Here is a 60,948-nt window from a genome sequence, read left to right on the forward strand (position 1 = left end):
AGTATGTTCTGTGAAACTCACTCTATCTTCAGTAATTCATAGGCATTGCACTGGTAATCTTCTTAACCCCACACAGCTATGGCAGGGTAATTTTCAGTGTAGGTATCAACAAACTGATGAGTTTCAAATGAAACAGTAAATTCTGCTTTCACACTGTACTGATCACAATGTAGGCTGGAGGTCAGGACAAACATCATAGATGACATTGGAAAGAAAAGGGCAATACATAATTTTTATTATGGAAAATAATAAGGAAAAAGGAATGCAACAACATAACCTTGTCATTCCTTCGGTCTGGCCTGATTACAGGCTGGGGAGCCTTTAGGAGGCCCACTTGCTGAGCAAAGCTTTACCTGATTTTGGAGAGAGGGTGGATGGAAGAATACAGATGGATTTCTACAAGGTTACTTTTCAGTGGGCCTCTGATCCTGCAGGACTGCTTTGAGACAACAGACTCCCTTCTTAGAACTCTTTTCATTTTTTCACTTTTTGTTTTAATGATAGTGATCTACCAAACAGGTAAACACAGTTAGGTATCTGCTTCTGTAATGGGACGTATAGCCTGATATTCCCATCCTGTGTAAGGAATGTTTATTTCTTCAGACAGGGTTCCACTAAAATCTGCCCATGAAGTGAAGGACTGCCAATTCTCTGGCAGTCAGTGGGAAAAATCTGAAAGAAGTCTGTATTAAAAACTTAATCTTCCCAGGTTTTAGCCATGCCAATAATGCAGACCAGCCATGGGATTCACCAAGCTGCTTCTAGAGATTCGAATCCAACCTCCTGTGTCTTTTCAAAATAAGGAGGCAGGGATCTGCCATTTACACACAGGTGCTAGAGACACTGCTGTGACTACTGCCATTTTAGCACAGTGCTCACAACACTCCTCAGATGCCAGGGGTGCAGAATAGCCTCAGGGCTTTCCCTGCATGCCCCCATCTCTGCAGACTGCTGTATGTAATAAGTGGGCTACTGAGCTGGTTGAACCCATCCTGTGGATGGTGTCTGGAAAGGGAAGTGAGGCCAGGCTGTTGATCCAAAGATCATAAAAAGAGAGCAGATAATGTTCTAACCAGGACATACCCTGAGCCAGAAAATCCTAATTCCAGTCTAGGGCTAATTTTAATCTATTGCCTGTTGGATGTAAAGATTGTGGTAGGTACTAAGGTAAGGTTTAATATCTGATGTTTAGCAACTAAAAGAAATAGAAAAATACTCCTTAGAATTACTCTTGATAGGAAAAAAGGCTTTTGTATTGAGCATTAGAAAGGTACTTGATAGAAGAAATAGGAATTTGTGATCTATTTTCCAGTCTAAGGAGGTCAGAGCAAAGAAAGTGTGTGGTTTTGCTGTGGTATTTTTGGAACCTTTGTTGGAGGCTTTTTTTTTTTTTAATTGTTTGTGTTTTAAATATAAGGCACCAGCTGGAAATGCATGCTGTCATTTTTTTGGTTTGAGTTGTAGGTAGCTGACACCATTTTTTACACTTACCTCAAGAGTCACCTCCTTCGGTTCCCTCAGTCAGACGTGCAGTTAGTTACAGGGCTGCCCCTGTTCCCAGCAAAGTCAGCGCCTTGCTGTCAATAGCAATGGCACAGGCAGGTCCTAAGTGCCAGGAGCAGTTAATATTTAACCTTCTTGTGGACTCTGGCTTGGCTTTTCTGTTCCAACCCACTGGGAGTGCCTGCTCGGGGAAGAAGTTTGGTATCAAAACACCACTGGAAGTCTCCATTGACCAGAGGATCAGACTCTGCTCTCACACAATCTCTAGAGATGCTGGAGAGAGATCTAGACCTAACAGGCCTTCTGAGTGTGGAAATATCCCAAAATAGTGCATACTCTAACCTTCACTGTGGAACAAAGCTTTTTAAACCTGGGATGTTTTATAAGGCTGCCTGTGTTATACCCGCATCTGGCTTTGGCAGTGAGGACAGGCTGATGTAGACAAGCTGGAGTTTGATGTATCAGTATGTAAAAAGCCATTCAGAGGATGCACATGAGGATGGGCATGGGCACTGGTAAGATTCAGGCAATCTCTTTCATTCCTACACCAGGATTTTGTATCTCTACCACCATTAGGATACAAAGACGTGGGGTAGGAAGCTCCCTTGCATATCTGCTACTGGGGTTGCTAAAACCTTCCTGGGCCAAGGTGGAGAGGCCTGAGGCTTTTAGTGTTAACCATGCTCAGCAGCCACTCAGCTGTGAACCATGAAGCACCATGGCAGTGACCAGGAGATGTGCTGCCTCTGTCCCTGTCAGCACTAAGCCACTGTGAAGGGAGGCTGAAGATGTCTGGGGATCCATTTTAACCCAGCTTTGCAGGTTTGTTGTGTTACTTCTGAGGAGGGTGAGGATGAAGGCAAGGTGCAAATTGAGACCAAACTTTCCATTAGGCTAAATCAGCTGTGTTAAGATGGGTTTGAATGACAGCAGAAATGGGCAGATGCTTCTGCCAATAAGCTTTTGACACTTGTACCATGTTGCAGATGTGTCAAGCATGTGGCAGAAATATGCAAAAAGTTCATTATAATACAACTAGTTTCATCTGCTGCCTGGTCCCCTTGCATTGCTGTGTTCCTTAGCTGCCTCATTAGGTGGGGAGTAGGCCTGATTACTGACTTGTTTGTCAAGTGACAAGTCAGGCTAATTAGTTGTGTGGGCAGAGGATTGGTTTCAAGCTCATCAGGAGGGCATCCTCATCCTTTCCTCAATCATATGCATCCTGCAGTGGGGTTTGGCGCAGGAATTTGTTTGTGGGTTCTTCTTCTCTAGAGCTTATGAACAGAAAATTTGGGCTAAATGGGGCACTGAGAGAATCTTTTTTTAGCCTGTCACACTGGAGCCGTGAATTGCAGCAGCGCAACTGGCACTTTTGCAGGGCGTAAGGAACACTTCCTTGTCACCCTGCAGGGTATGTGGCGGGAGTGGGCGTGCAGAGATAATCGAGTCACTGAGTGAAGTGGCAGGCCTGTGTGGCTGATTTACAAATACCAGTGTTCTTTATTTACACAGACATGTAAACAACAGAAGGTAAACAACACCGCCCAGCTCGGTCTAACAAACAGGCTGCTGCTGTTTCACTTCAGGACCTGAGGTGTTTTAGACATTTCACAGAAACTGTATTGACAGCAAACACAGGAAGGCTACGAGGTTACCTTGACTCTTTCTTCTCTGCACGGGAATCGCATGCACGGTGTGGCAGCGCGGGGGAATGGCACCACCTGAGGCTGCAAAACAAGGGTATGCAAAGAACCCACTCAGAGCTTGCCTTAAGTTCAGGTCTGGCCGGAGTCAGCAGTATTTGTGAGCAGTACCACTGCAACCAGTCTGTCCTCTGACAGCACTTTCCACCCAGAGATCTGAAAGCACTCTGCGAACAGACTGATCAATCTTCGTTGCATCCTTTGCAAATCACCCCGTTTATATACAAGGAAATAAAGGGAGGGCCTTCAAAGAGCGGCTTTCCCAGAACTCAGGTTTTACTGGTCTCGTTTCCCAACCTTGTGCTTTAAGTATAGCACCATTCTTTCTTCACAGAAGTATATAGCTTCTTGACATTTTAGGACAAGCTTTTGAATTCAAAGAAATGCCCCAAGTCCTGGAGGTAGAAGGGCAGTGAACGGTCCCAATCATGACCAGAAGCTGTTCTGCTCCAAAGCTGCCCCTGCTGAAAGAGGAGCCAGCTACTGTGCGATACATTGCACCCAATCCCAAGCTTTTTCAAGTTTGTCTGAAAACAGAACTAAGGGAAACATTAGCTGCAAAAGAAAAACTATTCCAAAACAACAGTGCTGATCTGGTGTCTTGCAAATTTAACGGCAACAGTAACCCATACACACACTGTGTTTCAGTTAGTTGAAATACTTCTAAGACAAATGTTACACTAAATTTATATAACAGAAAAATACCTAATGGAGAAATAAAGAGTTCAGGAAGTTTGCTGCTTTGTGCCAAGGAACAAATTTCCTTATAGTTTTAGCAGCAAAAGAATCAGCTAGGGCTTGAACAGCATTGACTTCCCAGCTGTAAATTCACATTTTGGTTATACACACACTTCCTAAATTAAAAAAAAAAAACAAAAAAAAACAAACAAAAAAAAACCAACAAAACTTATCCAGATTAACTGGTATTGGATATGTTGTTTGGTCTTGGGTTTTTTGTTTGTTTGTTTGTTTTTGTTTTTGTTTTTTTTTTCCTTGTTGTGGAGTGATAACCATGGCTTGAACCCAAAACCAGTTTCAGCCTTTTGACCTGTTTTCTAAGATGAACTGCAAGTTCGATGGGCTCAGCTTGTACACTAGATCAAATTCAAGCATGTGAGAATTGCTGCTAAAAAAGCAGCTGGGAAGTTGTGTTTGAGCACAGTATTTAAATACTCAGCTGCCTTCTCTCATGCACATTATGCAGCAAGAAGTTTAACTTCTATCCTCCCAGTTAGAACTACAGCCCAATCTTCAGTTATCATAGGAAAGGAAATGAATCAACACAACCATAAGATACACCATTTACAGCTGCCAGTACAGCAGCAGGTAAGATAAAGACAGAAAAAGAGGACTGTTTTTCTTAAATAGGCATTCCTGCAATCCTTTCAAACTCCCAGGTGAAAAGGAAACCTAAGAAATTCTCCTTAAATAAAAGCTATGTACAAATTGCACACATTGCAAATGGAGCACTGAGATCAGTTACAGAAAATAAGATGTACAGTCTTCACTGATAACATCTCTCTTGCTATAAACAGTGATAAACAGCATATGCTTTCTTCAGATGTCAGAACCCAGCAAGACAGCAATATTATGTACACAGGGCTTGTTTGCCTTCTGCCTCCCACAGCAGAGTCCCTCCAAACTCTGTTTTCACTTCAGAAAGCTGTGCAGTGACGTTCCTGCGCACCGTGCCGCTCCTGCTCGGCAAATCACAAGAGAGCTGTCATTGCTGTCTGGCTTATGGGCTTTAGGCAGTCTCTGGGCGTGGAGTAACCCTCGCCCCCGAGAGCAGTTTGCTGGGGTTTCTGGTAGTCTGTGCTGTAGCTCATGGAGGTCAGAACACCATTAACTTTGGGTTTGTCATAGTTTATGACACTCTGGGGTGTCTGATAGTCTCCGTTCCTGGTGTCGGTTTTACACGAACTGGAGAAGCTGCCAGCGGTAAGGGACTGTATCTGAGATGAGGCGACAGGAACGTTGTAGCCGTTCTCAGGGGGGAAATTATTTTCTCTTGCTATGTGCCGCTCTATGATGGGGGTGGCATACTCGGGCTCTTGGCTGGTCAGGGGCAGAGCATATTCGTGCCTGTTAGCTCTGTGAGGGCAGTGATAGTGATTTTCAAACTCAGAACTCCCCCTTCTTCCCTCCTCTTTGGTGTCCATGGGGCGAAAAGTAGATCCTTTACGCGTTACCGTCCCAGTTCCGATCATGAGAGGCTGCTGATAATCTAAAAGGAAGCATGAAATGCTCAATAAGGCATAGACTGATTATCTTGTGTATGTAATACTTATGCATAGATGGGTATTTTATACTGAAAAACTACTCTGTTATTCAAAAATGTGGTTACTGGGGATGTGAGGAAACCTTTCCCCAACACCAATCCTGTAACCTCCTTCAGCGAGCAAGAGTTGCAGAACACGGCAGAAACTCTTCCACAGAGAAGCTCCAATCTGCCACCTCTTTTTCTACTCCCTCCCTCCCTTTCCCTACCTACCCTCCCAAATAAGTTAACATTTCTGGAGTGTACTTGAAAGCCCTAAAAAATAGTGAGGTCAACAAAATATTAGCAACAAACTGGACAAAGGACATTGCATGAAGATCCACAAGCAAGAAGTTCTCCAAAATGAGTGTTCCACTTTTGGAATAATTAAAATGCCCAGAGGATTCTTAACGAGCCGGCTTTATTTAAAAGGCATCTCACAGCAGCTGACTGACAAGAAGGATGAAGTTAGGCAAAACGGCAGCCAAGAGAGTCAATGGAAGTGTGAAATGTGCTAAGCCAGCTCAGCATGGCTGCAGGCGTGCCAGGGGGAATGAGCTTGGGGGGAGAAGTGGGAATGGTGCTGCCAGAGGAACTGGGCAGTCACCCAGTCAAGGGGGATGGCAGGGATAGAGCTGGCCTAAGGCAAACAGCCTGAGCAGGAGCTGGAGTGAGATGGAGGGAACACAGCCTCAAGGAGTGTGTGTTTGCACCTCTAGCTAAGGTAGGTGCCAGGCTGCCATGTGAGGAGAACTGAACGAGAAGGTTTCCTGAAAAAACAAGCAATACTATTATGAGAAAAGCAAACGTTCTAACTTTCTTGCTTTGGCGACAATCTCTTACAGATACTAAGGGTGGCCTGAACAGCTCTAGTAAATGACACTGCTGAAGTATCGTGTTTTCATGCAGGCGTGAAGAAGTTAGCTTGGTTTCTGTTCTGGCATCGCGGTTCATCTGACATGAGCGTCGAATTCGATCCCATATGTCCTGTGAATCTTTTTGGCAGTTTCTGGCTGTGTCCCAAACTTCAGCATGTAGGGTGAAGGTGTTATGATATTTCTCTAAGTAAGTAGTGCAGCTCTCCCCAGCAATGCTGCCGCCATCCCCAGAAACCTCTCTCGCTCAGGATGGAGCATCTCGGCTTCCTCCTGGCTGCCTTTGGGAACCAGCAGGCAGCTGGGGGTCTGAAGTGAGGGAATTCCATGTAGCATGATAACTTGTATGCAAATTGTGTGTTCTCTGCAATTAAATTATTAAATGGCACATTTCTAGGTTGCATTCATGTTCTTATTTCACGTTTTTTATTTTTAAGGAGACTACAGGTGAAATGCTAAGGCTGGGAATATACCTGAGCAAGGCTGAGAGTTTAGATTTCCCACAAACACAGCAGGAGGGGATGGTGGAGAGAGCAAAGACTTCCCAGATATGGCCAAGGAACCTAAAAACCTAATATTTTGTGAGCAACCTTTATTCATTCTTTTTCCTTAAAACTGGGTCTCTGCATATTTATATTGAAAGTTTCTATAAAGGATTGAAACTGTCTTTGAAAGATATTGAGAGCAGCACCATATGGAATTACAGTAACCATCCATTTGTTTTTTAAATGTATTTCTCTGCCAAACACAATGAAGAAATTCTAAGGAATTTCTAAGGTCTGGAGGCTGGAAACAGGAAACTAATCTTTCTTCAAGAGTGCTGATCACTGATCCCATGAAATGGCTGGTCTCACTAGCCTTACCAGACAGACTAGACTAGGGGGGGATAAGATGTGCTAAGAGGATGAATTAAAAAATCATCCCTTTGGGATGCAAATAGTACTGATGCTCTTTCATTGGGATTTGCTCTATCCAAACAATGACCTGGAGCCAGGGTAACACAGGAGAGAAGTGCTGTGGTTGGCTTACTTCTTCTCTCTCATCTACCTGCCTCCTCTTCAGGAGACCTCATCTCCCAGATAGTTCAGGAAAGCTGCACGGGAATCTTAGCACAACTTCCAGCTAGGCATGAAATCCCACCATAAACCAAGTAATTTTTCTAGTTGATCAGCAGCAAGGGGCATCATATTTTGTTCTATTTCCAGAGACACTTGTGTTTAAACAGAAACACAAAAATTAGTCAGCAAAGGGAAGCAATCCTATCCTAGGCACATTCTGGCACTTCATCCATGCCTGAGCGCCTTCCATCATTACCTTCAGCTATAACCATTTCAGAGTCAGGAAATTTTTCCAACAACTCCAAGAAAACAAAATTCCAAAACAGCGGGTCTTTCCCTCCCTAATATATTTATAGCTGCTTCACTATACATTTGGGATGAACATGAATAAATCTATTCCTGAGCCTCAGCTTGCATAAGAGCTGAAGCTTGTCACATTGCTGGGCCATCCCTCTCTCTGTTACTGTCTTTGCACACAGAGCAAAAGGGATCCATCTGAGCGGGAGCAGCTGTTACCTGCCATGTCACTGGTGACCAGATCCAGCTTTTGTGGTGTCTCCTTCTCGTTATTATAGCTGATGGTAAATTCAGTTGACTGATGTCTGGTAAAGGGCTGCTTGATTTGTTTCCAACAACCTATGAAAAAGAAATGAAAATATAAGGCTTATCAGCAAGTTAAATGCATGGACTCAGAAGACTGACAAGTAAGTTTAATTTTTGGTATACTCATTACTGTCAATATATTGAAATAGTTTAAAACATGACTAAAATGGGCTGTTTGTTTTAAAAAAGCCCCCTAAATTTGGAGGGTGAAGTAAGAAGTGAATCATCAACTGGGATTTCCAAGTTTATATAAGATTTTTTGGCAAGAAGGGCTCAAACTCTGTAGGTGCCTACAGTGATGTCTTAACAAAGTATATTGATAAAATACCAACTGTAAGTCAGTTCTGTTTTGGCATTGAATATGTGGCAAAAATAATGCTTAAAATTTCTCCTTTTTTCTGTAGATTAATGTGGCTTCTGTTTTACTGGTATCTGAGCACTTGCATTCATCAATTAACTTGTTCTCACAACATCCTTGTAAGACATAAAAGAAAAAAATCCACAGTGGCAGGGACTTGCTGGAGCCTGTACCAGGAGGTCTGTGGAGAGGTGAGTTTGACTCACAGCTTTGTAAGCCCCAAGCTTGGTTCACAAGGGCTTAGGAGCTTGATTCATGAAGCAGACATACAACAAATGAACTGACTGGGTAAGAGGCTATCTCCAATTTCTTGGGATTTGTCCTCATTAGCAAGTGAGAAAGGATTATGATGTGACCTTGAAAAATCATATTAGCAAATATGATGTTAAGTACAAATTAATTTTCTAATGAGGGTGAGCTGCAGTGGGTAACAGCGTTCCTTTCACTGACGTCAGCACCTACTGAAATTTTGGAGCTGAGCTATTGCAAGAGACTTGTCAAGAGACATATGAAGTGCTCAGTGGTTTGGTTTTTTTATGGAAAGACGAGTTTCAGAAGGATATTCCTCTACAGAAATGGTTGGCCAGGAAAAACACCCCAACTGCCAAGCTGATGGGAACCCCACTCTAGAAAATGTTATTGAGCAAGACAAAGAAAATACTTCATCAGGATTTTGCAGTCATCTCCTAAAGCAGTGTGCTCAAGCCAATCCCTCATTCAATACAGTTCACTGTTATTAGACTTTATAAATACAGTTTCAGTCAGGGAGGGCAGTGAGAAGAAAATATTAAAGCCATAAAAAATTATTATCCCTTGCTCTCTTAGAGAAAGGCAATCCCCTCTGCTGTGGGGAAAAGAAAAGAAAAGCAGCAATTTTCTGCAAAATAGGTATTTTGGAAGTGGGAAGGAAAAGGAGGGCACCTGGGAGCACTCTTACATGCTAATTTATGCACTCTGTATAATAGATCTTTTGTTAATTGCCTTTCTGTCATAGAAACCAAATTATATTGTTTCTCAGGGCACTGTGCTAGGATGACACAAGTGGGACTATCATTTGCTGTTTCCCTTGTATGAAGAGGTGAATTTGAATGAGGAAATGTGGATGCTATTTCACAAGCATTAAATGCTCAGTTGCATAAACCCCTTCCTGCTGGCCCAGTGGACAGGACAGGACAAAGTGCATGATTCTTCACTAACCTGATTTCTGAGTACTGGATAATCCATATGAAAGTCCTTTGGCTTCTCGCCTGAGAGGAGAGAAAAGGGTTTATAAACATCAGTACTTACAGCATTTCAGCTTCATGCCTTAGCTCCAGCAGAGCCTATTTACTTAGTGGTTGAGGACAAGGCTCACTTTGATTTCCTGGAGGTTGTTGTTTACTAGAACATCAGGCATGCAAACCAGCACTTTGACATTTTCTTTTTCTCCATCTATGTGCAAGTTGTGAGTGCTGGTGTTCAAATTTTTGGGGCTGGCACTCATTAGTTTGATGTGTCTATGTTTAGATATGTCACTCTGGGCTGTGTTTGGGTTCTGCTCTTCTGAATTCTTTGGCTATTTTATAGATTTACTGGGAATCCAGGGCAGAGCTGAGTATCACTGGTGATGAAGCAGCATCACCAGAGCATTGCTTACACTTCCAAATCCCCATCTGCTGACAAAAGCATTTCCTGGTTCGACATGCAAGTGCAGGTTCACAGGAATGGGCATCTAGCAGGAAGCACAGTTAGCACTGCTTCTTCCAGTCTTCAGTCTTGTGAGATGAAATAGCTTAGTTTTAGCTGCTTGCACCACTGTATGTGTGACTCCACAGAGCTGAGCTCTGCTTCCAGCATGCTAGGTCAAGTGCTCTAACTTAAGGGAGTGGGAAATAAAAGAGGGAAATAAAAGAAACTAAAAGAAAATAAAAGAGAGAAATAAAAGAAAATTATCTGGATAGATAGCTTAAATCTTCCTTCCCTTCACTGAATTTTTATTTGGCTTTGGTGTAGAAATTGTCCGGTCTTTGACTGCTTTAAACCTCAGTGCTTGTAGGTATATGGTAGGCTGAAGAGAACAGCTGGCTATGCACAGTTCTGACCTGCTTTACCTTCACTTTTCTCTGACTAGAGGAGGCATACAGTAAGAAATACAATTTACAGAGACAGGTGGGTTCTACTTTAAAGAAAGACTGACAAATAGGATCAATTCCCAGCTCCCTGGTAAGGAGGCTCTGGAAAGAGGAGTGGGACATGCTAGCTAGGTACTCACAAATGCCTCCTTTGACAAAAACCAGTATCTTACTTGCGTAGGGCTGTGCAGATACAAATTCCAGAGAACAAGAACAGAAACAGCACGATGAAGATGGGGACAATTATAGCTGTAAGCTTTAAACCTGCATGAGAAAAAAAAAAAAAGAAGGGATAAAAGTTTAAAAGGTAAATTACTCTAAAGCTGGTAATTTTTACTACAGCAGAAGTTAGATAGTGTTGCAGGAATGCTTCTTGAAGAGAGCATGAAAATGTACAACTGTAAAACTAAAAGACTACTCCTCAGCCATGGTTGGATGCCATGTACACATGTGGAACAATGTTGAAACAAAATAATTGAATATACTTTCTCAAGGGTTATACTTGGCATCTATATGTATCCTTACAAAGAACAGTTCTTATTACACACTAGATGACTTTTAAAAAGCCACTCATGCACACTCTGTTTGCAGTTGCTTATAAATCTGCCAAAGGAGACTGCAATTTTACATGCCAAGTATCTGGCTCATGCTGAACTGGCTGAAACATTTCAGTCAAAATAGTTCAAAGATTTCCATGAGGGAACCTAGGGAAAAACCTGTTTAGCTGCTGTTAAATTCTAACACAACATGCTTTAGAGCAGGGATTTGAAAATTAGCAGTGGGGTGGCTCTTGTGTCAGGAGTGTGCCATTCCCTGTTTCTACAGACACTTGCCAGCTGTGAGAATAAGGCAGTAGAAGTGTCCACAGGGTATTTACAGTTTAGCAGATGAAATCTCAGTAGATTTCCTTTTCAGTGTACATGGATGGTTTACTCATACTGCTGCACAGATGAACTGAGCTTGTTTGCTCTTGGCAAGCAATTTCAAATTTTTTTTTCTTCCACTGACTGCTTCTTACAACTAGTTTTTTCACAGAGGTATTTCTACAACTCTCAGCTGCCAATGGGTACAGTGGGCATTTGGTACAGTGGGTCTGGCAATTCCTGCCTGGGTATGAGCCCACCAGTCAGTATAAGCACCAAATTTTGTTTGTTTGCTTTTTAAGGTCTAAGAAGTTAGCTCCACAACATTAAAAGATGAAGACTGTAAATTCAGGGAGAATTACACAAATTAAGGTTGTCTGAGCCCCCATAAACACAGGCATTATGGAAGAGTGTTTAATTACACAATCAGGCACTATTCTATGCTGCTTTCAGGTGGGAACTTGCTCTGGAAGGAGTCATGGTTGTGTGGAGAGAAGATAATACTTTTGTGAGACGACTCCTTCACATACTAAAAAATTCTAAAATACAGGATGAGAGTGAGGAAGAACTCTCCCAAAAATTGCTGCTGAGTGCTCACTGTATTCCCTTGAGCCACCCACCAAGCATGGCAAATCAACCAATATGACAGGGAAACCAAAGCCCAATGTTTAACACATCAAGGAAAATTAAGGCTTTCAATCTCTTTCTGTGCCTTAAGACAAAAAGAACTTATTGCTCCTCCTTCTTCTCTCTGTCATTAATAAAGTCTGAAGGGAAAATAAAAGTTTTGATTTGTGAGAAAGTTTAAAGTTCACTCAGACTGGGCTGAAGACATGATGCATCCTAGAGAAAATGCAGCACTAGGTAGTGTTACCCAAGCTAGTTTCTTCGGAGGGGATGGGCTCTGTAACAGTCCTGTCTTCTTTTCCAAGGGAGGTTTCTGTGCTCTGACTCGGTTTCTGCCACATGGAATGCGTGAACGAACTGTTAGCTGCAAGAGAGAAGGGGGCATCAGTGGCACCAGGCAGCACAGGGGGCTTCAGAGGCACCATGCACTGCTTACCCCCTACCTGGCATTATTCGACAGCCCATCAGCTCCAGCTTCAGTGCTATTCTTTGGTTCCAGGTCTGAGGGATAATCCGCACGTAACGGGCCACGATGGGAGGGATGAAGTTGTTGCGCACTATGTCACCAGAGTTGGAGTTGCCTTGGAATACCTGCAATGAAAGGCGCACACATTGTCTGCCCTGTTTTAAAAGTCTCTTCCTTCAACGTGCTCCTGACATCCAACTTCAAAGATTTTTTCCTAAGACTAACACACTGATAACCTGGGATTCAGCCACAAGATTTTAGGAATTGAGAGTTCTGGGAAGAAATAATCTTTTTAGTTGTGCCAGATGATCACATTTTTCTGCTAGCTCAGAGGAGAAAGATTATCACCACTTCAATACTGTGTAATTCTCAGTTAATGTATGCTGGTATAATGCTATCATATTTTATTTAAGAGCACTGCAGCACCCTTTCTTGGAAATAGGGGACAGAAACATAAAAAGAAAAAACTGAGGTGGACCATTTCTAGGCATTTTAGTAAAATGGTCAGTTTTCTATATCAAGCTTGAAGAATGACTATTAATTACACAGTTGTTTCTGCACTTATACAATATTTCCCAGACTCAGCTTAGCCCCCTGTGCAGAACAGTCATCCTTGCAATATTAGTTCTTGGAGATGCTTCAGCACAATCTAGGAAAACTTAAAAGCCTGATGAGATAGAGAAGTGAGCTCAGCATATCTTAGATAAAATGCCAGGCCATATAGGGTTCTGATGGGACAGGTTCTGTCATGCACCATAACTGAAACCAAGATCGTATATAATACTTTCAAAGGATATTTGTATATAACAAGTCACTGTGGGAAACTGCAAGTCTGCATATTTTAAATAGCTAAGCCTTTGCAGTTCACCCACTACTAGGTTGATTCGTCACTCTTTGGGCCAGCATCCCCTCAGTTTAACATTTAAAAAAATATTAACCCCATTAATGTTGGAAATTTCTTGCTATGCAAGCTAAGAAAAGCAGAGCTAGCAGGAAATCTCTCTTCAGCTCTGCCAAACTTTCAAAAACTGTCATCAGCCCTGAGGATGGCAGAGCCTTCTCCTGAGGCAAGCTGAGATCCCTCAAGAATGATGAGTGGAGGTCTGACTTTGAATATAGTGGAGACATGGAAGAAGGCTTTTGGGATTTCTTTTGTTTGAAATGAAACATGAGGTTTTCAGGGGAAAATGTTTTCAGACAAACTCCACCAGCAGCTCTGCCTTTCACCCAAGGGGTTGTTTCATTTGGCAGGGGGAGGTGGATTGACCATCCCAATGCATTTGGAGCTGACCCTCAGCTTTGCTGGTGCCATATCAACAGCATCCCTGGCACGGGCAAACACTAGCTGAGCTAAGGACTTGCCCCAACAGCTGCTGTACTGCTCCAATTACAGCACTTTTTTAAAAAAAGGGTGCAGACATACACATGCCTCCCTGTGCGTGTCCCACAGCTTCACCAATCCCTGGATAACTTCCTTGTTTCGACAAGCTCACTATCTACTCTGTAGCCATAAATTACACTGGTGAAGACAGCCCAAGTCTAGACAAGTTTGAAACTCCTAATTGTTCTTGACAGTGAAAGCCTGCCCTTCTATGTCAAGACAGGATAGGCATTATTGTTTTGTGTTTTCCTACTCTTCCCACTTTCCCTTACCTTTTCTTCATTGCTCAGAATCCCTTTGTAAGTTCTCCATTTTGAATTATTATTTTTATAGTTCATTGTAAATGTCTTCACATAAAAGTTGAAATTCATGGATCCAGAACCAGTGGTCTTAATCCCTTTTAAGAAAATTCAAGAAACATTTTCATTTGCTATGTGCCTGTTTTAAGGAAACATTTTCAAATGCAAACACACACACCAAAACAATTCCGAAAACTTAGTCTTCAAGGTGTTAGTTTATTTTCCAAACTGTGTTGAAATTGAGTTTAAAAGTTGGGTGAAGAATGGAAATCTGTTTTAAATTGTGAACTTAGACCAATGGATATTTTTAACAGAGCACAAAACGCTCAGGGAGCTGGGTCTGTTCAGCCTTGAGGAGAAATGACTGAAGTGACCTCATCAGTGTCCATCAGTATCTAAAAGGAGGGTGTCAAGAGGACGGAGACAGGCTCTGCTCAGTGGTGCCAAGCAATAGGACAAAAGACAATGGGCAAAAACTGATGCACTCGAAGTTCCACCTGAACATGAGTCAGAACTTCTTTACTGCATGGGTGACTGAGCACTGGAACATGCTGCCCAAAATGGTTGTGAAGTCTCTCTCAGTGGAGATATCCAAGAATTACCCGCACACAATCCTGTGCTGTGTGCTCTAGGATCACCCTGCTTGAGGTTGGGCCATATGACCCACTGTGGTGCCTTCCAGTTTTACTCATTCTGTGATTCTGTGACTCCAAAATGAAAATTGCTTTTTGATATTATGGTCTGTATTGGCCATCTTTACATCTTTAGCAGCAACTGTAATTTACATTTTTACAACTAAACCAGGAGATGGAAACAGGAATTTCTTTCACTTCGGCCTTGTTTCAAAGGCTTTAATGACTTTCGTGTTTCTTATTGATTCCAGATCATCCACCCAGACTCTACTGCTCCCTATGTAAGTATTTTGTTCTGTCAGCATGCTTAAAGATCAGATATGCATGACAGTTGAGTTCAATCCTATATCCCCATAGGAAGACCAGTCTTGTAAATAGCCATGATGTTTTAAACAAGAAAACAATATTCCTGAGTGCAGAACATTTAATTACATTTAACAAAAGAAACGTTGCATGAGTGCACCCTCAGCTTTTCAGCTGCATTCAGTTTCTTCTCCCGCTGAAACGCTCTAATAACCAGAGAGCGACATACCCGTTATTCTCTTCTTCTCTCCCAGGTCTATCTCCAGCCATTCACGGTTGCTGCTGTGGTTAGAAGCCCAAGACCATCCCGGGACTTGTAGCCAAGCCTTGTCTGGGGACCACAGGAGTAGTTGCCCAAACTCATTGGTCTCCTCCCAGTAGGAAGATGCAGTAACCTGGCTCTTGGAGAGGAATCCCTCTTCCAGACTGAGAGATTTGTTGCAGCCTAGGAGTCCCCACACAGACAGGCAGAAGGAGTTATTTTGCATTTTCACAGGATATTTTTATATTAGGCTAGCAACATTTGAAGACCACCCACAACAGCAAAGTCAGACGTTGCTGAATCTAGTGCTAGCCTGATGCTCTCCATTAGCTGTGGTGTTTACCAGTCAATTTGTAGTGTATGATCCAGTACCAGAGTGCTGAAGTCCCAATCCTTTACCAGTCTAACTCCTACATACATGACACCTTCTGACTACATCTGCTATTTTTGCCATTTAGTTTTTTAATCTCTGCACTTTTGTCTCATTCCTGTGAAGACATTTTTTATTTTTAAATTTTTCCTTCTGAGACATAATATTTATGTTTTGAGATTGGCATTAACTAATTCTGCTGTACAAAACATTTCACAGATGAAGGCACTGTACTGAGAGGAATACTTTACTGTAAATATTTCATGATTCCCACCTGCAATTAGGGCTAGGAAAGTTACTCATTAGAGAAGCTCCTTGATACTGCTGCCAAGATGTGATATCATGAAGATAATATCTGTGTGTAAGTACTACAAACTCCACCAAAGAACCCACAAAGTCTCTGCACATCAAGGTTCTTCAGAGAAAACAGGCCAGTGGAATATGGTTCAATGAAGTTAAAAATAATTCCTTGGCAGATTCAAAGGCCTATACATGCTCTACAGTTTTCAGTAGAATAGTAAATGATTTTATCTCAAATGAGTGAAATATAATTCAAATGAACGAATGCGAACTTTTCCCCCCTCTTTGCTGTGTTTTATGAAAATGAATGGCTTGACAGATTAAAAGAGGGTTTTGCATCTTGGAAAGCCATAAACAAAATGCCTTCTGTATCAGTGCAATATAAATATATTTTAATTTCTCCTATGTTTTCTTTCTCCGTTTGTATGATGAAGATGGAAATTACAAATGTCTGAAGAAAAACTGCTTTCATTTTCTGTGGCCTAAAGTACATAAAAAAGGGATTATCTGATTGTCATTTTTCATATGCTGGCACCAGAAATGTAACAGCAGAATACTATTTCTGTTTCCCATCTATGTGCGTATGACCGCACATATTCTGTGTTTTTTTCTAGCTCACTTCACATCCCTTCAATTTTTTTTATTCACTTGCCAATTTTAAAAAACTGTTGTCCTAAAATATCCTTCCTAGACACAGCCTGACAGTCTCCTGATTATTTTTTAAAACTTTAACAGACAATATTTAAGTAGCTAAAAACAAAGCAATTTTTCTTACCATTTGAAGTAAACGTAAATCGCTTATCTGACAGAGAACCACTGTAAGAAAAGAAAAAGGTAATGAGGTGGTCACAGGAGTGCTGAGGTAGAGCTTCAGAATCACTGTTTATCCAGTAAAATATCTCTGGCCAGACAGCCACTTTCTCTGCTGGCTGGATACTGACCCTCTTAAGAACACTCAAGTGCATCTCTCATTGTGACTGAAATCAGGTGATTTTTTAATAGTTTTGAGCATTTTTTAAAGCTTTAAAGTGACTTCCCATTGCATCACCCTGTTACTCCTGCTATTTGTGAAAGAGTTGACATTTGATGGAGACTAAACCACACCAGCTCTGGCCATTCTTACTTAGGCTACAGGTGTGTCATAGGATGAAAATGGGATGAAAACTATTCCTTGTTTTAATCTGGGTGGGAACCAGTTCTGTTATAACCATGGCCAACATCTCCCATTAGGAATGGTTCTTTATGCTCCATTAACCACATCTATGGCTCCCTTTTTCTTCCTCCTCCTGACATGGACTGTTTTGCTTCAGGGGAAAAGCCATTTCTTGGGCCATTCCACACAGTCCTGCACAATGCAGGACAAGATAAAATCACTACTCTAAGAGAAAGCTGAGTTTTCCTTGGCCTCTCAGGGAGCCACTTTCTAATTCCCAAGGAAATGCCCCTGAGGTTTCATTCCAGAAGCAATGACTCCAATGACTGGCTGTTTAATAAAAAGAAAACCCAGGGTTTTAACATGAAATTAGTTTAGATTTCTTGAAAATCTGCCCCCTCCGCTGTCACTTCGATTAGCTGCATGCATCACTGGCCCCTTTTGAAAAGCCTTGGCTAGCGTGACTAAGCAGTAAAACAACTTCTGCACCAAGCATGGAGACAGTTCCCTTTTAGGCTGCCCTTTCTTTGTTTTTGGCCAGGAAAATTTCCCCCAAGGTATTGTCTGCAGCCTTACCATGGTGTTATATATTTTGCAGGGCTATATGTTTTGAGAGCACTGCAAATGGGGAATAGGAAAGTGGTCCCATGTCAAGGTCAATAAAAATACTGCCTTTTTTGTCACTGAGGGAAAACTAATGACTACAGGCAAACTAAGCCCTTCAGAGCTCTGGGTGGGAGCTGATTTATTTGGGCATGTAGGCGGCTGAGTAGCTAGAAGGGGAAACACAAGCCCTCCTGCCCACATCTTCCCCACAGGCAATCCTTAGGGGCAATCAGATGCACAATGCTCACTTCAAACCAGTTCACATCACAGCCAAAACAGTTGTTGATTTCTTAGTGAATGAAAAGCAATTCATTTCAAGAGAAAAGAAGAAAATAAATACCTAGATAATCAGTAAAACCTACCCAAACCAGCAATCACAGTGCTCCTTAAATACTTATAATGAAAAAAAGTCAACCAGAACCCTTTCAAATAGAGGACTGCAAATATAGCAAATAGAGGAGGTTAGCATTTCTAAGGTCTACAAAGCTATGAAATCAAGCTGATAAATTTCTGCTGTAATTCACTAAAGAGAACAAGCCAATTCAGTAAGTGGTAATTCATCAGCTTCCTAATGTGACTGCTGGAATTTTGTCACACAGGTTCCACTTTGTCCTCTAAGGGAGGGTATAACTCCGTGTTCCTCATTTGCCCGACAACCTTCAGGCTCTTGCGTTTTATTTTTTTTTGCCAGAGCTGGTCTCAAGCAAGCTTCTCTTAAGCAGTGCAGGTTAACCCCAACTCTCATCTTTCACTGTTGACAAGCATGCAGTCTCTTGCATTTTCAAAGGCAAATGATTCCACGTGTGCAGATGTATGGTCACAGGCCAGGCCATGTTACAGCACCCTGTGTATTTCCACTGGAATATCACAACTGCCCAGTAAATCCAGCCACTCGGTCTTCATTACAGCATCTGGGGGTGCAGGTCTGCACATGAATCATGGGAAGTGAAAACCTCACAGATGCTGGAGTGTAACAAACACACTGAGAAATGGAGTGGGGAGGCCAAGGTCAGCTCTTGCAGGTGGTGGGTGAATGAGACATAACTCCACGTTAACAACACAGATGCTTAACAGCTCGATGCACTCCAGCAGCAGCTTTTGATGAGGTCAATTTCAGCTAAAGTCGCTAAATAATTTAAACCTTTAATACTGAAATCCGCTATAAATGAGATTTTAAAAGCTTGAGCAAGCTCTTATTTAAGGGCATCTAAAAAGCTCTTAAGGCACTGTTGCTCAAGCACCACTTTTTTCTTGCGGGTACTGGCTCATCTGCAGGATTTTCCTTCAGCATGTAGGTACTGCAGAACAGGGAAGCCATGCAGCTTTGTAGATGCTTCTTAAAAAATACTTTTTAAAGCACAAAACGCATTGGTTCATTTTCTTAGTAAACAGGCTTACTGTTTCTAGGAGCCCTTTTTCATGTTTTGAAACAAAAGCATTTCCCTACATACTCCAATTTCCCTTTCCTGAGCTCACACCAACAGTTCATCTGTTCTAGAGACTGTCCCAGCTGCCAGGTGTGGCAGAAACATCCTAGGAAGCCCTGTGCTGACACACCCATTTTTCTCAAACTCTGTGTCATCTAGTTTGTAGGCATACAGCCCAGTATGAGCCTGTGGCTTCCTGTATAACCTATAGAAAGCAACCTCGGGGCAATTCTGTCCCTTGGAGATGTGCATCATGCTCGAGGAGTGCCTCTGTGTGCCCCCATAGGCAGGAGAGCTACAGGGGCTCCTCCTCAGGGTGCTCTCTCAAGGGCCTCACATTAAATGGGCTAAACCCCCTGCACATGCACACTTGCAGAATTACACATTTCATTCTTTGCCCACTGGCTCTTGTACTGTGAAAAAAAATATAAATGGGAATCACAATTCATTTTCATTAGAAAATTTTATGTGCTACTGTCCAAGTTACTCCACTGGGATTATCAAGGGTCACAAGCATAGGAAGGTATCTGAACAGTTCTGTAACATCTTTAGATAAGGTACAAAGTATTTAATTTAGGGTTTCACTAAGCTGGCATGTGTGTGATGGAAAGAATTTATATTATTTGTTCTATGGAGGGGCTTGGTGTCTGACCAGAGCTCTCAGTCCTGCTTTGCTTGAGACAAGTTTACATTAATTTTCTTTGGCAGTTAACTTCCAAGAAAAATAGAAAATATTTAGGCTGTACAGTTCTTTGGCTATGATTTACATACTACCTAGCTTTGTATACTCCAGTGCCATTGTATATAAAGCATTTCAGTCTCTGCTGAAGTTTAAGCACAGCAACAGAGCACATTAATGTCTTTTTTTATGAATGAAACCATGACTGTAAAATTTTCAGGAGGGTGTGAGAAATCATGGAGAAAACAGGAAAATAGTAGAAAAATTACATATTGCTGTAGCTCTCATAGGCTATGGGACGGAAATTTCCCTTCTTAAAAAAGAAAAAAAAGGCCTCATGTAAAATCCAGATAATGTTTGAAAATTAAAAACTATAAACCAACAGGAATGACAGAAGCACTTGCTGGAAGGTCTTACTGTGCTGGATAGAGATTAGAGGATTTATTTCTACTTCAACAGCAGTACAATTAAAAGTCAGAAGATAAGCGGTAAATATAGCACACTTGCTATAAATATTCTAAAAGAGAAAAACTCTGAACATGTCAAAAGCACAATGTTTAAGAAGTTGTTCATTAAATCCCCTATGGCTCAATGGCACTTTTTACTTACTCATTTTTCCTAGCTTTTTTTAAACTTTAACATGAATTTATCATGATTTATTAGCACATCGATTAAAGCTGTTTGTTGCAGAACATCATACTCTCATGTATCTGCTAACAAAGTAATTTGTAAATGTGCTTTGGAAGGAACAGAAGGGAAAAAAAAACCCCACCACCCTACATGGTATAGAGCCACTGAAACTCTTCCTATCTCCCTTGCCAATACCATTTTAATAAAGCCCTAGAAACATTCCAAACATCTTTTTCTCCTCAAAACCGTGTTCCCACCTGCTTGTGCAGATGGTGGGCAGTGCCCTGTGCCCGGGCCGTGCCCCAGTGCCAGCGCCAGCTGTGGTACTCACTTGAGTGAGGGGACACCGTTGGCGACGACGCCCTCGTAGCGGCTGATGCCCTTGTGCTGTGTGACGCTGATCTGGCCGCCCAGCTCGTCCGCCACCACGCCGGCGTGGATCGCAGATTTGCACAGCAGAGATGTCTGAAAGGCAGGAGCCAAGGCTCAGGAAATCAATCTGGCAAACTGCTAATGCCTTCCCTTCCAAGCTACCAGTATACAGGTGTTACAGCTCATAAAACCCAGCAAAAGCTCAAGAGGAATAAGAGGCAGGGGAGAGAGAAAGAGCAGTAATCTTTGAAAAATATACACCTCCCAAAGTAATTTTTATTTCAAATGAACAAACAAACTATCTGCTTCTGAGAAGGTGCTGTAAGATTGTCACTCCTCAGGAAAAAAAGAAGTCAAAGGCAAGGCAACATTTCCTTGGGAAGATAAATCAATAATTCCTTGGTGTTCTTGCCTGAAGACAAACCTATCTATTACTGCACTTTAGGATTTGAATTATGGTGCACCTTAGGGGTTTGGCTATGTGTTGAGTAGCTCCTGCTGGGTTTTAAGTGCAGCCCATTTCCCATTATCTCAGGTGGGATAGTGCTGAAAAATACAGGCAAGACAACTCTTGTGCCAGCTAGGTGGCAATAACAGGGCTAGGGCAAAGCAGGAAAGGGACAGAGGAAGGTACAAAGAAGACTTTCTTAGGGGCTGCAGGCAGAGGCTGTTCAGGTTCACAGTGGGCCAGTTTGGGCTGTGCTACTGGACAAGCTGGGGTGCTGAGCTATCCCCTCCAGGGAGGGGTGGGGATGGTGGAGGCACAAAGGCAGCACATCTCCAGGGGAGCCCTGCAGGTTCTTCCCATCAGAAAATCCTCCTTAATGGTGGAGGGAAATTTTCTTTTGCAAATTCCTCAGTGCAGATAAAATCTGCATGAGGTCATGCCATGTGCTGCTTTTCTGCCCTAATCATTGGAACCAAGGGCAGAATAACTCCAACTAATGAGAACGTAATGTGGCATTTCTTTGTTTCTTCAGCTCTGCCACTTTCCAGGCTGGAGCCAGCATGCTTGAATAACTGGATGAACAGGTTAAACGTGAGCACTGACTTTTTGGAAACTCAGTGACTGTGATAGGGTGGGATTTTTCTTCAGTGGTGTGATTAGGCTTACTCCTCTGTGAGAGAGGTAAAGATTTCACAGACATGACAGGAGAAAAGTCCAGGGAGAGGGGCACAGAGAGGGCAGAGCTCTGAGTCATATGAACTGTGGATAAATGCAACCACTTCAACTTTTTCAGTTTGAAGAACAAGAAGTTAAAACAACCCAGGAGGTTGGTAGTTACTGGTGGCATGTGGTTAGGCAGTGTGTAATATTTATTTCATCTCAGAGTATATGCTAGGATAGTGCAGGCATAATCTTAAAGAAAGCCCACGTTTTACTGAAATGTATCTTTTTCACATGTGGACACCAAACAAGTAAAAGCAAAAATCATAGAAATATTTCGTACATGGATGAGCACTGCCTCAAGAAGGACAAACACTAGGCAGGCTTTTTCCAGAAAGCCAGAAACCACAAGTCAGTAGGTGTATTTGACAATCAGTGGACTTTGTTCTCACACAATTGATTTGTCTGTTTGAAAAGTGTCTCTGTGTGCTTATATACTGATAACTTACTTATATACTGATAATAAAAGGTATAGCAAAACAGCCCAGAAGAATTACTAACAAAAGTCAAGCAGCAAAAGTTGAAACCAAGTCGCTCTGTTCTTGTTTCTTTTGTCTTTATAAATTCCCCCCATTATCCTGTGTACTTACATCTCTGTATCCTTCTCCAATATTCCCAGAAATGTCACCTGCTATGTCTCTGCAGCCAGCAGGACAGTATCTGCTGTAGTGAGAGAAGAAAGGCTTGTTTAAGGCATGAACTGTAGTGACAATACACACAAACAAACTCCTACAAAAGAAACGCTCTCAAACCAATAAATATTTTAGCAGTAATTTCTCTAAATTACTGATGCTCTGTTAGTGAGTCTAGGAGCTAAATAAATGGGCCCTTGAGTTCATGGGTGGACTGAACACAGTAGCACACAAAGAACCAGAAAAGCAGTTTAGCAAGGGCATTTATTTCTGTTTAATTCTCTTGTTCTAGAAATGCTACCACACAAGTTTTCAGAGTAAGGTAAGAAGCCTATATGCACATCCAGACAGCAGCCAAAAGAGCACAATTTATTACCATTTCAAACCTATCACAAAGTTCAAGGAACTGAGAAATTATAGCTTGTCCTCAGATAATCTTGTATCAGCTGGGACGTGATCTGCTCCCAGAGGAAGCACTGGAATTTGAGGCTACTTTGAATTTCAAAGTGGAAACTCTTTTTACATATACCATGTATATGTATGCACTTAATGAGAATTGCTGAGAGCTCTGCAACTCCATTCCATCATTTTTCTGGGCCACAGTCTTCCATTCTGCACTATGGGTTCTCACAACCAGGCATTAGACCATTACTCAAAAAAAATTCACTTTTCCAGAAAACCAAGACTCTTTAACATTTTCTAACAATTGAATCAGTTGACAGATACTGCAAAGCAAGCCAGAATGCAGAGCTGCAAACCCTCTTTACCTGAATTCAGCCTTTGTGTAGTGGTTTGCTCGTTCCAAACAGGTGATTAGATCTGTGAAAATTTAAAAATGTCAATCCCCATTGTAGGATGTAAAAATACAGACAAATATTTGGCAGAACATGAAATTACATTTAAAGACCTCTCTGTATAATATTTCAGCAATTTTATTAGACTGGAAGCAATAGCTATAGTTTTCTTTCATTCTTTTCAACTCCCTCTTCTACTCTTCTTATGCTTTACAACTTCTTCAAAGTTGAACAGACCTCCAGAACATTAAATGTGGGAATGAAAACTTTAATCCCTCCTACCCCTCCAATCTATCACAGTGTGATGGGTGCTGGAGCTCAAAACACTGTGGAGCTTCAAGGAGAAGGCACTATTTCCCCCTCCATGCTAATCTGCTAATCTGGAAATATTTAGGAACAAACATTTAGGCAAAAGCTCTATGTCTGTAAAGATGATAATTAAATAGGGGGAACTATGCCACTAATCTTCTACTACTTTTGGATATCACCTTACCTGGATGATCACTGCTGGCATAAGACAACAAAAAGCCTCGTCCTGACACGTGGGATCCACTCTCAAAGTGAATAGTTGCCTCATTGCTATCTAGAATGATTTCTTTGGGGACAGGCATCACATTACCACAGTATGGCCCTACGGACAGAACAAAGAAGTTTTCAAAAGTTTAGATGACGTAATTAGCCTGCAAAAGTCTCATGACTAGCAGAGAATTTCATAATACACTCATTCTTTTTCAGTATCAACCCAAATGTTGACAAAAGGGTTTTGGCTTCAGTCCTTTACGGGTATGAGCTCTAAAGCTACCCTGACAAGCAGTGGCCAGGATCCAGTTGTCTCTGCATGGCAACAATTCCAGCATTCACATTTCTCATCACATAAGCCTTAAGAGAAGGATTAATGCCCTTCGACCTTTGAAGTACAGTGTGCTTACAACCAGCAGTAACTCATTAGAGAAAATGACACTACATTCAAAAGCAATCCAAGGGATCTAGGCAGGGTCCCTGAGATAAACCCTCCAAACACACACAGCTCATGCCATTGTGGCACAGCAGCCAGTCAGAAAGGATTAAGATCAGAAACAGAGCACCTGGTTTTCAAGGACCTGCATGTCACAAGCTGAATTGTACTACAAGGCAGTAACGCTTCACTTAGAACATTTCCTAAGCTTTTTCCATTTAAAAACACATGGAAGTACACAGTTCAAGCCTCTAGATTTTTAAAACAAAAAAGAGAGAGGAGAAAGGGGGGAATGAAGGGAGTGGGACAGGGAGACAACAGACTTGTGCTTACAGTGAATTAGATAAGGGTTTTATAGGTACCAACTGCAGTATCTTGGAATGGTCTTTGGGACACTCCTTTCTTGTGACAGCAGGCGTGCCCAGGACTCCTAGTAATTACATTTGCTCCCTCAGAAAGTCAATTCCCGAGGGGAGTGTTCCTTTGAGACCGCCACAGCCTTTGCATTTGCCTTCTATCACCGTACCTAGGCGCAAACACTTGTCCCTAGCTGCCCTCAGGCACAGATAATACAGAAAAATTCAAAGCAGTTTGGATATACTTGTGCAAATTTATGAGTCTATGTACAATATAAACTGCAAAGAAGAAGCTTTTGTAAGATGGCAAACAGACTTTTTTCCCCAGAGGAAAAAAAATCCAAATGACCCTTTACAAGCCCTCAGCCCATCTGTTCTGTTGAGGTGAATGACAGCTTTTGTGTCCTAAAGCAAGTCTTTGGGATGAAAAATGATCACTTTGATTTTTCCTAGACTACCTCATCTTGGTGGTGGTGGCTACTTTAGGGCAACTTCAGCTTCTGAGACACAAGAAATTACATTCACATCATGACACAAATTTGATGAGTGATACCCATCGTAACAGGCTCCTAAAAACTTAATTTTGCCTGATGCTCTGGGCTAGGAAAGGGGCTCTTTTCCAAATACTTCATTTGTCTTATAACAACTATAAGGTCAGCCTATAGGGTAGACCAATCAGAGCCAACGAGAGTCAGCTGTCAGCAGAATGGGACAAACAAAAGGAGGAACTCTTGTCCCTTTGGCTTATAAAAATCATATGGTGAAGGCAGGCAGGCAGAGAAACAAGCGATGAGTGTGACATTTCCCTGGAGTACTCATGTGTTGAAAAATGACTCACGACTTAGTCAGAGAAAACAATGTCTATAAAAAGGGTTAAACAAATTGCTTAGGAAATGAACTTATCAAAAAGACAGCATCTGACACTGTGTCATACCAGTCAACTGCACGAGTGATTTATTTGAGAAGGTCTTTTGTGTCAGGTTGCAGTGGGAGAAGTGCTAACTTAGATACTTTTTTGAGAGAGAGAGAGAGAGAAATGGGGAAAAGACAGGGAGCATTGCACATCTTCAAAATAAAACACCTGAGAAAGCTTTAGTCCTTTTCTTCTCTCAAGGACTATGTCTCTACACATTTTCTCACAAGTGTTCTTTGGCTTTCTCCCTCGCAGTGATTGGCAGTGACCTATCTACTCTGGAGGTATAATTTAGATGGCTGATTCACGCAACCACACATCACCTGGATCAGGGATGAGTGTCTCCTCCAGTAGCAAGTCTACACACGTTCCAGATAATTATACAAACAAATCATACATCATGAGCAAAACCAATAAAATAAAATAAAATACAAAATAGTCTAGACACACAGAGCTGTATAATCCAAATTGAAGCAAGAAATTCAGAAGCAATCAGCTTAAGAAACCATCATTCAGTGTCTAAAGACAAGTTTCTGCTATTAAGTAATAAATCCTAAAAGGTGACCAGGCTATGGTTATCTTCTGCCAAAAGCAGTTCTGGCGTACCAAGAGATTCCCATGGGTAGCTCAAAATAAAGGGAGCCTAGGATTAATTCCTTAAAGGATATAGAAGCAAGAACTCAAGGGAGGAATATTTTCCAAAGGTTTATAAGTTTTGTGCAAAGATTTGTAAGAAAAAAAAGGTGGTGGGGGGGGGAGCAGGTGGAATTTATTAATATTATGAAACATTCACTTATTCTTTTGCTGCAAACTAAGGAAGCCTTGCAGAATATTTCAATATATTTCTTCTCAACAAATCAGGTAATACCTTATCAGCACTACACTGTCAAGTCCTCAGACTTGCCTGGGCTGTCTATATGAATACTGTACAACCATAGTGAAGATGAGAGATGATGGAGAAAGCCCTGGTATGAAAATGAGAAACTTGCTTATAGGGTCCTGTAAATTTTTACTGCAGCATTTGGACTTGACTCTGGATAAATATTTAATTCCTAAACCTGGGACTTAGCCAGAAGTTTTTTAAGATCCCTTTTGAGAACTGCCAGATCACGTTATCAGTTTTTCATCTTCTAATGTTAGTTGTGAGGTGGGCTGTTTTGCATATTCGGCTTGAAAAACGAGTCATGAATGCTGATCTCTCTCAGCTTCCTGTTAAAGCGACTTGGCTGGAGCTCTGCTGGGGTAAGTAGGCAGGATTATTTGGTTTGTTTATAAGAACAAAGGAAAGAGTTTGATTTAATAAACAGATGTGTTACATGTGGTGAAGCTCAGAAGGTGTTCTCCATATTTCAACATTACTATATCTAGATGCCAGGGCCTTTTCTTCTTTCTGTGTCTCATTAAGAAGTTGACCCAATTGTGGTTCTGTCTGTTCACTCCAGATTCCTTTTATACATATTTATAAAAATTCTGCAGAAGATATATTAGGGGTCTAAGGATTTCAAGTATACTAATTTTAATGGTCTCCATAATTAAACTAACTTTTAATGCCTTTCATGCAGAAAATTTGATCTGTTGGTATGGTTTAGGTGGCTTAAATAAAACACTTTTGTCTCCAAGCAATATTAACATCCTGCAAGATACACGGCAAATTGTCTCGTGGATATCCTTTGGCTGGTCCCTCTGGAGACTGAAGAGACTATTTTACACATTGTTTATTTTTTCAATGTTAGCAATAGCCTACTGCTTTTGTCTTTTTCATAATAGTGTTGTTTTGCAAATCTGATGATCTTTACAGCATTGTCTGGTTTTATGAGGTCTAGTTTACTTCTGCTGTCAACCAGGCTCTGGCACAGCTCCTGAGCTTTCCTTGTTGAATTATGTTCCTTTATTTTTTCTACTTCCCTTAAGAAGTACTGTGCCCAGAGGACTCTCTTCTTTCACACCAGCTGGCAATGCCTACATGCTGCTTGTTTCTGTAGCTCTTAATACTTTCTGCCTCTTCTGTAAGGCTTTTGCTTCCTTTTAGAAGCAACTATTTCCCTCTTCAGCTATTCAATGGCCAGTTCACTATGCTCATTCTGCTTTCATATTCCTCAACTTCATTTGAAATCTGCAGCATGACATTTGCAGAGGTCTTTAAGAAACTTGGTTTAGATATTAAATAATTATGTCTTCTGCTCAACAGAGAATCTTCTCCCATTTGTGATGTGCAGAGTAAGCTGTCATTGGCAGGCAAGATGCAGCAACAATCCATGGATGTGCCTCTAAAGGATTATTATGTCTTAATCCATTTGTTTGGGGAAAACAATGTTTTAAATTGTAATCTTTTCTCAAATAAATAATTTTGGAATTACTTCAGTAGCTGGGGAAGGACAGGGGATGAGATGAACACGGATTACACTTGTTTCACTTCAGAGCTAAAAACTCATCCACAGTGCAAGTCTTTCACAAACAGTTCACAAAACCAGCAAGGATCTGTTGTATGAAAACACCTTCAGTCTCAAAATTCACCTCCATCCCACATTCACACAAATGCTTTGATAAGCAGTAACTCTTCCTCTCCCCCTTACCAAGAGAGGTCCTCTTTGCTCCAACCCTGACATGCACGTGTGCAGCAGGAACCAGCAGGACCCTGCAAGGACACAGAAAGTGCCGCTCCATGTCCTTCCTTGCAGCATGCAGGGAAGGTGGTGTTTAACACTCTGCAGATATGAGATGACAGAGCAGTCAGGTTGAGACAGCCTAGTTATTCAACATTTAACTCTGTGCAACACAGTCTGACCTCAGGCTGAGTGGTAAGCATTTCTTGTTTCAGGAAAAACAAATATAACTTTCGGTTAATGTTTCTAAAGGGTTGCCAAAGACTGCAATAAAGGAAAGAAAAAGGCATCTGAGTTAAGTTGGGGAAGTAATCCCAACTTTAAAATGGAGCCTCTTGGCCACCTGCACAGGCTGGTCTGCCTGCTTGACCTCAGGTGAGTGAGATTGCCTCTTTTAACATGGTTGTGGTTTTAGCCAAATCCAAAGACAGAAACACAGCAACAACTAGGAATCATGAGTGAAGAACTGTAGTTTAACAAAAAACAGAGACTAACACACTGTATGCAGCTAACAGGAAAAAAGGTCCATTTGATAAAACAAAATGCTGACATTCTTTGTTGCATCAGTCCTTCCAAAGCTGAAAACTGAGGATACTGCAACCACTCAGGTGAAACCCAACTGTTAAAAGTGTTTTGACAGTTAAGAAACTGCTCAACTTGATCTTCAGCAAGAACTTGTCTGGGCATTTCTCTGGGTTTCCTGAAATACCAGAAACAATACAGTAATAATAAGTTTCCTTTGAGGGATGAAAAAGAAATCTGGACACACCCATTATTCAAACAAGATATTTATTTCAATACATAATAAGGAGTGACTGGTTTGATGAATCCCCTCAAGTCATAATGACAGGTAAGAAGCATCCAAAAGCACTCTGTACCTTTAGTGATGGGGTGTGGGGAGAAGAAAGCATTTTCAGTAAATTCTCTATTTCACATTAGTTACCAGCTGTAAATTATGCAAGAACAAGTCAACTGCACTAACTCTCCAAATTATTACTAGTCACTCAGCAGCTCTGACATCCACCCCAGAGGAACACATCAACCTCCTACTGACTGCAAGTGAATGAGGAAGTAAGTAGGCACTTATCTCTTCTTTTGGTTTTCTCTCCAGTCAAGACTGATGATCATCTCACAAAATTAAGGGGAAAAATACCAAGCCATTAGATGGGGAAGAGATAGAAAAAAGCAAAAGAAAGGGGTCAAAAGAGGTACAGAAATTTGATAGAAACATGAAAAGAAGCAGACTAAAAGCAGTTCCTGTCAAACTTTTAAAACATTTATGATCCACCTTCATAAGTAGTGCAAATTTTGTTCTTGAGAACTACAGGGCTGACATGGTTAATCTTGTTTTCACATATCCTTTTAACTAATTAAAAAATCAGAAGCTCTACTTCAGAGCTCAGTATTTTTAATATGCTCAGATAATGCAATTAACTCAAGAAGAAAAGCATTTCGGTAAAGGCTGCACCTTGTCTGCACTGTGAGATTATGCTCATATTAATTTTCTGTGGGACAAACAACACCATATTTTAATCCAGTCAAAAACTGTGCCTTTGAAACAGACCATGATGATCTATTTATTTCTCTTACAGACAACCTGTGCAAAGCTGTGCTAATATTTAAATGTTTGTCAGACAAAGGTGACTCAGTTTCACCAAAACGGGTGTCAGACTCCCTTTGCTGACTGATGATTAATATTTTCACAGCTACGTCTGGATATAGAGCTAACAGCTTGAAAGAAAAGGCTTGCTACAGGTTCCTTTCTCCAGTGAACACTAAAGAAAATAATTTGCAGAGTAATAACTCAGAGATACAGTGTCAAGACCCTGTATGGCTCCAGTTTCAGAGCTTCATTAAGATTATTTAACTATCATCTTTTAATTGCAATATTGGAGAAATATCAATTCAATAGTTGCTTTCACAGGTCCACCAAAGCTGAGAAGTACCAAAGGTGAGAAGAACTGTAGTGTCACATTTGTGTTTTAGTTGAGACTGAGAAAGGCTTCAGTAGATCAGCATATACAACAACTGCATGCTTTTCTAGGAATGAATCATACTCTATCTGTCTGCAGAATTCAAGGAATGTCTTGAACTTTTATAAAATCTGCATGTAGGTGCTCTAATCTGTAGTCACTAACTTACTAAAGTAGCATCAATGTTCCTGCTAACATAAACCAATTAATCCCTTCATTTGTATTTAACAGATTCCCTTTGCTGCATGGAACATAAATACCCCAAAGACAAATTGAGTTACTCCTTGCTGTATTGCAAGAATCCCTGCAGATGGTTATAATGATGAATGAATCACAGTTAAATGTGAAGACTGGAAGAAATCTAAAAGGAAAACAATACTTTATCATCTGAAGCCTTCTTCACACTAATTTTATATTTGTACGCATAATCTAGTGTTTTGCCTCTGACCAATTTTCCAAGCTTCAGATATACTCCTCAACAGATGTTTTTATTCATACTGGCATTCATGCTGTTGTCTTCTGTAGAGCTGAAGAAATCAGCGTGATATTTAAAACATATTTCCCTTTGGACCCTATTGTCTTGTAATTGCAAACCTCCTAAATAAAGAGCAAATGCTGCTCAGACTAATTTGAAACATGAGCAGTATTCACATTGTCATCTTTCATACTTTGCTTTTTAGGTTTTCCTTTTTAAACTGAGGTCAAATACAGAAAACACACAAAGATTAGTTTTTAATTGCTCAGATGTTTTCAGTGCTTGCAAAATTATTTTCAAGTCTCCATCATCCCATGAAAGAATTTCGATGCTTAAGGTCTATCTCCTTGGCCAGAGGGAAGATGTTGACCTACCTGTAGATGTTCATGAAGAGGGATGGGTTGCAAAAAGGAGATCTGAGTTCAGAAACAGCTGTCTAAAAGGACACTTAACAGACTGAATGAATATAGCAGTGCTTATTCACAGGGCTTCTTTCACTTGCATGAATGCATATTGAAACCCAAAGCTATAGCAAGACTGCTGAAAAAAATGACTTACAGAAGCTCTAATCTCATCTAAGAATTCACTTGTCCTTTAAAACATAAGCAACATAATGAATTTATGCCTACAGAACTATTTCCACATCCATTCTGCATGGATTTGCCTGAATGTAGAACAGACACTCTGTAGGTATGCTGGTGGGAAAGTTTACAGTGAGCAGACCACAAAAACCATTACAGATGGTAAGTCTGCCTAAACTATAAAACTGCTTTAATCAGATATGACCAAAATCTGCTAATTGTGCAGTTCACTACTGAGAATGCAAAATATAGTTCACATGCATCACACGTTACTAATCAGATCTGAAAATGGGTGTGGGAATACTTTAAAATAATTAATTATGTGGACTTGATTGCATAATACACAGTTATTCTGTGCTTATAGGCTAAATAACTGTAGTATAAATGATGTGAAGATGCCTTCAGGCTGATCTGTAAGGAGTCAGAATTTCAATCAATATCCAAGCTTCATTTTTCACTTCAAAAAACAATATGTTGATTTATCCCTGTTTCCGAGAAGATTTACATTAGAAATGTCAAGAGAGTATCAATAAAAATTATTCAAAGATATGCTAATGCAATAATAACCATCTATTTCTTACTGCCAAGTACAGACAGACTGCTTCAGGTGAACACAACTCATTACTTAGATATGAAATGGATCACAGAACCATAGAATGGCTTGGGTTGTAAGGGATCTTAAAGACCATCTAATTCCAACCCTCCCTGACATGGGCAGGGACCTTCCATTAGATTAGATTGGTCAGGTCCCCGTCCAACCTGGCCTTGTACTCTTCCAGGGATGGAGCATCCACAGCTTCTCTGGGCAACCTGTTCCAGTGCCTCACCACTCTCACAATGAAAAAAGAAATAACACTAAAAAATCCCAGCACACATGAACAGAGATGTTCCTTATGCCTCTAATCAAGCTCCGTGCAGGCTTAGATATCAGCATGTCACTGCCCACTCTTATTGAAGGTTGTTTCAAGATGTAATACCTCCCCCACGAGAACAATAATTACCTTTACCTTCCTTTGTGAGCAAGCCTTTAATACCTCACTTGATCTTCTCTTACCAGATGAGTGATAAGCCCATCATGCTGATAAATGAAAGGCAATCAACCCTCCTTACTAGCTGATAAATGAAAGGCAATCAACCCTCCTTACTACTAAGATATCCTGTGAGATCTCATCTTTGGAGAACCACATACTTTTCTGAGCCAAGCAGCGAGGTGGAAAACCTGCAGAGGCTCTGTGCAGCTCGTATCTTCATCACATTTTTCCCTTGAATCCATTCTGCTTGTTAAGTCCAGGACAGTACATTTAGCCTCAGCTGACGGAAGGGCTACACAGCCCACTCTCAGCAGGCAAAATTTTATGAACTGTCAATTCATGAGTTTATTCCTACATTGCAGAACTCCTTGCAGCTTTGAATTTAAATTGGATTTCTGAAAAAGAGTGCATGACTTGAAAATCAGTTTGACTCTTCTAGAAAGCGCAGATCAAAAGTTTCTGTGACAACTGGTTGGGAAAACCATTTTGAGGAAGGCCTCATGTTCTCCCTGGGGAGAATCCTGTTGCCGTTATGATTGTTTGAAGTGCACAGCTGTAGCAGATTATTTGCTTATCTTCCTGTGCAAATCTCTTACAAGAGCACAGTCTGGCTGTATGCATTTAATATCTGCAAGTATTAAAGCCTGTACATTAGTAAGGTGGCTAACAGCTAGCAATATTAAAAAGGTTATCTCCTCTCTGAGCCATGGACTGCCTACAAATAGAGACACACAGGATCACTGACTCCAATTTCTCATTTTTGTCTGGTTTGTGAGGAAGCTCTTCCCCTACACAAGAAGGGAACAGGGCTGATACAGATCTACAGACTTGCTGTACCAAAACTGTGATGGTCCAGCTCTGCAGGTGTGAAGGCAGAGCGCTGAGGAGTGCTATGCCAGAGCCCTGGCAGCCCCTCTGCAGCACAGCATGGCAGCACCCTCAGCCTTGGCAGAACTACACAAGGTGGGACAATGGCTTCCCACACAGAGAACAAAACACCTGAATACAGAAAGGAGGAGAAAGGCTGACATTTCTTGCATTTTGCTAAGCTGCCTTTTACTCACAGTTTCACCAATTCATGCATCAACCACGGCCTTGTCTCTTACATACCATGCAATGTTGAAGAGCTCTGGATGGTAAGGTAGCTGGACTCGCATTTCTGTGATTCAATATCCAGGTCTCCAATTTTCAAGATCAGGCGTTTTCCTGGAGGCACTTGGATTTTCTTTTCACAAAGAGTGTAGTTTGGGTATGTCCCAGGATAGTTCTTGGATGCCAGTGTTCCACTGTCTTGATACATCACTGTGTGCCCACATCCATCCCCTGCAGTAGGAGAACAAAATGGAAGAGAAACAGAATGTATTCCTCAATTAAAAAAAAAAAAAGTAAGAAAATACTTGCTACATACTTATGTCTCGTGCACTTTTCCCTTTTAAATAAGTATTTTGTAATACTCCACCTCAGTTCTGCTCTTGTTGGAACATAGGTAACTGAAATAGTCACATTTCTCTTGGAAAGCAATAGAAAGAAGGGTTGGAAACACTCATGAACTAGGGTGTATTTGACAGTAATGTACAGGCAATGTCTTGTCTCTCTGTCTTTCTGCTTTATAGCCAAACCCTACTACATCTCCGAAGATGCAATTCCACATGTAAGGAGCAGGATCCTTCCTTAAGTAATTTTCTCCCAGTTATCAGTCAGCATTTTATTTCCACAGCAATAGCCATCTCAGAGAGGGTAACTGAGTCATGCATGAAAGCACAGATGTGACTTAACTGCATACTATCACAGACCTGATACATCTTATTTTCCTGTTGTTTTTCTTGTGCCACTTGCACAATACTAACAGCACAGGGTGAAGACACAAGAGGGACTTGCAAAGTGGGGTGTGCACGGTTAATGGTACACAGGCTACTTTGCAGCAGCATGCCCAGAAAAGCATGTGCTGCTGCCTCTTTGCTCAAGAGGTGAGGATAGGGGTCCTCAAAGTGTGTCTTCATGCCACTGTATAGGAGCCAGCTCGGCTCTGGAACCTCTCCTTGGTGGAGAGGCATCTGAGGAGCAGCTGCAGCAGATCAGAGGACAACAGGAAAAGATGCATGGAAATACATGGGGGGATGTGTGGACTGACATGGAAAACAGGAAGCATCCATAGAGGGGGAAGGAAGCAGGTATCAGATAAGAGACCTTGACTACTAAAGGAAGCAATTTTTACTGAACTATTTAAAAACATACTAAAAACTTAAAATTTGTGTACTAAAGCTTAAGCCATTTTGTTCTGCTCAGTCTTCCAAATAATGGAAATATTTGTGACAGTGGACTAGTGTGGTAGTCATACATGTGGTAGTCATACATGTAACAGGCAGTCCTCAGTTTTAAGTCATTTAGGGCATAGGCATACTTTCCACAGGAGTCTTGCATACTGTTATCCTTTATCTTGGCAAAATTGAGGCTAATCCAAGAAGTGTTAACAAAATAAAGAATCCTGCAGAGCTGGGAATTCACAATGTTCACTTTAACTACCCAAAATTTCCCTTTGGGGATATTTTGGTTAAACGGTTTTGGTCTGTGCCATTTTAATTACTATCTGAATTTCCTTCCAAAAGCATTAGAAACAACAAACTTAAGGTTTGATAGGATTTTTTAAAAAGGGAAAACTAGGAATGAAGTGTTGAAAAAGAAACATGCCATACCAAGGAAGGTTGGGGGGGTAAGTGGCATGCTGTGCTAAGATAAGCTCCAAGCTATCAAACTTTGACTTGCTACCATATAATTACACTGCCATTTCATCCAACTCACTCAACTGCTTTTTCACAAGCAATCACATTTATTTTGAAGCTTTGGCATTACTACTAGCTTTGTTGCCTAGTATTTATTTTTGTCATAGGTTCATGCTGGGAATAGAGGTGAATAGCAGATATAGATCCAAAATCATATCACCATAAAACATATTCAATATGTTTTTTTTCAGATCTCCTTTTTCACATGCTTTAAAAAACATCTGCTGTTCAGGGTTTATAACCAAGCACTATTGATTTTAGGATGCCTAGGAAAATACTCAAATGAAAGGCAAGCTGGCTTCATGAGAAAATCACCTTTTAATGGAAACTTTTGGCAGCATGACTGAAGATATAAAGAACAATATGGTACATGAGCTGTCAACTTTCTGAAGAGAGAGGGGTCCATAGAGGTCTAGGCAGTGTAAAACCAGATCACTTCCAGCAGGACACAGGACAACCTTGATGCCCATGTAGCCAACTGCTGTACAGTAAAAAAAGAACTGCCCATGGCCTTTAATTTAAACTGCATGCTTCTAACTGAGAGAATTTATTTTAGCTGGAATAAAGAAACTACAATATTGAGCTGCATTTGCAACATATCCTTATTAGGGAAAAAAAGGAAAAACAATGGTAAAGTTACAGAACCACATGGGGAAGAACTCCTTAAAATGGAAAGTCATAGACTTCACCTTACTGGGCTATATTCTGGCCTCTGGCACATTTGTACAATGCCAAGGATCTTTTGTGGTGCAAAATGCTGCTCAAAAACTGTAAAGACCTTGCTATCATGATAAGACCTTGATGACTGTCCAGGTCACAGAGCCTCATATTTCTGCAGAAAGTGTACAGGCAAAGCCATGCATGACAGACCTCAGCCTGCCACCCTCCTCTGTTGAGGTTATACAAGGTCTTGTTCCCAGGAAAACTCCTTTTTTTTTTTTTTTTTTTTTTTTTTTTTTTTTTTTTGTTAAATCGGTCTTTGAGAGAGAGCATTAACACCAGAACATCTTTTGAGCTAAGAAAGCATAAATGCTATTTTCTGACTTGTCACTGGTGGAGCATGGCCATCGAAACACTCTAGCTCAGGAGAGGAAGGCTCAGCATCAGCCTGCACCTAGAACATCCCTTGCCCTTGCTGCCTCAGTTCTGCCTGCCTGCCATGAAGCAAAACCTAATGATAAAAGCTTGTTTGCCACAAGAACCAAAGTAATGTCCAAAAAGTCAGACCAAGTCCTAGTAACTACTGCTTCTTACAGAGAAAGCTGACTGCAGCTCTGAATTCTGAGTTTCTCAGCAAGATTAAGATTTTTCTTTGCTCTGGTACACTGAAATTTGCTGGAAAACACACCCAAAAGGAGTCAGAAGGTATAGACAGAAGGTAGAATAAAGGTTAGGATCTGACAAGTCAAAGAGCGAATTAATGACTAAATATTAGTAAAAAACATAAATATAACATCACTATATAACATGGGCTCAGAAAAGGAGGCTAGTAAGGAATTCAAGCATATCCCTAGTCATATTATCAAATGTAAAATGTGAACAATACTACCATTAGTTTTGCTCTTATTATTTTCCACAGGAAATTTTGATTTTCAGTAGAAATGTGTTGGCCAAACTTAAAATACACTGAGTTGAAAACACAACTCCTTGTCCTTATGAAAACTATGGCTTAAACACCTGATGTCACACTCTTTTCTATAGGCACAGCTCTTCTGGATGGAAATATGTTTATTTAACAAGTCAGTTTGACACACTTTCTTGCTGACACTAAATTTTCACTTATCATTTCTTCTGAGAACTGTTTTCTATCACCCCATTTGGCAAGAAGCTGTCAGCCTTGCCTCAGACATCCAGGTTTCATCACTTCTCACTGGACAGGAGCAAAGCAACATATTTGAGCACAAGATACTAAACAACCAGAGAATCTAAACTTACTCAGATTTAATAAAATCTCTCCTCAGCACCAGGAGTTATTGAAAACACATCAAACATGCTTTGTAGAACAGGTTCCCATCGGCACTTGAATCAAGACCAAGATCATGATCTCTGAATCGTGGGCGACCACCTGTTGGCCTACATGCAGGTTGTGCCAAGGATCACACAGCACTGGAATTAAGGCTGTTTACCAGAGATAAAAATAATCTCCCATGGCAGATGATGGAAACAACTCCCCAAGAGGAAAGAACCACAACTGGCACCTTCTGCCACAGCAGCAGGCTCACCACTCACACCTTGCCCTCTCTCACATGGTGCTCACCAAGAGCAGTGCATGTTTGTAAACACAAACCTGGGATCCCACCAGAAGACAGCAGCACATGTGGCTGTGGAGAGGGCAAGAAGGGACACCAAGGGCCTGGCAGGTATCCCCACCCTCAGACACACACGTAATGGATGCATGTGGGACAAGGTGGAGAAGTAGCTCCAAGCATCTGTGTCTGGGCTAGGTCTGACCATAGTTGCTGGCCCACAGGCAGGAGGACCTCCTCCAGGATCTAACCTGCCCAGGAAGGACAGAGGTGATGAAATCAATGCCCACAAACAAGCTCTGGCTCCATCCTGTGAGCTGCCTGGGACACAGCCCGCGATAGATACTGGGGTTTTAGCAAAATGGTGGTGGTGCCAGAAACAGCAGAGAGATCCCTGAAGATGACGCTGGTTCTTTCAGGTACCCTCCTGTCACCCAGAACCACCTGACTGGACTGACTCTCTCCTTCCATCCCTTCCTAGGCCCAGCACACAATCTGAGCCACGGTGTCTCACTCCTCTCCCCCTGGGCTTTTCCACCCCTTGGCTGCACACACGTGTGGATGCACAGAGTGCCTTCATGAAACCACTCTGCACATTCCCTTCTGAGACAGGCAAAAGGCTACAGTTTTTCAAATAAGTGCTCTACAATGTTTTCATGTGCCGTACCTTTCAGAAACATGTTGATTTGGCCAGCTACAAAACAGTTACAGAGTATGATATCAAAGCATTTTCAAAAGCATTGCTACAATATCCTGGCAGCAAACAGCTGCCTTTTTCATCCTTCTGATTCACCCTCATGAAGCAATTCATAACAGCCTTGGACTCACTCCAGTGCTAAATACGTGTTATACCTAGGTGTGATCACACGCTCAGCCTGCGGCTCCCTGCCCTCTTCCATTCCACTGGACAAGCCCTGTGGGGCCCCAGCTTTTCCCACTTGGTCTCCATGATTACAGACTACTTCTACCTGATGTCCCTTGGCTGCCCACTCTTTCCCTGCCTCCTCTCACCCCATTTGACATCTTTTTGAAAGTCACCTTCATGGTGGCTTGGGAGAAGGCAAGCTCCCTCTACTCCACATGGAGGACAGGGAACAGAGCTGTTGGGAGCTCATGGCCTGTCCTTCTTCCTTTCCACTCCTTCATTTGAAAGCAGAAAACTGGGTTTGAATACCTAAACTTTGAGTCCAGCCAAAAAAATCAGCATTTTCTGAACAGCCACTGCAGCAAATGAGTATAGCCAAAGGGAGCAAAATGCCATGGAGTCAAGGCTATGGCTCTGAGAGGTCTGATGAGAAGACCCATAAGGAGAAAAGAGATTTGTCTCATCTTCCACATTGCTTTCACTGAAGTGATAACTCCAGTTTGCTAAAAGCTACAATATTAACTGAGTCAAGGAGTTTTGCATCTGTGCTTGAAATAAGATTTGAGTTATGCATAAGAACAGACAAGTATCTAAGAAAGAAATCCACTCCTTCCAATCAAACCTGTGCCCTCTCTGCTCACGTGGGATAGGAGAAAAGAGAAAATCCAAGTTTTCTTGGCAGATGCCATCCAAATCCACTGCAGTGGTCTGAAAACACTTTAGGTTTTCATACAACGACTCTGACCTTAATCACTAACAGAACCACGCATGCTGCAAACACAAATGGGTTCACGCCTTCACTGCTTTCTCAGGTGATGGAGTAAAATGCAGAGTTAAGTGCTTCATCTCTAACCTCTCCACTGCCAAACCCAGGTCAAGAGCATCAGCTCTTCACTGCGCCATTACAACAGAAGAAACACCTCCATGCAACCAGGACCTAAATAAACCCTGCACTTCCACAGAGAATGGTGAGATGTCAGAGCTTTGTGCTTTTCCTGGCAGCGAGCTCAAACAAAGGGCAACACCACAGCCCTGATGCACTGCTGGACAGGTGAGAACCCCCAGTCCTCCTTCTCAGCCATGCTGGGGCCCAGAGCCAGAGGCACCATGGGGAGGTAGAGGGAGAAATGGTCACACATTTGGGGATTTCACAAGATTCAGGGCAGATGCCATTTACACCAGCCAAGCAACTGGCCGAGCCCTGCTTCAAAAGTCTATAAGTCCACAGGAGGGTTTTTTCGAAGTCCAGCTTTACATTCTTCACAATATTTTGTGAATACAGGAAAAAAAAACTATTTTCAAATAATGAAAGAAGCCATTAGAAATTAAGGCAAGTCTATAATGAAAAAAGAAAAAAAGTGACTGTCGTAATCCATGGCCTTCAAAGTAGTATTAATATCTTTTTAAGGGAAAAAGTCTCCCACATCACAGTATGCCCTATTGCAAAAGGGAAAACAATAAATATTTTTTATTAAGGGAAAAAATAAATATTTTCTTTGAGTTGCATTTTAATTTAACTCCATTAGGAAGTCAGGAAACATTTTATCCTTTGTGCTGCAGCAGTTCCTGAGGATACTTATTTCACTGCCCAAACTAACCAAGTGGTGGCTGGCAGGAGGGCTGAGAGCAGGAAGGGAAGGTAGAGCAGCAGAAGAAACAAAGGAACACTGTGGAGTGCTGATTTTATTGCCCAAATTATTTACTTACCAACTTCAAAGGGATGCAAAAGGTGAAGGAGGCCAAACAAACCACGGCATGTTTTCCCCTCCTCTTCACAGACATTATTTACTGTAATGTCCCTCTTAAAGTAGAAATGAGAAATAAGCAAATGACCTCAAATTGGTTCTGTGGTGGTTCCATAAATCACAAATTCCCACCATATGCCCAGCTGCCATCACCCCCACAGCCATTCAGACTGTGGCTGGGAACTGGCTTTCCTCAGGATGTCCCCTGCAGCCAGCCTCATGAGATGCTCTGCCTCAAACATATGAAAAGTTATTTTGGTAACTAGTTGGATTGCCATAATCAGGAAAAAACCCCTGACAACCCTTCTGAATCTCTTATCTAGCAACGTAGCTTACATCCATATCACCATTTTTCAGAATGAGTTTTTTAGCCATTGCAGCACAGCCATCTGGGAGTAGCCAGGGAAATCCTTCCAGCTACATGGCAGTGACTTTACAGGATTGCTACAACTGACATGGGCAGCCTTTACTACCCCAGAAACCTCTCACCTTTGCAGAAGTTCACAAAGACAAATACATACCAAGATCTGAGATTTTATTTATTTAGCTGCTAAAAGGTCAAAAGAAAGCAGATTATCTCATAAGCAACTTCTTCTATCAACACAAAGCCATGTCCACTAAGCCAGAAATTTACACTCAGCATGCAGGTTTGAAACCTGAACAAGTAGTAAAGTCTTTCTTACACTAACACAAATGTGAATCACGATCTGATTCTGCTGCAATCTGTGAAAGACAGACAGTACCAGAGTACATGTCAAAAATAAGTATGTTTTAGTCATTGCTTCCAGGACTTAGGCACTATACCCAAATGTAGCCCGCCAGAGAAGCAAGCTTCAGTACTGGAATTTGCTTTTCAGCACTCTAAATACAGCATCTTGAGCTTGTGGGTGTGAGAAAACTTCTATGCCTTTTTAACTGCTGAAACAAAAGAGATTTGTAATTTATTTATTTACTGCATGGCTTCATTTAAATATTTTTCAATGCTTTCCTTTTATGAAGGTGGCATATTGCTGTGACTGACCACCTCAACAGCTTATTATCTGCAGGTGTGCAGATATGTGAATGTGCAGATATGAGAATGGAGCTACACATGCATGGAAATTTCAGAGGAATCTTAGAGTCCCATTTTTGCAAAAGGGAAACTGATTTTTTGTTTTCTAAATAAATAAATGATTACTATGAGATACATGTCCATATTACACACTTCAAGTGCAGAGAAGGCACAGAGTCCATTGCCAGCCACTTCTTGTACCTGCATGCTCAGAAAGAACTGGGAAGGACTATAAATAAATGGGAAGATGGCCACATTCCTCCATCAGCCACCTGTGCAGAGTAACTCAGGACCCTGGTGATGGTTCAGAGCTATGAAGGCTATGAGAAGCAAATATCCCACAGACAGCAGATTCTTCCCTGCCCCTCTGCCTACAGCATCCCAGAAATGTATCAACAACACAAGGCTGGAGCAGGAGATGGAGCTCCCTCCCGCCCTGTGCTGGGCTGTCCCTGCATTGGGCAGACATTTTGCCATTAGGGCATCTCCTCCAGTTCTGCTGACTTGAAGCAAACATGAAGTTGGATTTTTATTAAGGGCTTTTCAGGCAAAGTAGGAAATGCTAATCTTAACTAAGAGTCATATCATATGTATGCAAATTGTTTGCTCTACTTTCTCCATCTGTTTTCTTCCCAGGTTTTTCTCTCCGCTATGCTTTACTGGAGATTAACTTACAGTATATTGCACCAAATTTGGACCGTGTGGGAAACATATGCTGCAAGCTCAAGGCCAGACTCGAATATTGGGTTGCACAGGAATAGGAATATTCACAGCAGTGCTAAGGACTGACAAACCCACAGGGACAGGAAATTCAGAGACACCAGGGTAAGGAGAGGCTGAAGCAGAGCTGTTCCAGTTACAGTAGCAGGTGGGAAGGCAAGATTTCTAAACAGTTTTAATTTGGGCAAGAGGAAGTGGCTGAACATGATAGAATGAAACCACACACTCCCCTAATTTTAATATGCAATCACCTTGTTAGTATGATACATGTCAAGCAAGACAGTTATCAATGATGAAGGATGATCTTTTTTTCTAGAAATCAAACTTGTCCTGACTTACTTGAAAAATCACGCATCCACCTTTTGTGCCTGCACGCCTAGGTGGAATATATAATTGGTTAATAAGAAAGGACAAGAGAAAGGATGCTACTTTTCTCAAAGTGAATTATACAAACACCCCATTATCCCTAAAGTGTAAATCAACAAATAACTCAAGAGAAAACAAATTGGTTTGTGATGGAAACAATAATTGTCATTGATCAGCACAAAAAAAAAAATTCATGTCTTTTGCCTCAGTGAACCCAGTGTCTAAGAAACTATTTCCTCCATGGTTACTGCAAACTAACAAATTTTTTTTGCAACTCCAGTAGAAATGGAAGCAAAATTTTACTGAACTAAGATGATGAAACAATCAAAGAACTACTCTGACCTGATGCACTGAAAGCAAGAAATGCCTTTTATCAGTATCGTCCCACAACCAGCCTGCTTGATACTCATCCTCAAGGTACTAAACAAAATGGTACATGCAGAAGCTCCATAAGCTTTTGCGATCTTCCCAATTCATTGTAGTTACATATAGTCGCTGTGAAAGATGTTTTAAATTTAAAAAGAAAAAAAAAAAATAGGAAAGCAGCTACATCATTACTTAAGTACTACGGTGTTGGATGTGCACCGCATGTGACCCACAGCATCATTTCTGTCTTCTGTGACACATTAATGAGACTGCATAAAAGGTATTTACTTATGAATGTGAAAAACAGCAGAGAGGAGTATATTTTATGCCACCCTGTGTACACCACTTATACTAAAACTCCGTAATTCCATTTTGACCAGATTTTTTTGATTAGCAGTAGTATTAAACAATCACATTCTCAACTTTTGCAACAGGATACAGTAGAACGGTCTGAATAGTTTTTCATTCAACCCAGGAGTGAATGTCTCAGTGTAACTGCTTCATTTGATACAGTTTTACCTTGCCTTCCATCTACAAAATGCAGCAACCAAGTTTCTTCTAAAAAAAAGAGTGGTTTAATTTTCAAAACACAAGCATTAGCAAGGACCATGAGTTTAAACATGTCTCTTCTGTCTGTCCTAAAATACTAGATCAGTAAGTGCTGATTCCTTGGGTTTGAAAATGTTAACACGACCGCTCAAAAAGCCTTCAGTAGCTCAGAGGCATTTGAACTTCAATTCCCCTGTAGCATGCTGACATAAGAAACATAGGCTAATACAAACCCCTGCCTTTGGGAGAAAGCTGACACAACAGGGAAGGCAACAGCTAAAATGTGAGCCACGAACCTCACTGCTAAAGCATCCCAGCAGAGGGAGACCCACAAGACAATTGAATTTATTTTATAAGTTAAAATATATTTTTGCAGACCTGGAGGACAAAGTGTGGACTTTTTGTTGTTGTTGTTGTTGTTATGAGTTCATTTTACTCAAGTGAGGCATTGCTGACTATTAAGATAAAAACAACATACCAACACAGAACTGGTGTGGCACCAGAGCAAAACACGAGTGAATTTCAGCCAGAAGCCACACATCTCCTTTCTGCACAGTTAGTGCAGCTGCAACAACAAGGCTCAGGCACATAACAAAGCTATTCTGTTCGGGTGGGTGAAGAAATCCACCTATGTTTCCAGCTTTTTGAAGTCTCTGCTGCTACTCCATGAAGAAAAGTTTTGTTTGATTTCGGACAGGACACACACAAGCCTTTGTATAGCATGAGGGATCACATCCAGAATTCCCCATGTGTTTTTGTAATTTGAAATAAAACAAACAAACAAAATTTTTATTCAGTAGACATGAACATCTGGAAGATGACATCAACATGACTTCAACTTTAATGTCAAAGCATTAGACTGAAATCCAATATAGTTGAACAATTTGTGGTGGAAATGCCAGAAACTTGAACATCATGGAATAAAACTGTGATGGATATGAGGTTTCTGCAGCAACTGAAGGAAGAAACAATGTTTTAGAGCTTAACTAAATGCCTGATGAACACTAATGTAATTACAGATGTAGCTTGGGCTGAAACGCATGATACTAAATACAAAAGTGAACACCCTGGTCCTGTGGAAGGCCTGGGGACTGGGTTTCTAGCCTTGCCCTGTTCTGCTTTCCCTAGTTGTTTTCCTGTCCCTCATTATGGTTGGCTTGAAAACATCTTCACTGATGCTCTTTGGAGATGGGCAAACACTGCACAGCATGGGTGCCCTCATCCTTCTTTGTGCCTATGTGGGAGAGCAGAATGGAGCTGCCACCAGACAGCAGTCCCGTCCCATCAGGGAAACAGAAATAACAAATATGGTCGCAATGGGACTGGAAATCTTGCTCAAAGAGGATGAGAAAGTACCACCACCACCACCAAACTAAGCCTTCATGGCTTGGAAAGAAACTCCTGAGAGGCAAGTCCTTGCACTGTCAAAAGAAGAGACAGGGAGAGAGGCAATGAAAGACCAAAATGCTTCCTCTCCTCAAAACACTCAGCTCCCAGGCCTAATTATACAGGATCAACAATCCTAACCAAAACTGCTGGCAGCCTCTGTCTATGTACAAGCATACAGCCAACCTCAAAATTGTGGCTTTAGCACTCACACAATTTTCACAGGCAAAAATCAGTTTAATTAGATAGTTTGCAATTTCTTTTGAAAGCAAGGTATCTGTATACTCTTAAAACTAGTCAAACCACTATCCTTTTTTTATTTAAGCATCACTATTAGCTTGTCCCAGTTTGAAGTTTCCCTCTCCCAGTTGTAAGACTAATTAAACCTTTTGGGGAAGTTGTGTGCTCATTCTTATGCATTGCTATTAATATTTTTTATTGCAGTTAGTTGGGATCCAACACCATTCCACTGAACCCAGTCAGAAGGATTTTATTTTGATTTTGTCTGGCTTGTTTTATTCTTAGCAGATGGTGCAAACCCATATGTTGATGAGTACATGCCACAGGAGAGCATCTGATCCAATACAGCCAGCCCCAAACTACAGTGATGTCTGTACTGAGGACTTCAGTGCCTGCCACCACACAGGAACACACTTCTCAGCATGGTGTGAGAGCTCAGATGGGCTTTCAAAACTAGACTAGTCCTGGTACCTAACATACTTTTGAAAAGGTACCTTAGGCATCTCTATACAGTAGCATGACTGTCCTCAAAATTGGTATTTTTTTCAAGCTAATTTTTACCGTGCTACCCATGTAACTCAGGTGGACTAAAGGTGACACTTGTATTTGATAAATATAAATGAATATATTTTTGCATATGCAAATCAACAACTAATTTTCGTTAAATATCATTCAACAGCCATACAAATAACAATTTTCTCAAAGCATCTTTTTCTCCCCGCATTGTCAGAGAGACTACTGCTGCCCTCTCTGCCTTTGATTTTGTTTGAAATACATCCGCTGATAACCTAAAGAGAAGTACTTATGAAGAGCTTAGAGCTATTTATAGCAAAGTCTGTGTGACTGAAAACATAGCAGTTTTCTTGTGGTGGGTACTTGCATTGCTTATGAACTGCAACTGGAAAACTGTTGCCTCCCTCTTTAGCAATTCTAGTCAGCATTCCCAAGGCAAGAGAGAGGGAGCCAAGGAAGGAAACAGACATAAGGACAAAACGCAAACAAACTGAAAATTTACCAATCACTTATATTCAGAAACTGAAGTGGGGGGCGGGGGTTTGGGTACAAGAAAGACTCATCTCAATCTGCATTTCAAACTGCTGGAAATGGGCATACAAAGTGGATTAGCATGATCACACCAGTATTCTTCAGCAAGGGTTTTGTGCAAGCCCCTGAGAACAGGCATAATCTCTCGTAATTACTGGATACACTGTTGTCACATTAAATAACAGCCTTTCCTCAAAACATAAAAGTCTACTCCCCATCGATTCTTCCAACTGGGCATTGGGCGCAGCTCTCAACAGATCCAGGACTACAGCAAGCAAAGCTCACTCCTGGATGCTGATCTGCAAATCCCACATGAACTAGTTTCATAGCTGTGTTTTATTTGAAGTGAAAATAAATGAGGTACAGCAAGAGCAGTGGCTTAAATCTTGTACTTAATAGATTAAAATCCCCATTCCTCTTATGCCTTCCTACAAACAAACAACATTTGGATCAGTTTTAAGTCCTACTGGCCAGAAATGTGATAGAAAATGAGTCAAAACTCTGGAAAACTCAGATTCAGCTCTGATTTCTGCTGGTCACAATTACACGGTTCAAGGTCTTGCTCAACAACACCAGAAGAAAAAACAAGGAGTGGTGAAAGTCAGAAGATAATGTGTTCAGGTTTGGCTCCCTTCTGCCTTGGATTCTAACTGCTGGAGGAGATTTTTAGAAGAGATACCAGGATATGGGATGGCTGTGTGAGGCTGGCAGACAGGGAACAAGGTATATTTTGTAGTTGTCAGTAAAGAGCTGGCAACTGAAACCCCAGGAGAAGATTGGTGCACAGCAGAACAAAAAGAGAAAAGAACTGTCTTTTATTATAAATTCCAAAGCTATATATCACTCATGGACAGTCACAGATGTAGTGTTTGTTCCCAGGTGAGACCTACTAAGCTTATAATTTTTTTTTTTTAATTAAAATAGTTTCCCTTGATGCTCAGACTTTCTTTTTATCATTTTATGGACAACAAAATTCCACATTCACATATTCCTCAGACAACACATACATTTAATGTATTTTCAAGAACAGAAAGAGTGCTGACACCTGGACTCTACACGACCACACTCAGATACAAGCCATCCTCTGAAATAACCAAGCCACAGTGAAAAAAGAGGTCTTTCCTTAATTTGAAACCAAAATAAAAAAAACAGAAGTTATAACAGCCGTCTCATCCTTGTTCTGTAGCACCCCTCAAGAAAAAGTTAAGAGGAAGGTAAAGTCAACTCAAGAGGAGTCAGAAAAATATAATGCTCCATTTTTTAAAATCAATATACTTAAACCAGTGCATCTTTCTTTGAACCAGCTGGTGGGAAATACCAGTGGTGACCAGATACAGAATTATCTGAAACTCGAGCCTGATTCACTCTGGCACTTCTCCTGCAACTTTTAAATCAAGTCAAGAAGCTTGTGTAACAGGAAGTTTGTATCCACTTATCTTTATCTCCTTTCTCCACTGGTGTGACTTTAGAACACTTAGCCCCTAATTTATAGGGTAATAGTAATAAACAAACACAGAAGAACTTCCCCCGTGGAGAAATGAAGTGTGTGGTGGGAAATCAACATATTTTCTGCTTTCTAGACACTGGACAGATTATGTTGTAAATCTGAGTTTGATCCAAAGAGAACCAGGCAAAATAACACTTGTGTTTCCATTCTGTTGATTTGATAGTAGAAACATTTTTAACATGAATAAAACAAAAGTGCTTTTACCAATTAATTTGGGAATATGGACAAGAAGGGACATTCATACTTACTACTGTGTTACTGTATGCACAAAACCCCCCTGAAATCCCAGCAGACTTACTATTACTCACTTGCACCCCAAATGACTTTCTTCTCCCTGGTGCCATTGAGTGAGGGACAAGCATTGGTGAAAGAGAAAACAAACAAAAAAACCCCTCAACTCACTGATGAAAAAGAGGGGATTACGGGAATGTTTTTTTCTTTGCTACATATGTTTCCTGGAACATATCAAATTGGAATCCCAGCACATGGAGGACAGAACAGCAAAGCCACCAAGAAGCTGGCAAGTGGCAACACGACTCATACCAACTTCTCCCTTTTGTGCAGATGCGTATCAGAAATCTCTGTTAAGAGGAGGCTATAGGAAGAACAGGTATAAATCAGCCAAAGTACTTCCTGCCAATGCCTGTATACAATGTCAATGCCTGTATACAGCTAATGCACAGCGCTGGGTTCCGGAATTTGCAGCCAAGTCGGAACATTATACGGGACTTCTAAGTTATCTGAATGCATTGTCAAGCTCATTACGATGCTTAGTTTTCAGTACTAGCTATTTTATCAGTAGCTGCCAGTGAAGTCTTCTAAGACGGAGGCATCAGGCCACGCAATGCAACAGCCAAGGGGCTGCAACTCCGCGGTCAGAGATGTCAGCTGTACTGGTAATTTACACAGAAAGTTTAAAAACGCAGGGCAAAGAGAATGGTACCCGCACTCGATTTGCAACAAACTGCACTACCACAAAAAGGCTCGTAACATCCCCTTGAGATTCCTACGAAACTTTGTCCCGGCACGAGTATGGACATTACACTTTCTCCCCGAGACACAGGGAGAGCAGAACTGCCTGTTCGCGCCTGTGGGACAGCGGCTGCCGGCCCCAGCCCCAGCCGGAGCAGACGCGGTGCTGCCGCTGACCCAGCGCCGCCCGCCGCGCCCGGGGCTCCCGCCGGGGCTGGGGAGGCGCGGCCACAGCCGGGCGCCCAGGTGGCCTCCCCCTGCCTGCTGCACGCAACTTGCCGGAGACTTTTTCGCCGCTTATCTGTCTTATTAAAAAAAAAAAAAAAAAAAGTCCTAATTAACAAAGGTCAAGAAAGTAGTAGTATACATCTACCGTAAGGGTGGTTACCACTTTAATCTCGCAGCTACTCAGACACAGGGATAAAGCCGGCGAGGATTAACCAGGTCAGCTATATACAGCCCTGAGAGCAGCTCAGGCTACGCTCCCGCAGAGCAGCGAGGCGAGGACGACGGGGGCAGCCCGCCGCACCCCTCCGCTCGCCCCCAGCACGGGGAGCCCCCGGGGCCGCGCCTGCCGACCCTCCCCGCCCGGCCCCGGACTCACCCAGCGTCTCCGCCCGCAGCCAGAGCGGGGCCGAGGCTCCAAGCAGCAGCGAGAGCAGCAGCGAGGGGGCGGCCCGCGCCCCCCCGGTGGGGCCCATGGCTCCGGCTCTCGGCGGGGCGGGCAAGACACAACTTCCCCACTTCCCTCCTGCTCCTTTCTCTTCCTCTCCGCTTCCTCCTCCTTCTTCTCCTTCTCGTTGGGGCGGCTCCGGAGCCAGCCCGCGCTCCCGCGGAGGGGGGCGGCCACCTCCCGGCATCCTTCCCCCCCGCAGGTGTTTCTGCGGAGGCGGAGAAGGGGCCGTGCGGAGCTGCCTCTGGCCCCGTGCCCCGCCGGTGGCCGGGCTGCAGCGCTGCCGCCTCCCGCCTCCCCGGCCTGGGGCTGGGGGTGGAGAGAGGAAACGGGAGAAGGGGAAGCGCCACTATTCCCATTGGGCTGCCGCTCGGGGTATCTCCTCCTCCTGCCGTGGACCGAGGGGCCGGCGCGGCCCCGCCGCCCCCTCCCCTCGCCGAGTGCTGCTTCTCCCACCCACCGCCGCTCTGGGGTGCTGCACCGGGGTCGCGGCGTTTCCCCAAACCCATGCAGCCCCCAGCATCGCCTGCGAGCCCCCGAAGCTGGCGAGCCATGTACATGTCCACATACATATATACACGCACTCGTATATAAGAGTATGTTCCTGAGGAAACAGGATTATTTTGCCGTTCGCAGGCTAATTCCCAGGCGTCGCTCCCGCTGCCGCGGCGGGAAGGGGCGCGGGGATGCCGCAGGGTGTGTGCGCGGGGGCGGACGCGAGTGGGGCCGGCGGGCAGTGCAGCCGGACGAGGCAAGCGGGAGCGTCCGGCCCCTTCAGCACAGCTGGGGTCGTGATCGGGCTTCTCGATCCTGAGGAAGTGAATACGCGCAGGTTTGCAAACCGTATGGTTAACCTGTGCCAGCATTGTCTGTTACAATTATGGGCTGAATTAAATAGGAGTCTTCTAAAGTATGCTGTGGGCATCTCTCTCTCTGGGTGGGACCTTGACTGTCCAGCTCTGAAGAAACCTGTGGCACAGGGAGGGTTGCAGATGCACGACAGGGAACACAGTGCCAGCAGCTGCAGTAGACCCGAATGTTAAGCAGGCTCCAATGGTTTGCCTTTTAAAAGTACGCTGGAGAATGGAAGGTGGGCTGCCTGACTCTGTACAGTCTTTTCGGGGATGGGTTGCTGTGAGGCAGGTGGATTCACACTGCTGGCAGGTCAGGAACACTGTGCTGCTATGCCAAAATGAAGTACAGAATTAACTTGTTTGTCAGAGACAACATTGCTAGATTTTATATTATGTTAGAAAAAGTCAAGTTTGGTAAACCTTTATTCTAATTGCGCTCTTGTTTTGTAAGTGTTAATGTCTGTTTTTTAACTTTTCAGACACCATATGTGATCAGGCATATTTTTTGCCATGTACCCAGTACATTATATTCTTGGTATATGTATTTAACACACATTGGTAGTATTTGAGACTTACCCTTCTTTTCAAATGAGAGTTTGAAATCTAGACTAAAATGTTAGAGATGATATAAGGCAGAGAGAGTGTTAGTGCAGCAGTTTGGTGGTTAGACTAATCCTCACTAGATTTTACCAACAAATTGCCAGCATCCTTCTGGCTGAAGGAGGTTGGGATGGGTCACTCTCTTCAAGACTCTGAAGGCTGAGAGACTTTTAAAGGGGAACATGTCCATGTGAATAAAAGTGGCCTGTTCTTGTACTTGTCTCACAGATTGTCAGGAGCAAATCCATACAAATGAGGGTGATTATGGAGACAAAGGGGCCAGAAAGTCAAACTCTGCAACGACCTCAAAACTGAATTTAAAGACCCCACAGGAGTGGTGAAAATATTGTGGTCACAGAAAATAGTTTTTCCAATACCAAATTCTGGTCCAAAACCTACAAACAAGACTCAGCATAAATGGAAACCTGAGGGAGAGAGATGGATAATACATATGTTGCAAAACATATATCATCTTTGAAAGTGTGGTAGTTGTTGAAAAGCAATATAACAACATATGAGCATGCATTGTTTTGTATTTGTCTCAACAGGCAATCAAAACCAGTCAGTCCTACATGGGTTGGTACTGGGAATTATACTGATTTGTCATCAACTGAGATCTAGAATATATTCTCTAGTAATAGTGCCAAGTTCTAGTTATATTTGCTAAGAGTTATCATAAATATGGACAGAACAGTCATGCAGGTCAATCCCAACTAACCTTAGGCAAGCAGTAGTGTGATAAACCAGCTTTAGTGATCTTGGGCATTAATGTGCAAAACACTTTGCCATGGAGCTTGCAGATAATGTCACTAGTGCTGATCTCTCCACAGAACTTGGATGGTTGGAAATTGGTACAGGCAAGTTAGGAGCCTTGGAAGGCCAAAGCAGTTTTTGCCTGTCACACAGCTCCAGAGGCTCAGAACAAGGGGGAAGGTAGGTTGATAGATACCATGAAAGGAGGCTTTCTTTATCTCCTGGGCGATGGAGGCCTGGCAGTGCCCTCTGAGACAGAGAGACAATGATTCAATTCGCAGTTATTTTTATTTCAGTGATTCGTAGTGAAATGATAAGTTATGCCCTTGAGACTGGGGCTGTAAAATGTCTGGGAGTGGTATTTATTTTCCATTCATGGCCAGTAAGGACAGCACTGGTGGAGGGAAAGCGTGCAGGCTGCCTTTTCAGTCTCACCACTCTGGGCTCAGCCGGAGCTGGTCGCTCGTCCAAGGCCACGTGTTTCCTGTTGCAAATGTGTAGTGCTCAGGGGGAAGCCCTGCTCCTCTGGACAGTGTTTAGAGCACAGCTTTCCTATTGACTTCAGCAGGATAATAATAATAATAATAATAATGCAATCAGTGAAGTAGCTTCTTTATTATTTATTTTGCTATTAAATTCTCATTACTATGCCCTCTCTCTGTCAGTTTTCAATGTGCTGTAGGCAAAGAACTTACTGTCAGCTTCCAAGATTGTTTAATCATTAAGATGAATGAAATAGTTTATAGCTCTCAAAGTTGCTATTCACAAGGACTTGTGTAACCCTTGTCACCTTGCTACACTGGTTCATGTGTACTTTCCCAAATACCCCTATGTAAGGAGGAGAGTTAAAAACAGCTTTTAAATAACTATAGTTTTAAAGGCAAGTGCTTTGAGTTAAGGCAAAAGACTAGCTCAGAAAGAAGGCATACATTGAGCCTGACTAATACGTTGTCACATGGTGGGAGCATCACAACAGCAGAACTCACTGCCAAACCACTTCTGACAGCTTGATGCAACTGATTTTGGTCACTAACACTGACTTAATTTGGAAGAGACCTGATTCACCCAAACCATAGCTACTTTTTAGCATGAGCATATGCCTTTACAGGTAGTTTTCCAAGGGTATGAGTTAGGAGTATTTTATGTGTTTGTTGCAAATGGTATTAACTGAGTCACCTACAGCTAGATAATGTGTCTCATCGTTCACCGTATGGATGCCTTTACTGTGCAGCCACCTGCACGTGAGCTGTTGAGTTTTTACTCTGCAGACCTTTGACCCCAGGATGAACAAAAAGCGAGTGAGGACTTCAGGATAAAAACAGCTCAAAACACTTAAGGTTTTGAAGCAGGTGGATGGTCAGTATGGGGACATACCCAGGTTTCATTTGTAGACTTGTACAGTCTCTAGCTTCGTGGATTTACTTTCTTGACCTATACTTTTTATATACTGTTACATAATTGTATATAACACACAAAGAGCTGCTTCTAAGCAGACCTAAATAATCTGATGAGTCCTTGTGTTCCTTGTGTAATGTTAAACTGGTAGTTTGTCTGGGGCAAGGGGCAAGGGAGGAAGGAAAAAACACACCACAGAGTTCGCCTCAGCTTATCTTGCAAGCTTGACACTGTATATATTCTTCCTTTCCAAAAGCATCTTGTTCTGTACAAGTTCTAGGGAAAAAAAAATAGAAACCAAAACCTTAATTTATACAAAGAGGTTTAGGTTTCTTCTTAATAGAGCAGTCTTGCTTCTGTGCAGCTAACAGGAAAGTTCCTGCTCTTAGTAAGTGGAAAGCTTTTTCTCTGCATAGAAGAAGGGGGAGGAATTGAAAACACAATGAGGTAGAGAGGACCCGAGGTTACAAATTACAAAACAGCAAGAACAATTCTAGACATTGAGAGGTATGTTAATCTCTTCATTAGCAGAAGGATAGCTTGCAGATTGAGAGGCCTTTTAGCAGTCTTTATACATGGGCCGGGTTTTGCATTTTCACTGGGGCAAAAGCAAATGGTATAGTGGATTTACAGGATAAAGCTGAGAACAAAATGCTGTGGTTGCTGATCTCCGTGTATTCAAGGACTGTGTTCTGCCAGAAGTGTATGTGATGGTTATATAAAAAATTCAGAAAATAAAACACATAAAGGAAAATCATTAAATGTGTCTAGATGCAACATTTGTATAAACTGCATGAGGAGTCCTCTCTGTTAAAAATTATCAGACTACAGCAAAGTCATTGCTGCCACAAGGCTGTGGCATGACTTAGGAAGTTTAGCAAATTCCTTGAGATATACATGAAGTATTCTGTGTTTGTAAAGTATTTTATGGACGCAATGCTCTATGCTTTGTTTATATCATTGGAATCTAAGGCCTTGCCCATGGAGCAGCACAGACATTTCAGCCTGTAAAACGCCACCCTCCACTAAGGTCTGCATTCCATTAAACCATGATGAGATGGACTGATCTCCAGGACTCCTCTGGATATTCATCTAGCAACTGTTGCAAAAAAATTTTGACATTTACCCACTGGAATTAGAAAAAATCTGCCCATTTGTAGTAGGCTGTGGAGCTGTGCTGTCCTTCTCAGAGCCAGCCTGGGTTCTGGTGAAGTTCATGATACCAGCTTCCCTCCTTGCTTAATGTAAGCATCCCTCTCCAAGTGTAAAAATGCCCAGGAGGGAAGGAGTCATAAATAACATTTCCACTTTTCAAGTAGTTCTGAGCAAGTAGCTAAGAGGATAGCATGACCAACGCTTCATTAGTACTTTGAGGCAAGAATCAGACAGAAAAAAAAATTCTTCTGATAGAAAAAACAGTTTAACTTGCTCTAGCACAGGTCACTGCCTGCACCCATATGGGTGAGATGGAACCATATAGTGTCATTATGTAATTACACTGGTAGCAAGAATCCCCAGGGGGGAGAGACCATAAATATTCTTAGACTTGAAGAACATGAAAAAAGAAATAGCAGGCAATAAATTCCGGGAGAGAAAACTAAACCGCAGGAGGCTTCAAGACTTTTGTCTTAACCATAGGTCTTGTCTGAGTGGGGGTGGCTCAAGAGGGCTCTTCCCAGCACTGTTAGGGAATGTCTATGGGATAATTGGATGCTAAGAGATAAGCAGCCTCATTCACTGCAACAGCAGCAGTTGGGTGTAACTCTAATGAGAGTCATATAGAGGATGAATGTGCACTTTTCATCACTTTAATTGCTGTAACCTATCCAATCATGTCACCTATTATGATGTAATTATGAGATCAAGTTGAAGACTAATCATTTGTCCCACTGCCACATATTTTGCAGTTTCTCACAGCTGCTTGATTGTCTTAGGTCATAATTTTTCATACTTTCAAGGAAGAAGAAATAAAGTTGCTAATCATCTGGATTTTGAAGACAATCAACCAAACATGCTATGCTGCTGTCAAGAAATATGGGGCAGAACATTCCTTTTCATTTATGCATATTGTTTTAGGTTTGCCTTGAAAAATGTTATGATCTAGAGATTCATGACACTCTTTGTCAAAATAGAGCCTACTATGTTATAACTTATCAGTTTGGCAGCATCCTTGGTCATTGTCAGTGACAAAGCTCTGATTGTTTTTTATAGGTCTTTTAAAGAGTTTTATGTGATGCTGCAAGATATTAGTCCTCATACTTTTAAAAAATGTCAAACATTGCCCATTAATACATAGGTAGTATGTAATTTTTAACGGTAGCATGTTTGGGATTTTCAAGAGGGAGTTCACAGCTGAATTTGCACAGTCTGCATTTTTCCCATGGGAAACAAGTAGTCTTAATCATTTACTCATGTTTATGAGGTTGCATCCAAGTAGGAGCTAAGAAATTACTTGTGCAAAATATGAAGCAATCCAGTGGTGACTTCCAGGAATAACCATTTATATTTGAACCATGTCTTTTAAATAAAGTTAGCAATTGATCTAGTTATACTCTTTCCCAAAAGGTGTGGAGTAGTGGGAAATGAATGCAAATAAGCAGGACTTGATCATTTCTAATATAGAGAGTGTGCCACTTATGTACACTGGAGAGGGCAGTTTATGTGCTGGTTTGTTGATCATGATACCTCTGGCTGTATAATTAAGAGAGCTGAAAGCAAATATGAGCTGAGTGCCTGCTTGATTTAAAAGAACTCATCCAGTTTATTCCAGATCTATCTTGTCTTCCTAATTTCAAGGATTATCATGCCATGTTGCAGTTTTCTTGCAGGGTATGATATGAACTCAGGCTGAAAGTCTCAGGAGTTGAAAAGTAAGACCTTCTTTCTCTTCAGTTCATTTGTTTCAAGAGAGAGGGAGGGGAATCATGCTTATTAATTTAGTAATTATGATGTGTGGGACTGTGGTCCCATCCCCCTCCCTGTGCTCTGTACAGGCCCTGTGGAAGTCTGCACAGCAGTAAGCCAGTTATAGTGAAAGTATAGCTCATAAATCTGCAATAATAATTATGTGTGGTGAAAAAGAAAAAGCTTCTTGTGCAACTTTTCTACATAGCATTGGGCCACTATGCCAATGAATCACAAGGTCACATTCTTGTAATTCATACTGTGGATCACAGCTGTATATATAGTTTAAGGATTCACTGTGAATTGCTTTTGAAGCCAGGCTATTTATTGAATGTAAAAGCCTGATCAAATGTAATCTGTCTCTGTAAAAAAACTTTTTGCCTTTTTGCAAATAATTAGAAAAATGTGAGTTTGAGTGAATATTTTCTCATAGTTTAATTACATTAATGTACTATTGTGCCTGTTATGAAATACAGAAAATTAGAGCTTGCTTTAGCTTCCTTGTCAAAGATAACTGCACAACCGAAAGTAAATATATCATGTTGGTGAACACTCAAATCAGTTTTGAACATTCTTTCTTCATAAGATAATAAAAGATCAATAATTGATATTTGTTGCCACTTAAAGTTAGGTTTGTGTGGACAGTATAATTTCTGAGATATTCCTTCCCAAAGCAAGAACTTTTAGCTTTCTTCTGTCTTCTTCTTTTCATTAAAGAGACCATATTCAGACATTATGTCAGACATGTATACTGGTAGTTGTTCTTGGCCCCGGGGCTCATAAATGGTCCTAAAGGCCTTTTTCCAAATGTGATATACATAGTTGAACTCGAGTTTAGTCTGCCTCCAAGACTTAAATTCAGCCTGTATTTTAATTTTTTGCTTTATATCCAGTATGGCATTTGTCCACCAAAATCAGATGTTCTTACCCTTCTTCCCTTGAGCACGATGAAGGTTTTGGTGCAGGGTGGTGAGGTTGGGCTGACTGTCCATGCGGATTCAGCCCAGGCATGCATCTCCTGTGAGCTGCTTGCCTGCACAGGTGAGAGATATAAGGGCCTGGGCCAGGCATTCACTGTGTGAGCAGCCCTGCTGCCTAACCTTAGTTTCTATCTGGGCATGTTGAGTTCCCACACTGTGTTACCTATTTCATACACATTTGTCCTCAATAGCTTAAAAAGTCTGAGTGAACCCTTCATGGCTTCATTCTCCAGTGGATGAACAGAGAATCTGGGAACAAGAAAACCTTCATCTGGCGTGAACAGCCGTGGCAGAGAACAACTGTTTGTGGCCAAAGTTCCTGTAACAACCCCCACCATCCAGCCACAGTTCCTCATGTGCACAAAGAATCAGGCAGCTTCACAGAGGAGATGCCTCGGGACAGTTGGGATTAGTCTGGCACAAAAGGATTCAGGATGCATGCCCAGAATGCCAAATGGTGAGCAGGGTGTTGGTGAAGTCAGCCACAGCTAAGACTGTTATCGACTGCTCCAACCAGGCCAAAACTAACCCAGGTAATAATTACCTGCTCAGGTCCTGCAGTTACCTCTGCTCTCGAGAGAAGATCTGAGTCCCTGCAGTTTCTGGATTTCTCATGCAGCACCCTGCTCGTGAGCGATTTACAAGGACTCAGCACCTTTTCAGGAGTTACCGTCATCTTTTAGGCTCAGACTTCTGCTATGTACATTTGAATACTGTACCATCTAGGCATTTATAGGTATTTGACTTGCTGTTTCAATAAAGATAAGCATGGTATATTAATCATTCATTGGGATTCATGTTAGCACGTGTAACTGTTTTCAAGCTGACTTTGTAACTTTTACTTGGAAAAGAGAGCAATCAAATGGATTTTGATTCATTCTCATGGTATTATATGATCCTCTCCCACACTCCCACCAATATGCTCCTGTTACCAGGGATCTAGAGAGGCAAATCTTATCCTCTAAATGAGCAGGAGCAGGAAGTCCAGCTGCTCTTCAGCCTTCTCTCAGTTACAAACCACTCTGGAGCACATGTAGGTAATTTCACATTGGCTTCTGCTGGTTGCCGCCTGGATTTGGTGGACCATGAACTTTCACTTACTTCCTTGCATCTTATGCCAGTATTTTTCCTTTATGTTCTTTGTTCTGTGTTACTGTCCCAGGAATCTTTTTTGTTGTTGTTGTTGCTTTGATCTGTAGAATTACATTAATGCAATAAAATAGCAAACACTGAAGCAAAGGAAATAAAAACAGCATGACAGAGATACCATAGTCAGAAAATAATTATAACATTTGCCATTCTCCCAAGTAAAGGCTAACTTGTTGCTATATAAAGGAAATATTATAGCTGTTTTGTTTTACTAGTCTTATAAAGACCCACTTAAAGACAATTTCTCATATGTAAAAACTTGTGTGAAAATGCAGTGAACTATTTTTACTGGCATACAGACGTTGGAGTACATCTACCTGGGCACTCTGTGCACCTGGAATCTCCACTAAATGAAACGTTACTGCTTAGTAGTCCTGTTTGGGCAGAGTCTCTTTCTTCAGATTAGTTCTTGGGCCTAATCTAAAGTACCTTGAAATTACTGGAGGCGCCTCTCTTGACAACAGTGCCAAATGCTCCTTTGGGCCCATGCTTTCTAGATTCTAGTGCTGTTACATTTCAAGATGTTGCTGTATCCATAGCTCTTCACTCTGCTCAACCTCTGCAGCTTGCAGAGCAATGGAAGACAGCATGTGTATGCACCTAATTTAAATTGCTGTTAGGATGGGTATTCCCCAGTACACTGGACTGAGAACACAAATGTCCAGGGAGGTTGAAGGATATGGTCTTTACTTAACCTATGCATTACCACAAAAGGACACATTAACCTTTTTTTCAGAGAATAGTCTTTCTCTGGTTTGTGGTTTAGTAGAAATCCAAAACATGGCTGGAAAATAAATTTTAAAAAGACCAAACAAAACAAACCAAAACAAACGCAAAAAACCCCCCAAAAAACCAACAAAAAAGCCCCCCCAAAAAAACCAAACAAAAAAATCCAACTAAGCCAGAAGAATCTTCTCAGAAATAATTGTTTTAGTTATTGTTTTAAAATAATTAATTCTCTTATATCCATTTTGGTATAGAGATTTTCTCTTTTTAGTGCATCCCTTTCTTCTTTGAGCTCCTCTGAGTCCTTTCAGCCTTAGAAAAGACATATAATTGTGTTTGTGCATGTAAGTAATACTGGAAAAATAATGTACTTTTCATAAACCAATTTAGATCTTTAATCTTGGGAGTATGAACATATGAACCTGTATGACATCCCTTGTTTAATGTTTCTCCTGTCTTAGCTTACTTTACATTGAGGTAGTGTTTGTCATTACAGCCTAAGCATGTAATTGTTCTGCAAATCTTTTAGGAGTCCAGATGCACTCACAATCAAAGGCTACCTCTTACTATTTGTGTTATCATAATGCAGAGAGAGGTCACTGCTCTGTTGTGCAAGATCACATTCAAACATGTCCTGAGCAGCAGGCCCTGCTCCCCAGGCTTCCCTCTATTAAGGGACAATGATGTATCAGACCTAAATTTAGTTAACAATAGCAGTTGTTAGAATGAAGGCTCAAACTAACTGCGTCAAAGGGTTCCTTTCTTTGCCTTACTTCCCCTCTTCCTGGAGCTCACCTGATGTTGTGTTGAGCTAATTCAATTTGCTGAGGTAGCAGAATGTTTTCTTGACAACAAGGTGAATGGCTTTCCTCTGTGCTGGGGACCTGAATTAGCTCAGTAGAGGATCCAACAGCGCCAGAGCTGGTGCAAGGGGGAGGGAGGGACCGCACTGCTCGGGCAGGGCAGGGCAGGAAAGCAAAGCAGAACAGAGCAGGTCAGGGACCATGACAGGGAATGCCAGGGCTGATGTCCTTCATAGGTGATAAATTCTCTCGGCATCGGGAGGATGCACCCTCACTGCCAGTGTGCAGGTATAGCTCTGTGTGCCTGTCCCCTCCTTGCTTTGGCATCTGCCTGGCTTCTCAGTAGCAAAAACTTCCTGAGGAGGGAAACTTCCCTCAGCCTGAAGGAAATTTCCTCAGCAAAAGAAAATAAAAAAGCTGGTTTAACACCCAAACTACCATCTTGCTGTGATTCTGACAGCATGTCTGTGCCAGCTCGAGGGTCAGCACATATGGCTGTGGGCAGATAATACTTAGGCTGTTTAAAAGCATTGCAATTAATTTAAAATCAATACATCTAAATTTGAGTGACTGCTGCTGCAGTCAATGGAGTTGGCAGACTCAAATCAGTGGCCTTTTGAGATTCTTGGATGATCCCTCCGCTACTGGTCCAGAAGGGCAGGGATTCCCTTGCTCAGGGGTGACACCTGCCAGCCAGGCCCTGAGGGCACACCTGGGATGGGCTGGCTCTGCCCAGCTGCACTGGGCTCCCCCATCCACCCGGGGACTGGAGCCCCATGCCAGCCCCTGAAGCCATCAGCCCCAGTGGTGCAACATCAGGGCCACTCTCCAGCCCTGGCCCACATCCCAACCTTGGCCTCTCTGTCCCTGGGAAGGTGCCTGATGATGATGCTGGCTGCCCTGCTCTTGGCTGGGGGTGGGATGGGTTCTGCCCTGGGAACCCCCTACCATGGTACCTAAACACTGCTAGTCCTGGGTGAACGTCTGGGGCTCTCTGCAACAGGGAGGGTGTCACTAGGGACCTGTGTTTAGGGAATGGAACAAGCCCCATGTTCCCCATAACAGGGGATTGGGCTCACAATGGAGGAGCTCAGCAGGGCTGGCCCTCATCACATTGATCTCTGGGGCTATGGAGCTCTGCTCAGGCCTTCCCCTGCACCTAGAAGGGCAAGGAGCAGACTTGTCTAAAGTCATGGCAGCTGTTGGTGTTCCAGAGGGGTTTGAAACCCTTGGAGGATAAATCCTGAGGTTGACTGGGCTGCCTGTGGTGTTGGTGCATGTTAGCAAGTTAAGACAAAGTGTTGTCTTGCCCACAGCATTTACCTTTTTAGCTGTTATTGCAGGTGGAAATGATGTGATGGATTACCATCCTCAGTATTTCTCCTCATGGTAGATCCCAGCTAATTATGGTCTTCCTGGGGAATGTTTCCCACTCCCTCAGAAAAGAAGGGATTAGATACAACTGTTTGTAACAAGCCTGTGTTTTAGAGAACATCTTTAATTTTGTTCCCCTGCGGTCAGGAGGTTTGCTCTTGCTTGTGCTTGTTCCTGTGCACCAGTGTCAGTGCCTGTACCCAGGGGTACTGCTCAGTCAAGAAGAGGAGGGTGGGAATTTATGGGGGGAAAAGGACTGGGACTCTAGATACCTACCAAAAGGTTAGTGGGCAGTGCATCCAAATAAGATTCCAGCAACACACTTTCTCAGGCTGGTGATTGTAATGGTCAAATCCAGTCCCTGGACTGGAGACAGTTAATTCCTGTCTCCATAGTGGGCACTGTTGCTTCTCAATCTGTAAGGAGCTCAAGGCAGATGGGCTCTCTCCTGGATTGCTGAATAAGCAATTTCTTTTTATGGAACTACTGGGAGATAAGATGTTCAGGTATTTGGGAATGCCATGGAAACCAGGAGATGTTAGAGGTAGAGACTTTTATGGGAGATGTTTATGCAAACT

At 42.0% G+C, this 60,948-nt stretch overlaps 1 protein-coding gene and 1 long non-coding RNA gene across 2 annotated transcripts; both read right to left on the reverse strand.

Moving 5' to 3' along the window:
• Positions 1–2,976: 2,976 nt before the first annotated feature.
• On the reverse strand, positions 2,977–49,191 carry DCBLD1 (discoidin, CUB and LCCL domain containing 1). Its single transcript, XM_053974486.1, is given in 16 exon segments — positions 2,977–5,433; positions 7,916–8,035; positions 9,558–9,607; positions 10,645–10,735; positions 12,209–12,325; positions 12,405–12,552; positions 14,081–14,205; positions 15,272–15,487; positions 16,750–16,790; positions 20,801–20,934; positions 22,600–22,672; positions 23,409–23,460; positions 23,929–24,066; positions 33,433–33,645; positions 48,764–49,028; positions 49,030–49,191. Coding segments are annotated over 16 exon segments (2,463 nt in total). The 3' UTR covers positions 2,977–4,915.
• A 7,667-nt stretch (positions 49,192–56,858) lies between these two features.
• On the reverse strand, positions 56,859–59,911 carry LOC128805797 (uncharacterized). The gene is made up of 4 exons (XR_008436569.1): positions 59,848–59,911; positions 58,989–59,142; positions 57,420–57,511; positions 56,859–56,941 (listed from the first exon to the last, which is right to left on the reverse strand). It is a non-coding gene; the product is annotated as an uncharacterized LOC128805797 (long non-coding RNA).
• Between the last annotated feature and the right edge of the window lie 1,037 nt (positions 59,912–60,948).

This window comes from Vidua macroura, chromosome 3 (assembly GCF_024509145.1).
Source record: "Vidua macroura isolate BioBank_ID:100142 chromosome 3, ASM2450914v1, whole genome shotgun sequence".
Classification (NCBI taxonomy): Eukaryota; Metazoa; Chordata; class Aves; order Passeriformes; family Viduidae; genus Vidua; species Vidua macroura.